The sequence below is a fragment of the Leptodactylus fuscus genome, chromosome 2 (assembly GCF_031893055.1).
Source record: "Leptodactylus fuscus isolate aLepFus1 chromosome 2, aLepFus1.hap2, whole genome shotgun sequence".
Lineage (NCBI taxonomy): Eukaryota > Metazoa > Chordata > Amphibia > Anura > Leptodactylidae > Leptodactylus > Leptodactylus fuscus.
This window is the reverse complement of record NC_134266.1, coordinates 96,040,478-96,103,691: the sequence shown is the minus strand read 5'-3', so window position 1 is coordinate 96,103,691 and position 63,214 is coordinate 96,040,478. Positions and strand designations below refer to the sequence as shown.

Genomic DNA, 63,214 nt, shown 5'->3' with positions numbered 1-63,214 from the left:
ACTGCACCGTGACCTAATATGTCAGAACTAGTGAACTATGCCTTTAACTAGCGGCTACCTATATAAAGCAGCTGCAATTTACCTATTAATACCAAGCTAACAAAACAATGTAAGCATGCAGAGGAAGATCACCTGCGGTATCACACCGGGGTTAACAATATCACAGTTTACTATTTAACTTACCCACTCCCCAATATCCACATTTCAACACACTACCCCAACCCTGCAGGGAGGACTTCAGCAACCGGTTTTTTTTTTATCAGAAGTTGGTGCTTAGCTGCACAAGTCTTAGTGAACCAAATAACTCCTCTTATGACGTACTTCTGGTACTATAATCCAGGATATAATGTCTCTTTTGAATAGCAGGACAACACGTGCTGTATCTCCGTTTAGATAGAACTCTCTTTAAAGCAAAATGGCCGGAACCAGTCTATGCTAGGTTTTTGGCGCCAAAAACTATTTACTGCGTGTATACACTATTCACCCTTATGAAAGGTGAATCGGAGCTCCGCTTACCCGGGTTAGCAAGGGGGCGAACAGTCAGATGGATTTTCTGAAGGAAACAGGAATTTCCTTGCCTCCAGACAACTGGAACACGGTGTCACAAGGGCTGGTCCTTCTTTTCATCCGCTCCGCGGCGTCTGTACCGCAACCGTCTCCAACTCTCCTGACATGGGAACCAGTAACAGGTCCGGGCTTCTCCAGAGCTGGCCCTGGCCTGAAACAAGCGTAATACGGCAACGGATGGCGAACGATTGTCACTCAGACCTCTCACTGCTCAACAGCCAGCTTCTCCTCACACACTACTCTAGTTCACTTCCTGAACTCGTCACTTCCTGGTCCTCCCTTTACCTAACACAGCGGCATCTTGTGGTCAAAAAGAATTACTACAATAGAATTTTTCATTACAGAAATATCTCCTTTTACCACTGCTATTATCACATCACACACTTGTCAGTGGGAAGTGTTCTGAGACTGTGATAGCATTAGTCACCCCGTGACACACCGCCCCACTAGAGGTCGGCGTCCTCGACAGACCTCCCCAGACAAACTCATCCTGGGCGTATCGCTGTGGGGGAACCCCAGCATTAGACCTTGGCATTCTGCGTAAAGTCGGGGCGTCAGTCACTTCGTTCCCACAGGTCGGCTCAGGTTCCTGTACAGGGGCAGCCATTAGTGTCGTCCCCTCCCGTGGAGGTAAGATCACCACGGCTGGAACCGTTTCAGACATGGGAACTGGTACATCCCACCACTCAACGGGATCAATCTGTGCAGCAGGTGTGAAGGTTGGGGCTGTTGGATTCAACCGAGTCACCTCAGTCTCTGTTGTGGGAGTCTCTGAATTACAAGGTCTGAGCATATTACGGTGAAGAGTCCGGGTAACTCCTTCACCCCTTTCAGGCTCTATCTCATACACTGGTCTGTCAGGGATGACCCTTCGTTTTACTCGATATGGCATTGCCTCCCACTGATCATCCAACTTTCCCGAGGGTCTCTTGGCCCTCACTAACACCCTGTCCCCAGGTTGGAAGGGTTCATGTTGAACCGGGGTCTTGTCTGGGTGACTGGACAGTCGGGTTTTGTCAATCACCAACCGGTGTATGGTCTGCAATTTTCGACGGTGTAGCTCTACCCAGTCATCGGGCGAGCGAGCGCCCTCTCTCTCAGGATTTGTCAAGTTCAGTTCTTCAATCTCCCATCCGGGACCCCCAAACAGCATCAGGTATGGCGTGTAGCCGGTGGTACTATGGACCTGATTATTATAGGCCCAGAGCAACTCAGCCAATCTCTCTGGCCACCGAGCTTTTTGATCTTTCTCCAACGTTCGCAACATCTGGAGGAGGGTGCGATTGAATCGCTCACAGGCCCCATTCCCCTCTGGATGATAAGGAGTTGTCCGGGATCTGTGGATACCATACACCCGATACAACTCCGACATGAGCTGTCCCTGAAAACATGCCCCCTGATCTGAGTGAATACGAGTGGGGCACCCATACACTTGGATGAACTGCTTACACACAGCCCTGGCAGCAGATTCGGCAGTCTGATCTTTTGTAGCTACTGCTACTGCAAACTTGGTAAAGCGATCGGTCATCACCAAACTGCTGTTGGAGTGTCCTATCAGGACATAATCAATCATCAGCACCTCCAACGGCGCAGTGGTCCTAATCGTCTGAGTGGGGGCCCTTTGTTCTGGGGGTTTAGCGAGCTCACAGGCCCTGCAGGCTTGACACACGTCCTGTACTGTCCTCTCAAGGCCAGGACAATAGACAATTCGCTGGAGCCACTTGAACGTTTTATCAGGACCAAAGTGGGCCCCTCTCACATGAGCCTCATGGCCCATGCTCCATCAGGCGCTTCAGGACTTGTCTCAGCCTCTGAAGATGTTGTTCGAAGGACGATCCGAAGACCACAATATCGTCCAGATAGATGAGCACCGACTCAAAGTTTAGGTCACTAAGACAATACTCCATGAGTCTTTGGAATGTGCAGGGGGCATTGGACAATCCAAAGGGCATCCTTCTGAACTCATACAAGCCCATCGGCAAGATGAACGCCGTTTTCTGTCTGTCTTCTTCTGCCATTGGCACTTGCCAGTATCCGCTCACCAGGTCTAAGGATGAGAAGTATCTTGCCTTTCCCAATGCGGATAAGGATTCCTCGATCCGCGGTAAGGGATAAGAGTCTCTCACTGTCTGTGCGTTCAGCTTCCGGTAGTCGACACAGAAGCATAGGGTGCCATCTTTTTTTCGGACCAGCACCACCGGGGCAGCCCACGGACTCTGACTTGGTTGTACCACGCCATTATCCAACATTTGATGTAACATCTCCTTCACTTCTTGGTACATGTTTGGTGGGATCTGTCGATACCTTTCATGGATTGGGGCCGTATCCACGGTCGGTATTCAGTGCTCGATAGCAGACGTACAGCCAAAGTCTTCGTCATGCCTAGAAAATGCAGCTTGGAACTCCCATAGGGCCTCTTCCACTAGCCGTACTTGGTCTGGACTCAAAGAGGGCCGGTTTATTCCCATCATTTCCAGGATCTTCCTCCCATTCCACTCGGGCGTGTGTTTTTCAGGTTGCTCCATCTGTACCGCCAAGGTCCAAATGTCCCCTCTCTCTTCCCTAAGAGTAAAGGGTCTTCTCCGGGCTGTCTCACCCTGGTGCAGAAGGGCTCTGGCGACCTTGACTCTCCTTGGTAGGGTTACTTCATGATCCTGTAGATTCACGCACCGCACTGGCACTCGCCAGTTTCGAACTGTGGCCACCACTCGCCTAAACATCACACCAGTTGCCTCTTCACACCGCTCTACCGGTTCCAGCTCGACATCCAATCCGTCCACATTCAGATTGGTCCCCACGGGCAACATCAACGTCCGTTCCTGCTGGGGAGGTATTTTTACGGGCGCACCATTCGGGGTATACACCGCCCCCAGCCGGCGGTTTTCAGGGAGTCCCTTCTGGATTTGGCAAGTCTGGACAATTTGCCGGAAAACTTGCTGTGTTGGCCTATGTGCCGTAGTCCGCTTCCAGTACTCCGGTCCTTTCTTGGTGAAAAGCACGTGGTTCAGGTCTCGCAACACATTCATGCCTAGAATCACCGGGACCCCCGGCAAGTAGGTAGACTTGACAAGGATAACTCCCTTGACTCCTAATTCTTGACCACAGGCCCGGACCCCCATCCAAACTACCCCATGTACAGGGATAGTTCCATTATCTGCCGCTCTCAGTCGGATAACCATTCTCGTGTTTGGTCGCATAAGGTGGCCATGATGCCGTTCAAAATAGTCTAAGGGCATTGTCACTTCAGAACCTGTATCCACTAGGCAGGGGACCTTCTTTCCCTCAAAACTCACTTCCAGCTCGGGGCTTTTTGCGATCAAATCATGTGGGCTTTTTGGAGCACTTGGGCCCCCTGATACCCCCGCGGTGCGCCCTCTTATCGCGGAGGTCTCCCGTTTAACGGCGGTGTGTTGCTTGGCCTGGCCCTTCTCGGTCCTGGGCAGTTCCTTGAGATATGCCAACATTGAACATTGCTATAGTCCCACTCCCGAGGTGGTGGCCTTTGTCGCAGTTGGGGGTCGGGAGGAGAGCGATACCACGGCCGTGATGGAGATGGCCTTCACTGTGGTTCCTCTGTTTGTCACATGGGGGGTCTTGCTGAGCATTCACATGGGGGCCCGTCTGAGGGGGTTGGTAACGGATCCCCAGCAGCAGGAGTCTGTACTCTACTCTGCACCTGGCTCAATTGTTGGGTTAGCACATCTATAGTACGCTGCATTTCTCTCATCTGGGCCTCTGCCTTGCCCCCTATAGCAGTGGTCATCACCCTTCCAGCTCTCTGCATGGCGACCTGACCCACCTCTGGCTCCTCCATTTGAGTCCTGGCGATGGTCTCCTCCAGAATCTGGAGAAAGGTCAGGGTCTTGTTCGCCAGCACGCGGTTCTGTAGTTCCCGCCTCACCGTACTCAAACATAATCCCCGAATAAAATAGTCCCTCAACAGCTCGTCATCTTCCTCAGGGGCACGCTGGGTGTGGGATTCAGCCCTCCGGACGTCAGCTAACAACCCCTGTAGTTCATTAGCATACTCAGGGACCGTCTCCCCCTCCCCCTGTCTCCGATTAACAAACCGGGCAAGTAAATCGACTGACGGGGCACGGTTCCCGTAAACCTTCTCCAACCTGTTTATTATGTCTGTCACCGTACTCCTCTGGGACTCTGGCAGTAATGTGATTGTCTGTCGGGCATTCCCTTCCAGAGCATTTATCGCTACCTCCGGTTGGAGTTCGGGGGCTAGATTACACAGTTTAATCGCACTCCTCAGTCGTTCAGTCCAATCGGTCAGCAACATGTTATGTCCGTCAAATTTAGTCAGTTGGTTAAAGATAGCACCTGCTGGTAAACACCTGACTGGGGCTGTCGGTGCAAGGGTAGGTGCAACAGGCGGGAGGACAGCATCTGCAGCCATCCCGCCATTAAGCACACGGTCCGCGTCCACCAAAGACGCGTCCCCTGATGCGTTGTGCATGTCCATGGTGGCACCGTATCCTGCCGACTACGCCAAAAATGTAAGGGGGGAAGGAGGAAGGGAAAGACACGGCAGCTGACTGGCTACCGGGGCTCTTGCAGGAACTTTTAGGATACAGCGGTTCCACGGACAGGCACAACCACACCAGACACGAAGTAAGAAACCTAAATTTTACTCTATACCCTTTTTGGGTGAACTCCAGGCTAACGGGCCTGATGAAATCAATAATTACAAGACACTCAGCCGAGGGCCGAGACCCCTGAGTGACACTGCACCGTGACCTAATATGTCAGAACTAGTGAACTATGCCTTTAACTAGCGGCTACCTATATAAAGCAGCTGCAATTTACCTATTAATACCAAGCTAACAAAACAATGTAAGTATGCAGAGGAAGATCACCTGTGGTATCACACCGGGATTAACAATATCACAGTTTAGTATTTAACTTACCCACTCCCCAATATCCACATTTCAACACACTACCCCAACCCTGCAGGGAAGACTTCAGCAACCGGTTTTGTTTTATCAGAAGTTGGTGCTTAGCTGCACAAGTCTTAGTGAACCAAATAACTCCTCTTATGACGTACTTCTGGTACTATAATCCAGGATATAGTGTCTCTTTTGAATAGCAGGACAAAACGTGCTGTATCTCCGTTTAGATGGAACTCTCTTTACAGCAAAATGGCCGGAACCAGTCTATGCTAGGTTTTTGGTGCCAAAAACTATTTACTGCGTGTATACACTATTCACCCTTATGAAAGGTGAATCGGAGCTCCGCTTACCCAGGTTAGCAAGGGGGCGAACAGTCAGATGGATTTTCCGAAGGAAACAGGAATTTCCTTGCCTCCAGACAACTGGAACACGGTGTCACAAGGGCTGGTCCTTCTTTTCATCCGCTCCACGGCGTCTGTACCGCAACCGTCTCCAACTCTCCTGACATGGGAACCAGTAACAGGTCCGGGCTTCTCCAGAGCTGGCCCTGGCCTGAAACAAGTGTAATACGGCAGCGGATGGCGAACGATTGTCACTCAGACCTCTCACTGCTCAACAGCCAGCTTCTCCTCACACACTACTCCAGTTCACTTCCTGAACTCGTCACTTCCTGGTTCTTCCTTTACCTTACACAGCGGCATCTTGTGGTCAAAAAGAATTACTACAATAGAATTTTTCATTACAGAAATATCTCCTTTTACCACTGCTATTATCACATCACACACTTGTCAGTGGGAAGTGTTCTGAGACTGTGATAGCATTAGTCACCCCGTGACATTCGAATAGCGAGATCAAGTACGTGTACGAATAGCGATCGAGTACAAGTATTTCGAATACCATAGTATTCGATCGAATACCTACTCGCTCATCTCTAATCAGTAACAGAATACTATACAGACATTTTCCTATAGCTGGACAGCAAGAAATACATACAGACTGATCTGTAAGACATTAACCCTATCATATAACAGCAATATGATTTGTTGGAAAAACAATGTCCTATTACACAGCCAAATTTATATTGTTTAAGTTGTTTTAACACCTTAAAAAAATCCAAAACATTAACATTTTTTTCATTCTTGGAGTCACTGTATTTTTTATATCCATAATTTCTGTTTTTGTGAATGCATAAGGAGTATTTTCTTGCGGAGCCAGATATACCTTTTATTTATGCCATTTTGGGGATATGTAATTGCCTGTATGGGGCCTGTATGGAACATTGCCACTTTAGGTATGCTTTCTGCAAATGGTTTAGGCTGTTGTTTCCCCAGGGAAACATTCTGACCGATGGGTGCCTGTCCTCCACTTTCCCATTATTTTAAGAGAACCTTCAGGAATGTCCCCCATCTCCTGCACTATTTGCTCTTGCAATAGAGAATTCCCAAACGTTTAGGGGGTTACTTATAGATGAGGCAATATGAAACTACCACCATATGTAGATGATTTTATCCTATTTTTAAAACATACAGGTTCCTTACTATTAGCTGCAATTTACATAATTCGTGACTTTGTTCTTTACTCAGCTAGGACAAGTCAGTTGTTTACTCTCTATATGGGGCTGAACCAGATTTGACATCTAAGGTGGCATTCACACTAGCACTGCTGTCCGCCATTTGTGATTCCACCGAAAAAAAACAGTAAAAACTGCTTAGGGATGGCTTGTTGGCAATCAGTTTAAAAACCCATTCGCCGGTGTCCCTATGTAGCCTCTCTGATGTGAGACAGGTTCATGGCAGAGAGGCTGCATACAGACAACAGTGGTTTGCTTGAAAACGCATTTAAAGGAATAGGTTTTTAAACTGACAACCTGCAAGCCATCCCCAAGCAGTTTTTCCTGGCTTTTCGGTGGAGTGGACAGCGGCGCAGGTGTGAACACCCCCTAAGGATCTCACCCTCTAGGTTATCCCAACTTTTATCACGTTTACTTCTCCTACATAATCAATTGTATTCATCTTGTGTTTATGTTATTATTACAGATGTTACTTGCAACTTGCAAAAACAAATACATTTCATAGTTCGGGCAGGGACAACCAGGGACAGATAAGTTAGGGCTATGACACTTTTATATTCACTCAATACACTTTTGGCACAGTGCATTACTTATTCCTGATGGCATGTTTGCATATTTATTGATCCAGTGTAGTAGTAGTTATTAATATTGGCAAATTGTGGCCATTTTCTATAGATGTATAATGATAGGAAGCAACATGTGTAATTTTAAATCAGGTTTTTAGTTTAGTGCTAATACAATTTTATGTTTACATACAGTCCTATGAAAAAGTTTGGGCACCCCTATTAATCTTAATCATTTTTAGTTCTAAATATTTTGGTGTTTATAACAGCCATTTCAGTTTGATATATCTAATAACTGATGGACACAGTAATATTTCAGGATTGAAATGAGGTTTATTGTACTAACAGAAAATGTGCAATATGCATTAAACCAAAATTTGACCGGTGCAAAAGTATAGGCACCTCAACAGAAAAGTGACATTAATATTTAGTAGATCCTCCTTTTGCAAAGATAACAGCCTCTAGTCACTTCCTGTAGCTTTTAATCAGTTCCTGGATCCTGGATAAAGGTATTTTGGACAAACAATTCAAGTTCAGTTAAGTTAGATGGTCGCCGAGCATGGACAGCCCGCTTCAAATCATCCCACAGATGTTCAATGATATTCAGGTCTGGGGACTGGGATGGCCATTCCAGAACATTGTAATTGTTCCTCTGCATGAATGCCTGAGGATTTGGAGCGGTGTTTTGGATCATTGTCATGCTGAAATATCCATCCCCGGCGTAACTTCAACTTCGTCACTGATTCTTGAACATTATTCTCAAGAATCTGCTGATACTGAGTGGAATCCATGCGACTCTCAACTTTAACAAGATTCCCGATGCCGGCATTGGCCACACAGCCCCAAAGCATGATGGAACCTCCACCAAATTTTACAGTGGGTAGCATGTGTTTTTCTTGGAATGCTGTTTCTTTTTGGATGCCATGCATAACGCCTTTTTTTATAACCAAACAACTCAATTTTTGTTTCCAAAATGAAGCTGCCTTGTCCAAATGTGCTTTTTCATACCTCAGGCAACTCTATTTGTGGCGTACGTGCAGAAACGGCTTCTTTCTCATCACTCTCCCATACAGCTTCTATTTGTGCAAAGTGCGCTGTATAGTTGACCGATGCACAGTGACACCATCTGCAGCAAGATGATGCTGCAGCTCTTTGGAGGTGGTCTGTGGATTGTCCTTGACTGTTCTCACCATTCTTCTTCTCTGCCTTTCTGATATTTTTCTTGGCCTGCCACTTCTGGGCTTAACAAGAACTGTCCCTGTGGTCTTCCATTTCCTTACTATGTTCCTCACAGTGGAAACTGACAGGTTAAATCTCTGAGACAACTTTTTGTATCCTTCCCCTGAACAACTATGTTGAACAATCTTTGTTTTCAGATCATTTGAGAGTTGTTTTGAGTAGCCCATGATGCCACTCTTCAGAGGAGATTCAAATAGGAGATCAACTTGCAATTGGCCACCTTAAATACCTTTTCTCATGATTGGATACATCTGGCTATGAAGTTCAAAGCTCACTGAGGTTACAAAACCAATTTTGTGCTTCAGTAAGTCAGTAAAAAGTAGTTAGGGGAATTCAAATCAATAAAATGATAAGGGTGCCCATACTTTTGCACCAGTCAAATTTGGTTTAATGCATATTGCACATTTTCTGTTAGTACAATAAACCTCATTTCAATCCTGAAATATTACTGTGTCCATCAGTTATTAGATATATCAAACTGAAATGGCTGTTGCAAACACCAAAATATTTAGAACTAAAAATGATTAAGATTAATAGGGGTGCCCAAACTTTTTCATAGGACTGTATTCTCCTGCAAACACTGAAGGAATTGGGAGACTGGCACTCTATAAATTTTTATTTTTCTATTATTGCCTTTCTACTCTGCACAAATACCCTGGTTTATGGTTTGCGGCTACTGGTCATGATGGCAATGAAAACATTCTCCAGGGTGACAAAGGCGTATACGATTTAATAGCATTTATGTAGAAGAGTTGTCTAGGTATTGGGATATGGTCTTCCTTCTCGGGTATCGAGCCACCTCAAAAAATATATATATAGCGTAGGGCATAACCTTCTTCTAAGGGAATTGTCCTGATTATATGGTTGGGAATACTGGAATTCTCTAGGTACTTAAGGCATTTCACTGATTGTGATACATGGCTCATGTTTGAACAACTACAGAACACCTATAACATTGGAGGTGGCCTTTTACCATTATCTGCAGTGTAGACATGCCCTCCAGACATAATTTCCAAATTTCCTAAATCACTCCCAACCCCATCATTATTACAGCTGGTAACAGATTGTGAAAACCTGGGCAGATTTTTATATATTTAGAGTGTTTTCATCCAGCCCTCTTCTCAGCTTCTCATTCCCAACCAAAGGCAAGGGCCGTAAGTAGAATAGACTGGGCCCCATTGCAAACTTTTGACTTGCCCCCACATGGCAAACAACCACTCTTCCTGGTCTCCACACAGTATTACGCCCAATTTACTCACACTATAATGTCCCAAAGTGGCCTTCAGACAGTATAATATCCCATAGTGGCCCCTCCTCACAGTATAATGTCCAATAGTGCTATTAAAATGTATGATACCATATAAAATAATTTGCTAGAAAGTTAGTTTAGTCCATAAGTAACCCCAAAATTATATAATTGAAAATACAACTCATCTTGCAAAAAAACAAACCTTCAAAGAGACATTGATAGACAAATTGGCTTTCAGAACGCAACAATGAAAAAACCCAGAAACATTTACCATTCATTAAGGCTAAAACTTGCATTAAACCATTGGAAATCATTGTGTCACTCATTGCAAACAGCATTGCCCACTGAATGCCACTTATTAGACATACTGGGCCTATACTGAGTATCCTTTCGGTGCCCTTGTGGTGCTTCTAGTTGTATTTGTATCTGTCTTGATGAGTCATCATATGAGATATCTCCATTCATGAAGATGTCTAGGCTGAGGCCCCATGTTGCAGAAATGCAGCTTTTTTTGTTGCAGATTTTGCTGAATTTTTTTTTTTTTTGCCAAAGTCAGGTGTGGATTGGGCAGAAGGGAGAAATATAAGAACTTCCTATATATTTCCAATTCCCTTTATAGCCATCCTTGGCTTTGGCTCAAAAAAACTGCAATAAAATCTGCGACAAAAACGCTGCGTTTCCTCAATGTGGGGCCTCAGCCTAAAGGTGAACTCTCACTTTTAAATATTCTCTATTCTATAGAAGATGGAGACTCAAAGTGTCAATAATCAGGCTGATTTCTCTCCTAGGAAATCAATGTAGATATGAATTTCTAAAGATTTGCTCATTTCTATGAGAACCTTTAAGTTAAGGGTCAAAGCATACAGACCTGCTGTGACAGATCTACCAGGCATTAAATGAAACATGGCCAAGGATTTCCACATAAAAAGTCATTTATTTCTGAATTACAGAAGCAGAACCATTTCATTGCATTTATATTTACAAAGGCATATTTGTCAATGTTTAATAAAATTGCTGCATTAAAAAGCTAGAAATAGGCTTTTACATTAGCTACAGAGTCCATTTGCGTTTGAAATGTCCAGCAAACATTAGTTTTATGGTCTTCATGATTCCACGCCTGAGCAATAATACTATAATAAAGTGACTTAGCTCATGGCACAGACTGGTGCCAAGTTATTAATATTCAATATTCATAACACCAAGATATTTACTTCTAGAGTCTATATAGTTCGAAGTGCGATTCCTTGCGTTGAATTAGAAACTATATATTTGCTGGTATGTTTTGCTAGTACAGTACATTGTTAGTAGCTTCTTATTTGACAACTTATTCTATTGTAAAGCTGAAATAATGCAAACGTTATCCAATCACATACATTCATTCAATGTGTCCTCATCTGTATGACGTCAGACAGAACTAGCCAAGCACAATTGGTATTTCGCTTCTTGTCTAGCATACCGACATAAGTCACCAGCTTTTATCAAAGCTTTAGGCCTGCCAATGGTAACATCAATTTACAATGTGAAACTGTAAAGGCTCCTGTCACTGTAGTTCACCAAATCCCAAACACTAACATATAACAAAAGTGATACAAATCTACACCTGCACACACAAAATATACAAGGCATTGTTGCCAGTAAGATTTACAATTGTACATATGCTGCACAAGGAAGTGTCTTGATTGTACACATACTTATAGTCCTCCTTTAAAGTCCATGATTCCTTGAAGATGGTTTTTCAAGCTAAGTCATGGCCAGAATGCAGAGGCAATGATATCTTCTTGATGAGCGATCAGCCCCTGCTTAACAAAAATCACTGCTGTGCCCCTCGAAAGATGCCTTGTTATCCAGGCGATGTTCTTATAGAGGAAATGATAGGAAGCTCCCCATGCTTCCCTCTGAAGCGTGATCAATGTTTGGCTTCAATACACAGTTTTCTGTGTAGCCCTTCTGTGGAAAGAGAAGACACATATTTTACTGAATAACTAGTGTTAGACTCAGCCACTCTTATGATTGTATGGTTATTCATAAATATACCAGAATACAGTATATTACTTCTTTTACCACCTTGGGTGTTCCAAGGTCCTTGTATAAATGGCACGTGTGGACCACACCATTCTATTCTTGGAGAGATGAATGGAGCTGGAGCTTAATGGGGTACTTAAGACCCCTGTGAATAGGGGATAACTTTAATTTGAGGTACACTCCTATGAACCCTTTTATTTTAACCTTAGTATGCTGTATTTGTCTTCAACTTCCAGGAGCCAGCATTTTGCTGTTTTTGTTGATGTAGCCAGTTTTTTTTTTGTGGAACGAGATATAATTTTTAATGGCGCCATTGTGACAGTGGAGATAAAAAGCAGATACTGAATTTGGATTGGTATTTGATTTAGGATTGTTTTATTGCATTACTATGTGTATAAATTATGTGTTACCATAGTCTACGGATAAGCATGATTACAGCGAGCTACCCTTTGGCACCGTACGGGCTGCCGGATTATAATTATCTCAGTTAATGGCTATGGCAGCAGCATGTAAAGTGTAATATACAGCTGACAGCTGATAAGAATATAAATGTGTGTCAATAAACTTCTAATCCACAGGTAAAATGCAATGGTAATCAGAAAATTATTTATTATTATTATTATTATAAAGTCTTATCATGGTAAGATGTGTAATTCATAAGTAGCCACATTTGCCTCACTGACATACACCTAAGGCTGCATTCACATGGAGTAAACGCTGGCGTTTTTTGTGTGTTTTTTGCACATAGCGCCGCGTTTACGCCGCGTAGCGTCGCGTTAACGCCGCGTATACGCCGTGTTAACGCCGGGCAACGCCACCGCTAAATAGCGCGGCGTTAACGCGGCGTATACGCGGCGTTAACGCGACGCTACGCGGCGTAAACGCGGCGCTATGTGCAAAAAACACACAAAAAACGCCAGCGTTTACTCCATGTGAATGCAGCCTTAAATGTATTACCCTTATTACCAAGTGATAATGAAATAAAAGTTTCTTGGCAGTGTTTCTTTTAGCATACAAAGCATCATTACAATTGTGTTAGTGTGTCTGAAAGTTATTACTTGGATAAATCTAAATGATATATTGTGGATTTATAACAATGGAGTTGCAATAACCAGCTGCAAAAGTACCATAGCGAAAATCCCACAAACTTGAAATCAAACAATAGCAGGTTATGATCTTGCATATAATAAATACTTACAATGAAATGCTGTAAGTGCAAGCTTTTCATGGTGGTCACATAATAGAGCAGACCCCTGTCTGTCCACTACCACAGTGCGTATAATTGGTGGCTTTCACCGGTCCTGTAACACCATTTATGAAAGCCCTGAAAAGGCAAGGAAAACTAGTTAACATAATGCACAACATAGTAAAGTTGGTTTGCATGGAACAAATTTGAAAAACTGTCCATTTTCTTCCTAAATATTCTAATCCAGGGACCTCAATTTTGAGATGACCTCACACCTGCGCCCAGTCTCCTCTTTCGGGTTTCCATCTTCTGCCGAGAGAAACTAGACTGGAGACGGAAACCTGGCAGTCAATTTTCAAACCCATTCACTTGGATGGGTTTGCAAAATGACTGCCTGTGACATCTTCTGCCTCTCCGCAGCGAGACTGTTTTTTTTTTAACCGGATTCACAGTCGGACATGTATAATCACAATCTGTGGGTATAGCCTGGTTCCTTATATTAGCAGTCTATGGAGGTATTTAGGACCACCTCCTATGGAATAGCGGTCTAAGGGTGCATTCAGACTACGTAACGCCGGGCGTGTATGAGAGCCGTACACGCCGGCATTACGGCAGACTGCCGAACACTTCCCATTCACTTCAATGGGAGCGCTCGTAACAGCGGCGTTTACGAGCGCTCCCATTGAAGTGAATGGGAAGTGTTCGGCAGTCTGCCGTAATGCCGGCGTGTACGGCTCTCATACACGCCCGGCGTTACGTAGTCTGAATGCACCCTATAAGTGTATTATATCTCTGTAGACTGTTGTTACAGTGTGTGATTGGGTCTAGAATACACTTTATCTGCAGTGTGTGGATGTAGATGGGACCATCGTTCGTAGAAAATAACAGATATTTTTTAACATTAATGTTTAACGGATGTATGATGGATGGTAACAGATAGTCATCGGTTATACTGACTGTAATTACTGTCTGTTTTTTTCTGCACATAAGAAGAACAAAAAATAAAGAAAAAAAACCAGTATAAAAACAGACATTAACGGACACTAACTGATGTCATTGTGTCTGTTTGTAACTAACTGATCGATTAAATCAGTTAGTGTCCGTTAATGTCCATTACCATAGGCATCTGGCTTTTTTTTTGTTTTTTTTAAGGACCCTACGTTAATGGACATCCTATGGTATTCTTAGGAAGGTCTTCAAAACTGGACACCACTGTTTTGTTAGATATTATTTCTGTATGGGGCATATTTATGAAGATTGAATGAAGACATTCAATAATCCCAGAACCAGCAGAACAGCCTCCTTATTTATGAGGAGGCATATACCTTTTTTAAATGTGGCTCCTTGACCGGGCCATCGTCCTATGCTGGACTCTTCACCAGCTTGTAGATATCTGGTATATTATCAATAATAGATATGTCCCTATGACTACTTTAACCAAGGTTAGTGGTGCTGTTTGGCATGACTTACTGTTTCTTGTGACCTTTCTTCATCAGGTTATTTTCTGGACATGAAATAGGTTTTCCCTTCTCATATGTTTCCACAGAAATTGTATTAGTTACAAATAAGTTAGTGGGAACTGGAATTTTATCGCTTTTCACAGTCCCATTTGATAAGTCCAAAGGTTTACACTGAGGGAGCTCCATGCACAAGATATCATAGTCCAGATTTAACTTTTTTGGAGTATTGTTCTTCTTTGATGTCGTTTCCTGAACAGAAGATTGGGTATTGACCTTCTTAGTTGGGGTCTTTTCGAAACCAGTTTCTTGCACAGTACATTTTTGAGAAGGTGGATTTAAGCCTGCTTGTGGTGGAGGTTTTTGGGTGGTATTAGTTGTAACAGTTGTTGGTGAAGTTGACTTTTTTGATGACGTATTAGTTGAAGGTGTTGTCTGTAATGAATTACGATGTGTTTCACTCTTGAAAATAGGAGGAGAGGGGAGATCAAGTGACTGAGAATTATTTTTAGATTTTGGATTATTTTGTTTGACTTCTTTTGTATTTATATCAACATGAATTGGTTTACTTGGAGTGGTAGCCTTTGAAACTTGGTTGGCTTGAACCTTGGATTTGGTTTGCGAGTGTCCATCCTTCATGATACAGCTTTGAGATGTTTGACCATACAATGGATGGACAGGGCTGGTTTGTGTAGCACAATTCTGAGTTACATTCTTTACTGGTTTCTTAGCGTTCTGGACCTCAGGAACTGATCTGGAGGAGAGGTCACAATCTGATGTTTTTTGTCCACTTGAATTCCTACGAGATCCATTGCTTTGCTGTGACTGGTGGCTTGGATTGGCTTGAATGGTTTCCTTTGGGAGACTGGCTTCTTTCAGTGTCGTCTTGTTCACATTATAGTTATTTTCAACAGTAGCTGTGTCACATGCATGTACTGTAGCTTGTCTGCCGGGATGCAATGTATTGTTGTCATTGGTTTTTCCATGCTCCTCACTGTTGGTACTGGGACTACACGGTCTTATGGCATTAGACACTTTAATAGTTGGTAATCCATTCTTTACTTCGCAGACAGATCCTGAGCTGTTCTGACCACTGTGCATGTGCAGTTTTTTCATGTGATTAACTACTGTTGCGGCATTAAATGCTTGCTGCAAAAGAGATATGATTATTAGCTCATTCTATGAATTCCTAAAATGTTCATATTACACTATTTACTACATACAAGGCAGAACTCAATAAGCAGACCAGTCCTCTAGATTGATGTAATATTTTAAAATCATAGAATTCATTATGATACAAAACCTTCCAAAGAACAGATGTGTTAATTGGACATGCTAATATAGTCCTATACTGTTTGACTACCGTTCACCTACTTTTGACTGAGTTTTAATAATAAAACTTTAGATTTTAGAAATTCCCTAATTTTAATACCCTCCTTTTAACATAATGTCATTTGTAAGTATAATGTTTTTAAATCTAGAAACAATATGTGTATACTGTAGAATTGTTCTGTATCTTCAACATCATTGGAGGTAACCTGTAGGTTTGGAGTAATAGTACTTGAACCTGGACTTATCAAAGAGGATGGAACACCCTACCAATTCCTCAAGCTCTTTTTCTGGGCTGGTGAAGTGCTGAGCGGCCTTCTGTGTACCTGATGGTGGTGGTACTCTCACCCCCGGGCACATCCTATATGTCAGCCTTCCTAAGCCTGGAGAGAGCTAGAGCGCTCATGACGTTTGTGCAAGAATATGACTAAGGAGTCTTGAGGTATTCATGAAACAGGGTAACTGGCAACTTTACTTAAGGTAGTATGCAATACAACAGTTTTTATGAATGGAGGTACAATCCTTATAGTTTTACCACTGTGCCTTGGGGGTTAGCTGGTGGATGCTTGACAAAGTAGTGTCCATTTTATTTTGAGTGTCACTCTTTCTCTATCTCATATAAAGTCTCATAGGGTTTCAATATGATGTACTATCCATCCTGCGGCTTGGGCAAGGCCATTGTTCTGAGATCCATGGACAACTTACATTCAGATTCCAAAGCAAATCCAAAGCAAGGTCAGACAGTCATTCTTCTCCTGACTATGGCTGGAGCTCAATGCTGGGCTGCTTGGAGGGTCTCCAGAACAGACTGAGATCATACTCTGACTCCCTACTTCTTTCTTGCACATGTTAGGGCACAGGGAACACTGCTGGTCTTCTCCCTCACACTACAATGGGTCTTACCGAACTGGATGGACAATCCCTGTAAGGACTTGGTTAATATTTCCCACTTCTAGTAGGTAACACAGTTGCTTGAAGACTTCCTTATATCATATTTATAATCATAAAACAATTAGTGCATACGACCATGATGAATGGTATTAAAGTAGTTATTAGTAGGCATTAGTATGACTCACCCTCCATTTGCTTTTTGCAAAGTTCTTCTTGATTTGCATGCTTACTGAGCGGTAGATGTCCCGATGGAGAGCTGTATTCCCAGCAATCCTGCAGAGAATTAAAGCCCAATGTTAATACACTAAAAAAAACACCTATTTACCACTGTTATGTAATATGTGGGAGACAGATGAAATACGGTGACATCTCCTAGATTCCCAGGAGTGCCCAGCCAGGAGCTACGACAGGAATATTGCTGGACAGATAGTGAACCTAAACATCGATACAAGAAAAGTAGCAAGATTTTTCTCACATCTTCTTGGTAATAGTAATGTTGAAGAGTGTTGGAATGAGGAGAAGGTAGGAATTCTTTTTTTAATCCAACTACATTGTGGCTTGTGTTATGTGGCTTCTGTGGTTAAATAGTTTATGTGACAAAAGCAAATATTTCAGAAAAAAAAATCTTTATTTTAGTAAAATTAGTTAATGTTATAAGGAGACCTCTCCATGCATTACATGGCTGGCCGTTCCTTTATACAGCTTGCATATAATACTATATTTCCTCTGTAGAAGCTTCTGCACAGGAGAATATAGCATGCCATTATAAAGGGAATATTGTGTCACCAGTACGTCAAATGAATCCATTTACATTAGAATATATGTTAGAGGTCATTGCTTTCCCCTCCCAGTGTGTCCACCATGGTTCAGACCCGACTTTGTTTGAAGAAGGGTCATTTATATGAAATACATGAATGTGTTATCAATAAGTCTGGATACATGGGCCAATCTTTGTCAGCAGACACATTAGCACATATTTTCTGCCTTCAGAAAGCTATTTAAAAGAAGCTATTTATTAACAGTCTGTAATTTCCTCTGTCAAGCGTGGGCTAATTAGATGATCATAATTATTAGGCACGACTTTAATGCTGAGACGCTTCCAAATTGCTATACTGTGTTTATTGGCTAATTTACTTTTATTCTGATAGAACAGGAGGTTTAATATAGTACTGAGGATAGATGAGTAGTAACAATATGTGAAGTGCCACTCGGCTCCTCTCTAACAGCTGTCAATGTAGTCCAACCCCACTCAAATAATTCTGCCCTATACAGAGGACATTGGGATCAGCGACTCACCATGGATGTTTCAGGGCGCTCTCACAGTTGTATCGTTTCTTGGGATCTTTTTCCAGCAGGCAGCTTATGAAGTCTTTCGCTAGAAGAAAATGTCCAAGACTACTGTTAAGACATGAACACAACTAAAAAGTAGCAAAGCAGGACTCAAGGTTGTTTATTATAAGATACAATTCTTGTGCATGACACAGGCAGCGACACTGAACATATATGTAGAAGCATCCATATGTTTCATACCAATGTCAAGAAAAATTTCCACTTACCAGATTTTGAAATATCATCCCAAAATGGTGATTCGAACTCATATGTTCCTTCTTTTATCTTCTCAAATAATTTAGATTCAGTTTCCTCATAGAATGGGGGGTACCCACAAAGTCTACAGGAAAAACAAAGCAAGTTTTAGCATTGCCTATTTTCAGACCACATCTATTGTAACCTTCATGTTTATTCTCTGTTATTATCCACTGTTCTAATGTATCCTCTCAAGTTTTACTTTTCCAATAATTTCATTTTTATCTCACTTTGTTCTTCTATTTGTTGATAATTATTCATTTGTTTGGCTTTATCCATTCATGGGGTCTGTTTGGGGACCCTACAATTGGAAACCGAATCTGCTTGAAAAAAGCCATTAACCATGGAAACCTCCAGATCCCATAGACTATAATGGGGTTCATCGGCTTTCTGCCTGTTTTACTCCCGAAAAATGCGGAATTGGAAAATCTGCGAGTGGAGATCAGGCACTGGTGTGAACCTGACCAACACAAAATGTCAAGGTCACGTCTAAAAAAAATGTGACTGCGTTGCTTTACCACCTAGAAAATGGAAAATAAAGAAACAGAAATGAGTCACTTACAAAATATAAGTTATGACTCCAATAGACCAGCAATCCACTGCTTTACTGTATGGCTTCTGTGCAAGGACTTCTGGAGCTTAAATAAAAAACAACCACAAATTACATTTTAACTCAGGGCTGCATATGTCTGTACATAGAACATTCAATTAATTATCATGAGATTGTAATCTTGATTTATTACTTTATATGTACATTTGCATGTATATATGAGAGGTAACCCTATTTAGACATAATATCACTTGTATTCTGCATTTTTAGCACTTTTCCCTCTGCATTCTTTATTTCTAATTCTCAGTTTTCCTAGAGCTCTGGTGAATACTACCTTCTCCTATAGACAGAACACAGAAAAAAACAGGAGATTCTGTTCCTTCAGCCTCTTTCACTTGCATTAAAGCTGCTACAGCACCATATAGGACATCATAAAGAAGTAACTGTCCAGTATTGATATGAATAAAGCATTAGGGGTGACATAACAATGTTCTGGTTATCTGCATCAGCATGTCTGTGCTTGCGTTCTCTCTAACTCCTCTTCTCCACCTTTTCTCTAAAGATTTCTATAGAGAGATAAGATTTGACACTTCTGTGAGTCTGATAGTCTGTCTTGGGACTTTCAGAATGAAAGTCAATTTAGGGTCACACAGAGTTTTGTATAGGTAGATTTTGATGGAATCTGATTCAAAATTCATTTGAAAAACTGCCTTCCATTCATTTCAATGGGAGTCACTATTTTTTCCGCTAGTGTTTTTTTTTTCCATCTAGCAGACAAAAAAAAACCTGACATGACCTATTTTCAGGCAGATTCCACCAGGAAAAATCCATTAAAGTCAATGGGAGGCAGAAAAAAACACGGTGAGGTTTTTGCAAAAAATGCTAGCGTTTTTTTTTTTTAAAGAGAAGTTTCCAGGTCCATACAGTGTGCTGGAGCAAAAAAAACGTGATGAAAACTGTGTCAATAACCGCATCATGCCAAAACCCGCATCAAAATACTATTACCTAATTCCTGAAGCAGATTTTTCCCACCTGCAAAAAACTCTGTGTGAACTGATTAGGAGGAAGGGGCAGATAAGCCAGATAAGCGGAAAAAGAGATATGCAAAGTTTCTTATATTCATCTGTAGTATGGAAAGTAATATGAAATGTTTGTTGAAAGATATTTATAGGTTATCAATATGAGATCAGCAGGGGGCATGATACCTGGGACCCCACAGATCGGCTGTACCAGTTTACATTCCAGGAGCTGCACTGCTCACTCGCCATACAAACTGTAGTGGTAGATTTAGGTACTGCAGCACTGCCCCATCAAAGTCTATGGGGCTGCACTGTGGTGCCAAAATCCACATGTGCACTTTCTATGGCAGAATGACCATTACCAAGAGCTGCTGTGTCCTGGTACAGCTCATTGCTCAATATTAGAAGCTGGATATATATATATTTTTTTTTTAAATGACTAAATATAAAATACAAGATCCCACCATAGTTCTATTCTATTTTAACCCTGCCTTTCAAATCTCCATATTGTAGTAAATAAGAAAACTGTATTCTAGCCTCAGGCAGCAAGTCCAGAAGGAAGCTTTCTTTCTGCATGACAACCTTTACCACTAATTATCTTTCCTTAAATCCATCATTAAACCATTGTATTGACCACTGACTATTCCCTTGTTATAAGCTCAAGGGCTTCTCCTTGACAACCCTTCCATCTTACCTGACCCCCCAGGAACTGCTTTTATTTCTCCTGTCCTTACCCATTACCAGATACCAAGTAATGCCCATTTATAGGGCTGTACTGTATGTTTCTCATAGTTTAGACTCCCACTGCCTCACCTTGTTTAGCCCCCAAGACCCCTTTTTAAAGTGATGTTTTTAATACATCTATAACTTCATGTTTGATCAAGATTGGAGAAAAAACATCAAAACATCTCAATATAATTAATTTTATAGTTTATAGCATAAGGATAATAACTGAACTTACCAACATATCCTGGAGTGCCACAGGCAGTGGACATAATACCGGTTTCCTCCATCTTAGAAAGACCAAAATCTGTTATCATAATCTTGGCGTTTTCATCTGGGGTGAGGTAAAGAAGGTTTTCTGGCTGTAATGTACAATATACAAAGTTTATTGTATACAGGGACATTTGGAGTTGTATAGGTGTAACACTATTTGTGCTTGTATTGCCTATTACATGAGAATGTATGGTTTTTATTAATTTTGACTTCATGATCTGTTCATCAGTTTATCAAAAAGTATAACAACATTTCCATGCGGGTTAGAAAGAATAGTTTGTATTGTAAAGCCTATTATCTGAATGCGCTATATTTTGTGTTTTTACCTTTAAGTCCCTATGAACAATGCCGTTATCATGAAGATACTTCACAGCCGAGAGAACCTGGCGGATTACATTGCTGGCATCTTTCTCTGTGTACACTCCCCGTTCTAATATACGATCAAACAGTTCTCCTCCGGAGACCCTATTATTGGACAGAGGTGGAGATTATAATTATGTATACAGTACTAGACAGAAGGCAACAATTATTACATTTCAGGTGGATGAACAGAATATCACATTCATAAAATATACATTTTAAAGTATACTTTATTAGAAAAATCTGCAATATGTCGCATAAATGCAAATACAATTGGACATTGGTAAATGCACGTCCTACTGCAGGTGTACTCATATATTGCTGTAGATCTGATAGAGAATGGAAAGTTTAACAATTTTCCAATATACTTTCTGTATCAAATCCTCATGATTTTCTAGATCTCTGCTTGCTTTCATTCATTCTGCTACTTTTAGTAGATAAAAATCAGTCCATGGTCATGTGATATACAATCCATGGTCATATGAAATACAGTCCACGGTCATATGATATACAGTCCATGGTCATGTGATCTACAGTCCACGGTCATGTGATATACAGTCCACGGTCATATGATATACAGTCCATGGTCATGTGATATACAGTCCATGGTCATGTGATCTACAGTCCACGGTCATGTGATATACAGTCCACGGTCATATCATATACAGTCCATGGTCATGTGATATACAGTCCATGGTCATGTGATCTATAGTCCACGGTCATGTGATATACAGTCCACGGTCATATGATATACAGTCCATGGTCATGTGATATACAGTCCATGGTCATGTGATGAGCACACAGGTGCCGCTTGTTATAGTCACAGCACATTAATCAGACATCTGCCTGGTAATGAGCTGTGCACCTTTGTGTTCATCACATGACCATGGACTGTATATCACATGACCATGAACTGATTAAATCGATACAGAAAATATATTGTGAAATTGTAGAGCATTGCATTACACAAGCAATAACATTTGACTCATAATATTGATCTGAAACTGGAGGCTACACTTTTAATGGGTTTTCCCATCCAAGGAAGATTGATGGGGGTCCAAGCACTCAAACCCCCACTAACTAGGATAATGGTCAACTATGGGAGTGCCGGAGATAGCCAAATGCCATATTTCAGCTATTTCTTACACTCCCATTGAAATAAATGGAGTGGTTCCCCATTCTCCTGATCAGAGTCTGATTCCCCCTGATCTGCAAGTTATCCCATATCCTGAGTTAGGTCATCAGTATTAAAATGGGTTTGGGGAACACCTTTAAGCAAATATTTCCTGAGAATTAATTCATCCATCCACTTTAAATATTAGCATATTGTAACCACAGAGAAGAATTGTTTTGGTGTCTAAATGCTGTGAATTTTGCCATAAGAAATAATGTATCCATTACATTGGATTACTTACAGCTGCATGACGAGGTAGAAGTGTGAAGAGCTCTCATAGATATCTTCAAGTGTCACAATGTTCTCATGTTTAATCCTGAGAGGACGACAAAACCATTGTTCAGTTACTTTGATATGGTAGGTGGGGAGAACTAAAAAGCAAACACTTTCATCAGTCAGTAGAAATAAAGCGTCCAGGAACCTAGATGACATAATATGGTGCAAATCATCTTGTAAATGTAAGATTCCATAATTGTGAATTTAGTTTTACACTTAGGTTTTACACATAGGCCTTGTGCTAAAATCAAAAACAAAAAGTTTCCCCCCATTAATCTGCACTCATGAGAATGTGAACATTGAATTTTACACATTTTAGTCAATTTATTAAAAAAGAAAAACAAACATTTTGCATGGAGATAACTATCCAGACTCTTTGCTGTGACATTTAATATTTATCCCTGGGGGGGCTTCTCCTGATAATCTTTGAAATGTCGGTACCTTGATTGGAGTCCAACTGGGGTAAATTCAGTTGGCTGGACATGATCAGGAAAGACCCCGCATCTATATAAGGTCTCATAGCTGATATTACATATAACAGTAAAAAACAAACCATGATGAGGAAAGAACTGACTGTAGAGCTAAGTGATAGGAGTGTGTGGAGGCACAGATCTGGAGAAAGGTATAAAAAAAATTATGCTGAACTGAAAGTTCCTAAGAGCACAGCGACCTCAATCATTTCCATATTTCTTAAATGGAGGAAGTTTGGAACAACTAACTTGTTGTCCCAACAAAATAAGTAGTTGCAGGAAAAGGGCCTTCATAAGAAAGGTGACCAGGAACCCAGTGGAAACCAATGGTTACAATGACTGAACTCCAAAGATCCTGTGTGCAGATCAGAGAATCTTCCAGAAGGTTAATCATCTCTGCAGCGCTCCACCAATCGGACTTTAAGTCAGAGTGGCCAGAAAGAAGCTTCTTCATAGTAAAAGATAAATGAAAGCCCTTCTGGAGTTTGCAAAAAAGCAGACTATGAGAAGCAAGATTCTCAATTCTATGCTTCATGTCTGAAAGAAACCAGGACTGCTCATCACCTCCCATTACCATCTCTGCAGTGAAACAGTGGCAACATCATACTGTAGGGATGTTTTACAGTGGCTGTGATAGGAAGACTGACCAGGGTTGAGGGAAAGATGAATAAAGCTAAATACAGAGATATTCTTGATGAAAACCTGATCTGGAGTGTTCTGAACCTCAGACTATAGCGCCATCAAACTTTACATAGCTTGAAATGATCTGCAGAGAAGAATGGCAGAAAATCCCCAAATCCAAGTGTGCAAACCATATCCAGGAAGAATAGAACCTGTAATCGCTGTAAGTACTGAGTAAAGGGTCTGAATACTTATGTTACTGCAAGGTTTTAGTATATCCTTTTCTATAAATTAGCAAAGATTTCTAACATTCTGTTTTCACTCAGTAAGGGGTATTGAGAGCAAAATGATGGGGGAGAACTTGATTTTTTTAAAAAAAATTTGGCTCAAAGCTGCAACATAAAATAATATAAGAAAAAAGGTCTGAAGACATTCTGAATACATTGTAATTGAATGGAGCTGAGTTATAATTCCCTGTAAATGAGAGTATCATTTGTCATGGGGCATTCCGTACTGCCCAGCCATGATGCTGAGCGGTGATGAATGCTATCCCAGTTCTAGTCTATGGACGAGTACAGTCAAGAGGGGGGGAAGGGCGTGTTCCTCATGGCTAGGCAATAATGAACACCCCTCTGACAGTACAGCACTATGGACACTACTGTTAGGAGGAATGTTTCCAGCTAGACTGTGGTAACGGCACTAGTAGCGCTTCAGCGGGGGCACAACAGGAGAGCGGTGCGCTGAATTCACTGTCGGCTTTCTAGCGGTATATAAAACCACATGTGCCCGAGGACATAAAAGGTCCTCTTTAAAGGGTTTTTACCTTTAGCTGGGGGTCTAACCACTAGGACCACCAATGATCACAAGAACCTGGGTGCTGTGACAACTGTTTGAATGAACCTGTGGCCATGCACGTACACAATTATTATTTATTATTAGAGCACCACTAATTCCATGGTGCTGTACATTTGAGGGTTTAAATACAAAACACAAGAAGTACAATACTAACATAGTGGCCAATTGATACAGTAGGATTGATGGTCCTGCCACAAGAATTTACAATCTTCTACAATTTTTACTGCTCCATTGAATAGCTATAGGACTGAGGGATAGCAGAATGTTGCACTATTCCGGCAGTCAGACCCCCTTGCGATCATACAATTACCCCCTACTTATAGGTATTAAATGTTTTATTAAGGGCCAATTCATTTATATTTGGTGGTAGGTAAGACCTTAGCCATTCTGCATGTAGAACATATTAAGGGCTCATTCACATCTGCACATGGGACTCTGTTCTGCAGGTTTCCGTTTCCTGCACAAAACAGGGCATCTTTCAAACCATTCATTTGAATGAGTTTGAAAAGTGTCCGGCCAAGAGCTCCTGTGAGTGTTTTATGCTCTCTGTGGTGAAACCTTTTTTTTTTAATACCGGACACAGAGTTGGACATGCAGTACTCTGTGTCCGGTTTAAAAAAGTTTCGCCGCAGACAGCATAAAATGCTCACCGGCGCTCACGGCCGGACTCGGCATGACAGGTTTTCATCTTCTGTATGCAGAAGACGGAAACCTGATATCGGAGTTCAGACGCTGGTGTGAACCCAGCGTAACTTCAGAAACTAGAGTTTCCAGAGTGATTGCAGACATAAGGTATATATTAACAGTCAATGTTGTCAAATATAAAAGCCTTACTTCTTCAGCACGGCAATTTCATTTTCCAAGCTGCGATCTCTTGAACTGTTCACTTTCTTTATACACTTCAAGGCATAATGCTTTCCCGTGGCCCTGTGTTTTACGAGAAAGACCTCAGAAAAGGCCCCACTGGAAGAGAGAAGGTCCAACATCAGTGTATGAACATTACAAACAGACCAACTTTACTGAATCATGACAATTGTATACAGATGATTTATACTTCTATAATGTCCATGCATACTGTTATCTGCAGGCAAAATAATAATAATAATAATAATAATATTAAGGCAAATATCCTCTTGTAGACACAACTAAACTATGTGTTATTTTAATGGGTACCATGTAATACTACAATTCCCCTGTAGTGGTTGTAATAGATTAATGAGAGGTAACATAAAACTTCCTCTGGCTACAGTAGCTGAATGCCAAGTATCAGAGAATCTGAGGCCTTGCGTGATCTGTTCTTCACATCCCTTTTAATTCTAACAATATACATAGTGACACATCAATCTATATTGGCGACGGTACTTGCATTGTTTTGTGACTTCTGTTCAGAAATGTAACTTTTACCTACAATTTTTATGACAGATGGGAATTGATATTTACAGTATGAAATAGAATTCATTTTTCTCTGACAAAGAAGCATTGCATCTATAGGGACACATGTAGAGCATTTGTAGAATATGTATGCTATTGCACTTTACTTTCCTGGGTTCAGAAATGCAGTGACAATAAAGACTCATTCAGGATTCATTTCTGTGAAGCATAAAAGATAAGTATGCTTTTATTCTAGCAATGGAGATAGTCGCTGTGGCCATGCAGATACGTGGGATAGTCATCCTACTGATTCTATGGAGTCAATTAGTCAGTTCAGGTCAATTGTTAAAAGGGAACCTGTTCGGGCCATTGGTTTCCCTCTGTAATCTGTTACAGCAAAGTGAAGTTATAAATGTTTGAAAGCATAAAAGTTATATGTAAATGTGAGGGAGCACTATTCGAAACAGCCGTTTCAAATAGCATGCTCCCATAGAAATGAATGGAGGTAGCCGGCACGCTGGGGGGTTAAGAGGTCGGCCGCTGGCAAAGTCGGCGTGCCGGCCGCTTCCATTAATTTCTATGGGAGCGTGCTATTCAAAATGGCTGTTTCAAATAGTGTTCGCTCATCTCTATAAATGAACCTAAGTAGTCACAGTGGGCGGGGAGAAGCTTCAGCCTTGCTCCCCCCCCCTCTCCATTCATTCCTTATTCATATTATGCTGTGTTCTGACAATAGTACATGGCCTTGGCAGGATAACATACTAACATAATAGATGCCTACAGACTAAAAGGAAACATTGTTTAGTCTATATACATAACCCTGCACTGGGATGCCTGAAAGGCTATTGCTAAAAGTAATGTCTGTGGGTATAAAGTCTATTTATAGGCCTAAGAGAGGTACTTGCTATCCAATATGTATAACCTACCTTTGGTATGTCTGAATTAGTCGGGGGAAACATGCAGCTTATTAGCCCCTGTATGTAATGGTATTTACTAAATATATATTTTAATAGTATTTAGTCAGGCTACTTTTCAATGTCCATATTGTATAGGCATATTACATATTATTGGGTATGTGTGAGTACATACAGTGGGGCAAAAAAGTATTTAGTCAGTCACCAATAGTGCAAGTTCCACCACTTAAAAAGATGAGAGGCGTCTGTAATTTACATCATAGGTAGTCCTCAACTATGAGAGACAAAATGAGAAAACAAATTCAGAAAATCACATTGTCTGATTTTGTAAGAATTTATTTGCAAATTATGGTGGAAAATAAGTATTTGGTCACCTACAAACAATCAAGATTTCTGGCTCTCACAGACCTGTAACTTCTTCTTTAAGAGTCTCCTCTTTCCTCCACTCATTACCTGTAGTAATGGCACCTGTTTAAACTTGTTATCAGTATAAAAAGACACCTGTGCACACCCTCAAACAGTCAGACTCCAAACTCCACTATGGTGAAGACCAAAGAGCTGTCAAAGGACACCCGAAACAAAATTGTAGCCCTGCACCAGGCTGGGAAGACTGAATCTGCAATAGGCAACCAGATTGGATTGAAGAAATCAACTGTGGGAGCAATAATTAGAAAATGGAAGACATACAAGACCACTGATAATCTCCCTCGATCTGGGGCTCCACGCAAAATCTCACCCCGTGGGGTCAAAATGATCACAAGAACGGTGAGCAAAAATCCCAGAACCACGCGGGGGGACCTAGTGAATGAACTGCAGAGAGCTGGGACCAATGTAACAAAGCCTACCATCAGTAACACACTACGCCGCCAGGGACTCAGATCCTGCAGTGCCAGACGTGTCCCACTGCTTAAGCCAGTACATGTCCAGGCCCGTCTGAAGTTTGCTAGAGAGCATTTGGATGATCCAGAAGAGTATTGGGAGAATGTCCTATGGTCTGATGAAACCAAACTGGAACTGTTTGGTAGAAACACAACTTTTCGTGTTTGGAGGAAAAAGAATACTGAGTTGCATCCATCAAACACCATACCTACTGTAAAGCATGGGGGTGGAAACATCATGCTTTGGGGCTGTTTCTCTGCAAAGGGGCCAGGACGACTGATCCGGGTACATGAAAGAATGAATGGGGCCATGTATCGTGAGATTTTGAGTGCAAACCTCCTTCCATCAGCAAGGGCATTGAAGATGAAACGTGGCTGGGTCTTTCAACATGACAATGATCCAAAGCACACCGCCAGGGCAACGAAGGAGTGGCTTTGTAAGAAGCATTTCAAGGTCCTGGAGTGGCCTAGCCAGTCTCCAGATCTCAACCCTATAGAAAACCTTTGGAGGGAGTTGAAAGTCCGTGTTGCCAAGCGACAGCCCCAAAACATCACTGCTCTAGAGGAGATCTGCATGGAGGAATGGGCCAACATACCAACAACAGTGTGTGCCAACCTTGTGAAGACTTACAGAAAACGTTTGACCTCTGTCATTGCCAACAAAGGATATAGAACAAAGTATTGAGATGAAATTTTGTTACTGACCAAATACTTATTTTCCACTATAATTTGCAAATAAATTCTTACAAAATCAGACAATGTGATTTTCTGGATTTGTTTTCTCATTTTGTCTCTCATAGTCACAGATCATTACCCCCCACATGGGACAGACCATAAAGACCCTCATTAATATACCCTTTATTCTCAGGGCACACTGCACCACCACTGCTTGAGCCACCATCAGGAGGGGGAGAGGTAAACAACATTTACCATTTTCTTTTATCTCAATACTATAAGATTGGGTGCTAAATACTACTTGTATTCCACCTACAGCTATCTCCTATTGCAATAGCATTCAAATCGATTCAGCCACACAGTTTTTGCTCTAGGGTAAGCCATTATTTACTCTATGCTGATTCATCATATTCCAAAGTACACCTCTGTATAATAACTCACATATGTACTTTCACAGCATTATCTACACGGCATTCTACCGTACTGGTGACAATATTTTACCCCAGCTTACTGAGGGTAAGGCATTATTCATCTTGACACATGTACCACTCTTATCATTTTACATCATAATCTGTCATAACAATATATATCTACCCACAGGTCTTTTGAACCATCTCATGGTCTACAACTATCTTCATTTCTATTATCAGCTTGATGTGGTACGTTCTACCAGTTATTCCACTCTCAATTTATTTCTTTATTTCTATAGGGGTGTATATACAATCGGGAGATTGCTATATTTTCTCTTGGTGCAAATGGGACACTCTCTATATATCCTAATCTATGTCTAAACTTTGTGTGACCAAGGACCCATACGGCTGAAAGGCGATTTAAAACATCATGTATATCTATGTTTATTTATAAGCTCAAACATGAGTCCTTGTGATATCAAACTTGATCCTTCATTCCTCGTTACTATGTAACACGTCTGTGATGTCTTTGTATATTTTGTATACCGACATCTTAGCCACTAGAAATCATTGTACAGTTTCGCACATAATGCAAAGGTGTATTTCTCACTTTGTTCCACTGTTTTATTTTTATTTGTTGTAGAGTCTGATGAAGGCCGAACAGGCCGAAAACGTTTATTATTTCACCAAGCATTATTGAATTCTTTGAAAATAAATAAGCATTCCAACTAAAGAATTATTACTTCGTGGTGGGATCTTTTTTCATTATATGACAAGGATTGGGACCCTATCTCACCATCCACCCAGCGAAATCCATCGCACTACTCCATATATGATGTAAATTACAGACGCCTCTCATCTTTTTCAGTGGTGGAACTTGCACTATTGGTGACTGACTAAATACTTTTTTGCCCCACTGTACCTAATACACATATTACAGAATAATGTGAACACATACCCAATACACATATTACATAGTAGTGTGAACACATACCCAATACACATATTACAGAATAGTGTGAACACATACCAAATATACATAGCATAATGTTTTCAAATCATTTAACATTGGGATTAATCATTTTAATGATTTTGGGATTACTGGACACATGAACTAGGCCTTATCACCCGGCATTAGCGCTTTACCTAATCTTACAAATTCTTTTGTAACTCCATATCTTATAAACCCTTCAGTGAGAATACAGTAAGTATGTCTTCCAAGAGAAGCACAGAGTGTTAAAACACCAAAGGCCAACTAATTCTATAGTAATACCAGTAATAAAGGATTTGGAACTAGATTTTCTCGAAGTAGATATGAATGTGATATTCAGGACCCATATATAGTTTTGGATAAATACCTTTTTAAGACATATTCAATTTTTACAACTTAGAGTAAAATACTTTATAATAAGAACTTATTTTTCTTTTATATATGAGCCACAGACACACATTTTAGTTATCTAATGGCCTGGGCTACAGTGTTATATAAAGAGATAAGCCTTTTCTGTGCCCCTACTGGTTAATCTTAGTTACTTCTTTAGTATCAAGTACTTGGTTAACAGATTAACAATCACTTATCCTTACTAAGCCTCTGAATGTCTTAACTTTTGATGAAGCCTATAAATATAGCGAAGAACATCTTGCCCAGTGTTATCAATTATGTCTATAAGTATACTGCTTAGTTTATTGTCATGATAATGTTTAAAATGATGTAAAATTTGTTAAATCTATGCATACAATAGAATACTAACAGATTTACTAATATCCCTGAAAGGCCAATAAGAGAATATACTCTCATTGACAAGAAAGAAATAATCCATCCATATAGACATGTCAGATCTGTATAAGTCGACTGAGTGCAGTTATTGTCTGACATTGGATCGAGGGCCCAGGTAGACCTCCAATACAGAGGACTGTTTGGTATTTCATCAGGCATGAACAACTACACAGTTTCCATGTCCACCATCCAGACACAGATGGCACCTTCATTACACCCCTTTCTCTCTGCCCAGTCTATTTCTACTTAGCAGAAGGATATTGGAAGTCACCGTTCCCACAAGTCCTGTTATTGACAGCCATCCACCTTCACCTTCTGAGAGACTAATACAGACTGGAATTGTATTGTCTATAAGCCTATTATTCAAGGAAGGAGCAATTATTCAAGGAAGGAGCACATTAAACTGTATTCTCTTGGCATTTTAATGTTTCTAAAGGGCAAATGACATTAGAAGTAAGCCCTGGGATGAATCTAAATGCACCATAGAAATTGATACTTGCATTCTGGGTTTACTTCCTATTGCTTGTATAATGCTGACATCATTCTCAGCACTGTACCCAAGATATAGACTGAGCAATAAGAACCTAAAGAAAATGTCCCATTACACTTCCATAGCTGCTTAGCACATACTTAAGGCTGAAGCCCCCATATTAGGTAAATGCAGTGGGTTTTTTGCTGCAGAAAAAAAAACTGCATTTTACAATATCAGCAAAGTCAATGAATTCTGACTAATCCCATCCATGCATTGCAGAAAAAAACTGCTGCAGAAAAGCTTGCGTTTTTTTTTTTTTTTTTTTTTACGTGTTGCGTTTTTGCTGCGCTTCTCATTGAGTTTTTTAGCTGTGTTTTGCAAAATGGGGCTGTAGCCTAAAAAGCTTTCTGCTGCATTGCATGTGAGTGTTCTGTATCTGTCCTGGTAGCAAAAAAGTACTTTGTAATACAAGAGCGATTTCCCTATGGACAGAGGTAATTGAAATAGTGGAAAGCGGTAGAAAAGCAATCTAATGCAAGACCAAAACATGATCTCAATGTAAGAAGAAGATTAAATGAGGCAGAAACAATTCTATCCACTGCTGTGGAGCAAAATTTTCATGATCTGTTACTACTATTCCAGAATGCTTAATATATGTTATATCAGGTTAGTTTTCTTAACTGACGTATAATTGTTTTATTACCCAAAACAGTCACAGTTCAGGGTTTGGATACACTAGAATCACTTGCAGACTGAGTAGGTTTCCTTATACCTAAAGGGAAACTGCAGGCGATTCCGTAGGCATAATTGGCATGTTATGATTTCCAAAACCACAACGATTTTGGAAATCGCAGCGTGTCCACTGCACCTTTTTTTCCACAAGGTGTGGATGGGATTTACTAGAATCTCATCCACCTTGCAATGATTGTAAAATGCTGTGGTTTTTGTTAATGAAGTTAATGAAAGTGGTTAAAAAATTGTAAAAATTCCTAAAATACCATCATAAAATGATTTTGGCAAATGCATTTTGTCCATTGAGTTGTTCATAGATTCATGGAAAGGTTTTTATAATTTTATTTTATCAAATCAGCATGGAAAGGTTAAAGTTCAAGATTCAGGGTCATTTTTGGTGAGCCGTTTCAGCATATCAAAAGTTAAAGCTAAAATCCTGGTTACACAAAGAGGGGTTATGCAAGAGATCTTTAGCATCTGTAAACCTGGATTGACCGAGCAAAGCCTTATCAACAAATTATCTTCATCCCCCTGTCCTACTTTCCACCTACCATGTATAGTATGTGTGTTTTGTCTTACCTACATTCTAAATTTCTAACCACAGAAACAGGGATATGAAATTGCTGTATATACGTACATAAGCTAAAAATATTATTTACTCATCCTCTGAAATAGACAATGAAACTACAAAGATTCACAAATACACAAATCTGTAAATATAATATTATAGATTATTTATATATTTAATTTTTTCTGTCCTTATATCAATTTCTGTTCCAGAGGCCTCACTCTATAGCTGTCAATCTGCAAGCCCTAAAAAATAAAAATATCTTTAAAAAAATTCTGAATGGGTGGCATTAGCAAAAAAAAAAAAAAAAAAAACATACAAACTATACTTGCCCCATTTCCTATGTTTTTTTGTTTTACTGCATTCATTTATAAAGCCAGATTGACAGGATACCGATATTGCATGGGCCGGTGCAATAATGATAATACCAAATGTACGGTATGTTATGTTGTACTATTCTTACAAACATGGAAAACATAGAAATAAAGAAGATTTTTTGAGCCACCATATTCTGACACCAATAACTTTTCAATATTGTGGTGTACGGAGCTGTATAAAGTTCCTTTTTTATGGGGAAAGTTGTACTTTTTATTTATACCATTTTGAATATTGTCTGATGTTTTGATAGCTTTATATATAATTTTTTGGTGGAAAACGAAAAATATCTATTTTGTGAAGTTACGCCCACACATGTTAGATTCATCCAGTTTTCTATTGCAAATCTCTCAACTGTGCCTTCAGTTCTATCTATATTCTATGTTATTAGTATAAGAGGCATAAATCCTACTAATATTATGATGTTTGTTCCTCAATCACGCAATACCCGCTCGACCGATTTGGCTGAAAGTTTCCACAAACATAGTTAATAGAGATGAGCGAACAGTGTTCTATCGAACACATGTTCGATCGGATATCAGGGTGTTCGCCATGTTCGAATCGAATCGAACACCACGTGGTAAAGTGCGCCAAAATTCGATTCCCCTCCCACCTTCCCTGGCGCCTTTTTTGCACCAATAACAGCGCAGGGGAGGTGGGACAGGAACTACGACACTGGGGGCATTGAAAAAAATTGGAAAAAGTCATTGGCTGCCGAAATCAGGTGACCTCCATTTTAGACGAATAGTGGATTTCAAATCCGGGTCATATGAGAATGTGAACTTTGTGACTATGAGACAGGGATAGCTGTACAGGCAGGGATAGCTAGGGATAACCTTTATTTAGGGGGGAATGTTATTAAAAATAACTTTTTGGGGCTCTATCGGGTGTGTAATTGTGATTTTTGTGAGATAAACTTTTTCCCATAGGGATGCATTGGCCAGCGCTGATTGGCCGAATTCCGTACTCTGGCCAATCAGTGCTGGCCAATGCATTCTATTAGCTTGATGAAGCAGAGTGTGCACAAGGGTTCAAGCGCACCCTCGGCTCTGATGTAGCAGAGCCGAGGCTGCACAAGGGTTCAAGCGCACCCTCGGCTCTGATGTAGGAGAGCCGAGGGTGCACTTGAACCCTTGTGCACCCTCAGCTCTGCTACATCAGAGCCGAGGGTGCGCTTGAACCCTTGTGCACACTCTGCTTCATCAAGCTAATAGAATGCATTGGCCAGCGCTGATTGGCCAATGTATTCTATTAGCCTGATGAAGTAGAGCTGAATGTGTGTGCTAAGCACACACATTCAGCTCTACTTCATCGGGCTAATAGAATGCATTGGCCAGCGCTGATTGGCCAGAGTACGGAACTCGACCAATCAGCGCTGGCTCTGCTGGAGGAGGCGGAGTCTAAGATCGCTCCACACCAGTCTCCATTCAGGTCCGACCTTAGACTCCGCCTCCTCCGGCAGAGCCAGCGCTGATTGGCCGAAGGCTGGCCAATGCATTCCTATGCGAATGCAGAGACTTAGCAGTGCTGAGTCAGTTTTGCTCAACTACACATCTGATGCACACTCGGCACTGCTACATCAGATGTAGCAATCTGATGTAGCAGAGCCGAGGGTGCACTAGAACCCCTGTGCAAACTCAGTTCACGCTAATAGAATGCATTGGCCAGCGCTGATTGGCCAATGCATTCTATTAGCCCGATGAAGTAGAGCTGAATGTGTGTGCTAAGCACACACATTCAGCACTGCTTCATCAAGCCAATACAATGCATTAGCCAGTGCTGATTGGCCAGAGTACGGAATTCGGCCAATCAGCGCTGGCTCTGCTGGAGGAGGCGGAGTCTAAGGTCGGACCTGAATGGAGACTGGTGTGGAGCGATCTTAGACTCCGCCTCCTCCAGCAGAGCCAGCGCTGATTGGTCGAGTTCCGTACTCTGGCCAATCAGCGCTGGCCAATGCATTCTATTAGCCCGATGAAGTAGAGCTGAATGTGTGTGCTTAGCACACACATTCAGCTCTACTTCATCAGGCTAATAGAATACATTGGCCAATCAGCGCTGGCCAATGCATTCTATTAGCTTGATGAAGCAGAGTGTGCACAAGGGTTCAAGCGCACCCTCGGCTCTGATGTAGCAGAGCTGAGGGTGCACAAGGGTTCAAGTGCACCCTCGGCTCTCCTACATCAGAGCCGAGGGTGCGCTTGAACCCTTGTGCACACTCTGCTTCATCAAGCTAATAGAATGCATTGGCCAGCACTGATTGGCCAGAGTACGGAATTCGGCCAATCAGCGCTGGCCAATGCATTCTATTAGCCCGATGAAGTAGAGCTGAATGTGTGTGCTAAGCACACACATTCAGCACTGCTTCATCACGCCAATACAATGCATTAGCCAGTGCTGATTGGCCAGAGTACGGAATTCGGCCAATCAGCGCTGGCTCTGCTGGAGGAGGCGGAGTCTAAGATCGCTCCACACCAGTCTCCATTCAGGTCCGACCTTAGACTCCGCCTCCTCCAGCAGAGCCAGCGCTGATTGGTCGAGTTCCGTACTCTGGCCAATCAGCGCTGGCCAATGCATTCTATTAGCCCGATGAAGTAGAGCTGAATGTGTGTGCTTAGCACACACATTCAGCTCTACTTCATCGGGCTAATAGAATGCATTGGCCAGCGCTGATTGGCCGAATTCCGTACTCTGGCCAATCAGCACTGGCTAATGCATTGTATTGGCTTGATGAAGCAGTGCTGAATGTGTGTGCTTAGCACACACATTCAGCTCTACTTCATCGGGCTAATAGAATGCATTGGCCAATCAGCGCTGGCCAATGCATTCTATTAGCGTGAACTGAGTTTGCACAGGGGTTCTAGTGCACCCTCGGCTCTGCTACATCAGATTGCTACATCTGATGTAGCAGTGCCGAGTGTGCATCAGATGTGTAGTTGAGCAAAACTGACTCAGCACTGCTAAGTCTGCATTCGCATAGGAATGCATTGGCCAGCCTTCGGCCAATCAGCGCTGGCTCTGCCGGAGGAGGCGGAGTCTAAGGTCGGACCTGAATGGAGACTGGTGTGGAGCGACCTTAGACTCCGCCTCCTCCAGCAGAGCCAGCGCTGATTGGCCGAATTCCGTACTCTGGCCAATCAGCACTGGCTAATGCATTGTATTGGCTTGATGAAGCAGTGCTGAATGTGTGTGCTTAGCACACACATTCAGCTCTACTTCATCGGGCTAATAGAATGCATTGGCCAATCAGCGCTGGCCAATGCATTCTATTAGCGTGAACTGAGTTTGCACAGGGGTTCTAGTGCACCCTCGGCTCTGCTACATCAGATTGCTACATCTGATGTAGCAGTGCCGAGTGTGCATCAGATGTGTAGTTGAGCAAAACTGACTCAGCACTGCTAAGTCTGCATTCGCATAGGAATGCATTGGCCAGCCTTCGGCCAATCAGCGCTGGCTCTGCCGGAGGAGGCGGAGTCTAAGGTCGGACCTGAATGGAGACTGGTGTGGAGCGACCTTAGACTCCGCCTCCTCCAGCAGAGCCAGCGCTGATTGGCCGAATTCCGTACTCTGGCCAATCAGCACTGGCTAATGCATTGTATTGGCTTGATGAAGCAGTGCTGAATGTGTGTGCTTAGCACACACATTCAGCTCTACTTCATCGGGCTAATAGAATGCATTGGCCAATCAGCGCTGGCCAATGCATTCTATTAGCGTGAACTGAGTTTGCACAGGGGTTCTAGTGCACCCTCGGCTCTGCTACATCAGATTGCTACATCTGATGTAGCAGTGCCGAGTGTGCATCAGATGTGTAGTTGAGCAAAACTGACTCAGCACTGCTAAGTCTGCATTCGCATAGGAATGCATTGGCCAGCCTTCGGCCAATCAGCGCTGGCTCTGCCGGAGGAGGCGGAGTCTAAGGTCGGACCTGAATGGAGACTGGTGTGGAGCTATCTTAGACTCCGCCTCCTCCAGCAGAGCCAGCGCTGATTGGTCGAGTTCCGTACTCTGGCCAATCAGCACTGGCCAATGCATTTCTATGGGGAAAAGTTAGCTTGCGAAAATCGCAAACTGACAGGGATTTCCATGAAATAAAGTGACTTTTATGCCCCCAGACATGCTTCCCCTGCTGTCCCAGTGTCATTCCAGGGTGTTGGTATCATTTCCTGGGGTGTCATAGTGGACTTGGTGACCCTCCAGACACGAATTTGGGTTTCCCCCTTAACGAGTTTATGTTCCCCATAGACTATAATGGGGTTCGAAACCCATTCGAACACTCGAACAGTGAGCGGCTGTTCGAATCGAATTTCGAACCTCGAACATTTTAGTGTTCGCTCATCTCTAATAGTTAATACACCCGATTGCGCAATAGGCTACTTTTCGTCACAATAGCGCACATACGTTTGTGCCAGGACCCCCACAAAACCCAAACTCACACCACCATCTCTGCAATCTCACACACTTTGGACCATAGCAAGCCACAAAATTCATATTGCCCTCTACAGCCTCGCCCCTAACCCCACACAATCTCATATACATATACTTTACCACTTTGCCCCTCACCTTAACGATACTCCAGGAGGCGCTCTATAACGCTCCGGAGCAGCCATGTTTGCCAACCCCCACCGCTATGACAATCCGCGACACCGCCCACCCATGTCAATACCCCTAGGCGGTCTAATAAATGAAAAAAAAAAGTTTCAAAAAAAGTGAAAAAAAAATAAAAACAAATAAAAAGGATTAAAAATTCAAATCACCTCCCTTTCCCTAGAACACATATAAAAGTAGTTAAAAACTGTGAAACACATACATGTTAGGTATCCCCGCGTCCGAAATCGCCCGCTCTACAAAGCTATACAAATATTTTTCCTGTTCGGTAAACGCCGTAGTGGGAAAAATGGTCAAAAGTGCCAAACCGCCGTTTTTTCACTGTTTTGATTCTGATAAAAATTTGAATAAAAAGTGATCAAAGCAATAACATTTCCCGAAAATGGTAGAACTAAAAAGTACACCCGGTCTCTCAAAAAAAGACGCCCTATGCATCCCCGTACACGGACGTATAAAAAAGTTACGGCTGTCGGAATATGGCGACTTTTCCCCAAAAAATTTTTTAACATAGTTTTGGATTTTTTTAAGGGGTCAAAATGTAAATAAAGCCATATAAATTTGGTATCCCCGGAATTTTAACGAAACACAGAATACAGGGGACATGTCATTTTGGTTGCACAGTGAACGCCGTAAAACCAAAGCCCGTAAGAAAGTCACAGAAATGCATTTTTTTCTTCAAATCCACCCCATTCTGAATTTTTTCCCTGCTTCCCAGTACATTATATAGAATAAATAATGGTGGCATCATGAAGAAAAATTTGTCCCAGAAAAATTAAGACCTCATATGACTCTGGGAGCGGAGAAATAAAAAAGTTATGGGGTTTAGAAGGAGGGGAGTCAAAAACGAAAAACCAAAATCCAAAAATGCCATCGGCGGGAAAGGGTTAACTTCAAATACTTCTGGCCCAAAGTCACTATGTAAAGTTTCTCACAACACCGTATAGCAGCTCTAATACAAAATAACTTCAACACAAAAGTCTCACGTACTCTCTGAATTACAGAAACAACAAGATACAAAGTTACATTTCATATCCCATACCTTATACACACTACGAAAACCTTACCCACCCCTGTATATACCCACTGCTACAATCACCGCAGACGAAGTCGCGGGGACCAGCTAGTATAAAATAAAAATCATATAATAAATGCTCTAAAAAGCCTAATAAAAAGAAATCATCAGGTTTAATGATTGTGTGTTCTAATAACTATGGATCTAAAGACAACTGTTAGATCATTCTGATAATATATTATGGAACAATCCTATGACGTCCCAGAGCAATACGACTTTGTCATCACGTGAATGCTTTTAGAATCAATTTTATGCTCATAAAACTGGAAATTAATAGAGATGAGCGAACACTAAAATGTTCGAGGTTCGAAATTCGATTCAAACAGCCGCTCACTGTTCGAGTGTTCGAACAGGTTTCGAACCCCATTATAGTCTATGGGGAACATATACTCGTTAAGGGGGAAACCCAAATCCGTGTCTGGAGGGTCACCAAGTCCACTATGACACCCCAGGAAATGATACCAACACCCTGGAATGACACTGGGACAGCAGGGGAAGCATGTCTGGGGGCATAAAAGTCACTTTATTTCATGGAAATCCCTGTCAGCTTGCGATTTTCGCAAGCTAACTTTTCCCCATAGAAATGCATTGACCAGCGCTGATTGGCCAGAGTACGGAATTCGACCAATCAGCGCTGGCTCTGCTGGAGGAGGCGGAGTCTAAGATCGCTCCACACCAGTCTCCATTCAGGTCCGACATTTGACTCCGCCTCCTCCAGCAGAGCCAGCGCTGATTGGCCGAAGGCTGGCCAATGCATTCCTATTGGTAGCAGTGCTGAGCCAGTTCTGCTCAACTACACCGTGTGCCGGTCAGCCCATCTGATATAGCAGAGCCAAGTGTGGATTCCTATATCCACACTCGGCTCTGCTACATCACACACTCGGCTCTGCTATATCAGATGGGCTGACCGGCACACGGTGTAGTTGAGCAGAACCGGCTCAGCACTGCTACCAATAGGAATGCATTGGCCAGCCTTCGGCCAATCAGCGCTGGCTCTGCCGGAGGAGGCGGAGTCAAAGGTCGGACCTGAATGGAGACTGGTGTGGAGCGATCTTAGACTCCGCCTCCTCCAGCAGAGCCAGCGCTGATTGGTCGAGTTCCGTACTCTGGCCAATCAGCGCTGTCCAATGCATTCCTATTGGAAAAAGTTTATGTCACAAAAATCACAATTACACACCCGATAGAGCCCCAAAAAGTTATTTTTAATAACATTCCTACCTAAATAAAGGTTATCCCTAGCTATCCCTGCCTGTACAGCTATCCCTGTCTCATAGTTACAAAGTTCACATTCTCATATGACCCGGATTTGAAATCCACTATTCGTCTAAAATGGAGGTCACCTGATTTCGGCAGCCAATGACTTTTTCCGATTTTTTTCGATGCCTCCGGTGTCATAGTTCCTGTCCCACCTCCCCTGCGCTGTTATTGGTGCAAAAAAAGCGCCAGGGATGGTGGGAGGGGAATCGAATTTTTTTGGCGTTTGCCACGTGATGTTCGATTCGAATCGAACACATCGAACAGCCTGATATCCGATCGAACATGTGTTCGATAGAACACTGTTCGCTCATCTCTAGAAATTAAGAGAAAATCCTCTGCCCAATGTGATACACAGATGTGTGCTGTATTACAGATGTAATTGTGCACAGCTATGCCTGCTAAAATCACAAATACTAGATTTCCCTAACAAATAGAGGCAAATTTGGGAAAGTAAATTTCAGTCATTTTTTTCAACTAAAAATCTGTCATCTAATTGGGAAAGCTTTGGGTTAAACACATGGAATTTTTCAAGCATGTTTGGCCGTGTAAAAAAGGACAGCTTATGTATACCTGTAAAAAAGTCTGGCTGCCTATTCATTATAGAATAAAATATAAAGTTATCACCCTCATCCACAAGGCTCTCCATAATGCCGCACCTCCCTACATTTCCTCCCTCATCTCTGTCTACCGCCCAACCCGTGTTCTCTGTTCACTCAATAACCTAACACTTACATCCTCTATTATCAGAACTTCCCACGCTCGTATACAAGACTTCTCCCGAGCTGCACCACTTCTCTGGAATGCTCTACCCCGGACAATCAGATTAACTCACAATTTCTACAGTTTCAAATGCAAACTAAAGACACATCTTTTCAGACAGGCCTATCACAATTTCTAATGTGAAACCTTCCATACTATAATTAGAATCCTCAAAATTTAACCCTCCTCTGTCCCCGCTCCCACATTACCCCACATGATATGATGCCATTTCAGGATAACTTTATTTGTCCAAGCTCCATCCACATGTTAAAGGACACGACTGTTGACGGCTCATAAAGTTTTATGTTTGTGTAATGACAGTCACCTCTATTACAAAAGTGTCTGACCTCTGGATAAGCAATGCCGCCCCTGCTACCTCTTGTGTCACTCCCTCTACCTCATAGATTGTAAGCTCTTGTGAGCAGGGCCCGCAGTCCCATTGTGTGAAATGACTTTCTCTGTAATGTATCTTTCTGTCTGTATTTGAACCCTACAAATTGTACAGCGCTGCGGAATATGTTGGCGCTATATAAATAAAATTTATTATTATTATTATTATATTATAGGTACATTCATGGTCTCGGTATATTCTGTAGTTACTATAGGTAGGTTCATGGTCTCAGTGTGTTCTGTAGTTACTATAGATACGTTCATGATCTCACTGTATTCTGTAGTTACTATAGGTAGGTTCATGGTCTGGGTGTATTCTGTAGTTACTATAGGGAGGTTCATGGTCTGGGTGTATTCTGTAGTTACTATAGGGAGGTTCATGGTCTGGGTGTGTAATAAAAAAGTCACAAGTGTCAGAATACAGCTACTCCAAGAAATTTTTTTTTGCTGAATCTAGATTTCTTTAGGGGGTTAATAAGTACCAAAATCTATAAACCTCTGATATCCATAGAATCGTACCGACCCATAGAATAGTGGACACACATGGAATATTAAATGATACCATTACAAAGTACAATTTGTCCCGCAAACATTAAGCCCTTATATGGCTCTATGAACAGAAAAATAAAAATGTTATGGCCTTTGGAAGGTGGGGAGTCAAAAGCGAAAATCGAAAAATATATGGCTGGAAGAGGTTAATAGATCTAAGGTTATGTTGACGTGTTGAATTTGTGTCATTATTATTCTGATTCTGGAATTAAAATTCCTTCACTTGTAAAAATCCATACATGTCACAGCAACAGCCTATTCAGATGTAATACTGTATGTGCTACATGTGAAAGTATCATTTGGATGTTGGACTCTGTAGACTCATAACATAAAAACACCGCTCAATGAGATTGGGACAGGATGGTTAGTTTGATCTGGAACAGTTGAATCTTATTTAGATATTATGGAAGGCCTCAAAGAGAAGAAGGGTGAGTAGCATTGATGACGTAAAAATACCGCGGGCACCAAGACTAGATATGTGACATCTGTATAAATGATCATCCGCTCATTGTTTGTTTTCCTCGTGGTAGACATTAAAGTGCGAGCGCACTGCAGACCGGTGTTTGGAAGGCTCATGACTGCAACCCCCACCAAGTCTTTCTCCCTTTTAAATTACACTGCTGTAAAGTGAATGCGGCACGGTCTCCCGGTAATGATAATAGTGCTTGTGTTGCCTGGATACCAGAGTCAATCTCTCCGAGTGATATGAAGCGACCATCATCAAAGCTTCAGTATCTGTGTATCCGAGGCTGTGCGATCTAAGCATAGCAATGATCTCGGCTTTAATAGTTTAAGGCTATTCCACATTCACATTGCCTCCTATTGACATTTGTCTGGCTAGAGCTGCAGCTTTTAGCCCAGAAGAATCATGATGTTTACTATGGCCTGAAGGGATTGTACTTCATACAGCACCACTAAGCAGGGTATCGAAATAGATTTTTATTGCTATATACCATAACATTGATATTTTGGTTAAATAATTGTTAAACTGAACATTATATGATTTCCTTTTCAGATATTTACCAAAATTAAGAGCGATATTTCATCTCTTTTGTTCCCAATAAAATTACCAACTTCTACCAAGTATTCATCAATTCAATCAAAATTCTTCTTTTATTTGCTGCCAGTACACGATATCCAGATCACCAAATCTCCATATTTCAGGATTGCAATACTATCAATAGTTTCCACTCTATGGACTACTTAAATTCTCAGGAGATACTTCAACATTTAATTTTGCTCTCAATATTGTGAATTAAAGAACATTTCTTGCCTTCAAGATTGTGGAGTAAATTCTGGGCTTAATCACTAATATTTATTCCTGTTGACATACATTCATTATTTCGAGGAGCCGAGCAAGCATCAGGTGCATGTATCTTAATATGCCAAATACTTCTAGGAACCAGATCTAGGGCCATGGTCAGTACTTTTGCATTAAATGCCCCTATTTAACACCTCGTTCGCTAATAGGATTGTTAGGATTCCTAGCAGGCAGATGGCAGGCAAGGACGTTAAATACTTTCGGCAAAGATGTGTGGCGCATGTAACGCCTCATGATAACAAAAGCCTGCCCACGTGTTATGGTAACATCACATACATAGACTGGCTTCTAGATTGTATGGGGTAATGGAAATTTGCTGCAGAGGAAAAAATAATGTGCAGTATGTAATATGTAGCTTCTAATGTTTATTAATGGAGGGAGGTTTCATGGGGATTTTGCTGCATATTTTTACATTGCAATTGGAGACATCTATGACAAAATTCCACCTGAAGATTATAAAATTCTATGAGAATATTTTCCCCAACATGTCAAGACATCTGACATTGGGGGAGAGTCTGGGGACCCTCATATACATTAGACTGATAGTTTATCATGTTGGAATCACTAGGTTTATTATTATTATTATTATTATTATTATTATTATTATTTGCCTGAATGTATGGACACAATTATAGGTGTGTATAGAATAAACTTTGCTATGTATTCATACAGTATCAAAACATATTGAATAAAATACATGCAGGCAGCTAAAGACAAGAACAGAATGAAAACTGAACCATAATTCTAGTGGAGAAGAAATCGATCACTTACGATCCAAGAACTTCCATAAATACAAAGGTTTCACGTATGTTGTTTGTTTGTTTCTTCCAAATGCAAACATTCTCTTCTTCCTTATGACTCATCTTATCTATAGTGGACACTGTGAATTCTGCAGATATAAGAAATATTAATGTTACCTGTGTTATTAACCACAAAATCTTATCCTGTAAATACAGTGTAATAATAGAAACCTGAACAGTAACGTCCCCAGTTACAGACTATTGTAATATCATCATTATTGGCAGATGCTACCACTGTTCACAAGATCCAAAAACTGAATGGTAATGGAGGCAACTCAACTATCCACTAGTATATGTTTTTGGAAAAAACAAGGGTTAAGCATGTTGTATGCTAATATGCCTGATCCTTTTTACAGCCCGAAGCAAATGGCGTCAAATGTGTCTGGCAGTCTCATTCTCCCTGTGGCAATAAACATCAAAACTTTACGTCTCCTGGCTACTAGCTCTGATGGTTCTGGGGATCTAAGTAATGCAATATTGAGTAAACACTGTATAATCCCATCTTCTGCATTACATGAAAACATTGGTATTGTTGGATTTACAATTAAGAGACTGGAAATCTGGAAGATACAGGAATTAAAGTATAATTTCCCCATAGGCGAACAAGGCCCAGTATGGTCTTATTCATAACATGTGGACTCAAAAATTATGATTCAAAAGATATATAGGTATAACAGTTCTATGTCTATTTAACAATCCACCATTGTCAAAATGTACTTAGAAGAAAAATGCCTTACCAACTGGAGAAAATGCAGCCAACTTGGCACTTGGCATTTTAGCTGGTGTAAGAGCCAACCTGAAAGAAATAGAACAATGTGATTAGGACTTGACTGATAAGACTATGCCATGGGAATAGCCTAACTTGGACAGAAGCTCTTGACTGTAGGATATATTACAGGAAAATAATGGCAGTAGATTCTGAATCTGATTTATTAGATGTAAAAAGTACATTTAATAAGTTGAAATATGTTGGAGAAATATATCTCCAAAGCTCTGCTTATACTAATCTCAATATAAAGTAAGACAGCCATGACTATTACTGTATGCTGGATTAAATTTCCGATAGATGCTGATGAATACAGCTGGACCCATTGACTTTAATGGGATTTATTGGCAATGTCAATAAGTAACTAAAGCTTAAACCAAATACTTTGATAATTTATGCCTGGTTTACCTCTGTGTCTCTTGTAAAGAAAGATAAAAAGTAAAAGTTATTCTATTTTTATAGTCACAACTGCTCTCCTATCTGTCATGACTAACATCACCATATCAGCTTGTTGAAATCCTTCTATAGCTTCTGACTACTGGGTTTCTTTCTTCTGGGGTTCCTAAAAAGGTACCCCCAAAACAGATAAAATTAGATAATATTTAGTTCAGATTCAAGCTACTCAAGTATTTCATATCTGCTCCTGGGTCAGGGGATAATCCTACACATCAGGGAGAGTGTTTGCCTACATAGGCAGTACGGAGACTTACAAGTCATTCCTGCTCCGCTAGGGATTCTGGGTAAAAAATATGCAAATCTATTCTCCAGGATGTAATTAGGAGAACAGTGCACTCTGTACACCGCCCTCTAGAGGGAAGCATCCTTAACATCATGCATGACTCAGTTATAAAGTCTATTTAATCATGATGCGGATTTAATTGCCAAATTAGTATTTTTATCCCAAAAGGAACAGATTCCCAGCTATGGACAGCGCTGTTTCGGCCTATTGGGCCTCCTCAGCATAGCGTAGGGATACTGATTTGGCAGAGTGAGAGAGTATAGACCAGGGTGTACACATCAGGGAGAATGTTTGCCTACATAGGCAGTACAGAGACTTACATCTGTTCCTTTTGGGATAGAAATACTAATTTGGCAATTAAATCTGCATCATGATTAAATAGACTTTATAACTGAGTCATGCATGATGTTAAGGAAGCTGCCCTCTAGAGGGCGGCGTACAGAGTGCACTGTTCTCCTAATTACATCCTGGAGAATAGATTTGCATATTTTTTTACCCATATCTGCTCCTGCTCATTCTCAACAAGCGTCGTATTGCATTGAGATTTGTGAGGGTTTCTAGATCTAAATAGGATTTATTTAATATAAAGGCTCCCTCTGGTGAAATCATACTTGTACATTAGTACATTAACCGCATCTCTCTAATAAACATGTATTCCATGCATTAGCCCCTGCAGGAGATGGGGTGATAGAGGTAACAGGAGAGGGGCAGTTTACTTCCCCGCAGCTGCTCTCAGCATTATCAGCTGATAACAGGTGTCATTTATAGGGGCTGTATTATGTCAGTGTAGAATGGTCATGATGGCTGTCAGCACCGGAGTGAACAATTTTCTGTAAATAGTAACAGTAAAATGATTAGACTGCGTACATTGTCTATGATGCCATGGAGCCTTTATTGTGTGAGTGAAGGAGATAATACATCACAATTCAGCCCATTCGCCTCTGGCTGACACATTACAGGTTATAACCCCAATTGAAAATGTTCTGTCTGTATTTCTTTCCATCAACTGTAATATATTTTGTTATTGCTTCCTGTGAAACCACATATTAAGTGATAATTTTTGTGTAGCACAGAAATAATGATGTAGTCACCTGAGTTAGGCCCGTGTTATATGATTGTATTTCGCTTTATTATTGGTAGACATTGCCGATACTAGCCAGACTCAGTAGGCTTGAATTTAGTCATATTATATCATATCTGAATAGTCACATGTGACCACGGCAGAGTCTGAAGCAGGTGGTAATTGGAAATATTCTTTACAGAAATCCTATATATTGCTTAGCTTTGTGGTCACATTGAATTAAAGAGCTCAAACTGTAATAATGGTAAATTACCTGAAAATAGCAATGGCAATGTATCTAACTGGCAAAACACTCCTTGTAGATTGCCTTATCTGCCAATAAACAGAACACCACATGCCAAGCAGCTAAATATAGTTAATTTCACTCCATCTGTTGTGCTGTAAGCTGCGGACCTTGCTGAGCAGCCCAAATGGCAGAACAATTATGTGCAGAGAAATGGACCCATTGCAATTACACGCCAGTCTCTAAATGATTTATTCTCACTGGTCTGTTATGGCAACTATATACAGATTGCAGACAAAGATGGGTCCAACTCCTGGAGATGCACTAATAGTCATATTTAGGACCTAACACTGGCATGGAAGTGGAGAAACTGAAAATAAGTATCTATAACTGAATAATCCAATGATAGATGTGTATAGATAGATAGATGTATATAGATAGATAGATAGATAGATAGATAGATAGATAGATAGATGTATATAGATAGATGTATATAGACAGATAGATAGATAGATAGATGTAGATAGATAGATAGATAGATAGATAGATAGATAGATAGATAGATGTGCTATGCTAGATTCACTAGACATATGGGCTTTACATTCAGTTGGACAGTATACAGGCGCCTACATCTGCCTTGGACTCGCATTAGGGCTAAGTCACCACATTGTGGAAATACTTTTTTTGTTGTTGCAATTTTTTGGAGCCAAAGCCAAGAATGACTGTACAAGGAATGGGAAATATATAAGACATAGTAATACTTCTATCTTTTGCTCAATCTATAACTATGTTTGGCTAAAAAAAACCTCAACAAAATCTGCACTCTAGCAGTGTTACTGAAAAGTGGGGCCTTAGCCTAAATCAGTGTATAAGTGAAGGTATACATTTACAGTTTTGCTACTGTATTGAAAAGCAAAATCGAGAGTATGTCATAAGACATTTACAATAATGATATAAGAAGTATAGCATTCAGATGCTGACTGGATTTTCATATCCAGTCCATTCAAAGTATTAGTATACAAAAATAAGACAATGTAACAGATTTTAATGAAATTAGCTAAATACAAAAGTATACGTTTCCCATACATATACAGTAGATGGCAAGTCCTAAGGCCTGGTTTACATCTGCGCATTGGTTTTCATTTGGGGAGGGAACCAGCATACCCCATAGACCATAATGGGATTCGTGTAGTTTCTGCCCAGTTTCCACAAGAAAAATGCAGAGAGAAAAGTTCTGCATTTTTCATGCAGAGAGGAGAACAGAATGGCCCGAACATAGATGTGAACCTGGCCTTGTTTCTCCAAAAACATGTTAATTTTAGCTGTGCAATTACAAGTGTTTTTCTTATATATTTAATAGGAGAAGAAAACGTAGCAAACACTTTTTGCATAAAAATGTTGCAAAAAATGTGTTTTTCTCATGTTTGTTTTTTTTAAACTGTGTTTCACTATGTTGGAGACTTCTTTTAGAAGTTCTAACACAGGATTTTTTTTTATACTACAATTCCAATTACAGATACAGATCATTTCAAATCCTAGCTCTACATATACCCTAAATATTTACCAGGGGTATATTGCATATACAAAATATTAATATTAATATTAAGGGTAAGACTAGAATAATACTTTACGGAATCTTGAAAGAAAAAAGACGTGACTTGTTATGTTTTCAGACATGTCACGTTTTAGGATAAAATAGTTATTGCTGTATATTTACAGCAAGTGAATAGAAACGGCCAATGGCAAAATTCCCATGTTTCCTTCTTTTGGTAAGTAGCTTGTCAGTCACTTCCCATTATATATATTTCAAAGTTTGAGAAAAAGATTTTGCATAGCATGGGATAATTCAATAAGTTACTTCCTATTCAAAGGACAGATGATAACTGGGGCGCTTTGCATGGAGAAGCAGGACAGACAGTGTGTGCTGCTCCATTCATTTCAATAGTCAAGCCCTGTTGTTCCTATATCTTTGGTGGTCCTGCGGACATGAAAGTAGCGGCATGTGTTATCTGCCCTGTCTCTCCCTTGAAAAATTTGATGTTGTCAGAATTCACCGATCACCATGCTACCTCCTATACTTTGGATAGGGGTTAACTTGCTATACTCCTTAAAGCTAGAAAATCCTTGCTGTGAGTGCAAAATTTCCTCCTCCTAAAAATGATCATGTAAATTTACATTTAAAAAATCCTATTCACACTATGCAGTTATGAACTAAACAAACTGTAGGACTTGTTTAAGAAAACCAAAAACTATCGTACCTACATATGAAACCTGTTCTTTTTTTACATTATTTTTACCCTGGTTGGAAAAAGTATTTACTTTTTGGGTAAAATGCTGTTACTTTAAGGTTGATAGCAAATTGTAGTTCTAAACACATAATATTTTAGTTTTTATGGCGTATTTGGTATTTTTTGTGTATTCCATTTTATTCAGGCATTTATTCTTTATAACACTTGATAATTACAACACAACAATTAAATCACCACCAAAATACTTGCAAAAGACTCTGTGAAAAACTCATGAAAATCGCGGTGTCATTTACAAGCACTTAAAGCATTAATATAATATATCCACTAGCCACAAACAAAGAAAAAGAAACTTTTTCCATGCATCAAGCTAATCTTAAGGTTCCCATAAAAGTGAATATACTATGTGTCAAAGATCGGGATATCCCTTTAAAGGAATTTCACTGGTTCCTATATTTCATTATTCAAGTCCGCATAGCTCCTTGAAGAATGTCTTAAGATCGATAGACGTCTGACTGTCATAAAATGATGTCTCACTGTCATAAGCCTTCAGGGACTTCTATTAATTTAAGAGCAGATTTGACTTTTCAATGCAATTAACCAACATGTTAACAACCAAAAACATCACTTATCTAACAATCTTGTGGAATTTTGTTATGAACATTTTATGTAGACAGTCAAACACATAAAAATTGTCTGTGAGTCATTCCTTTGGATTATAGGATAATGGGACATTCGGCGATTTCATAGGAGATAATGAAATCTCATATCTATCTATCTATCTATCTATCTATCTATCTATCTATCTATCTATCTATCTATCTATCTATCTCTCTCTCTCTCTATCCATCCATCCATCCATCCATCCATCCATCCATCCATCCATCCATCCATCTATCTATCTATCTATCTATCTATCTATCTATCTATCTATATCATATATGATTAATATGAAATAATTCCTACCTGAAGTCCAGAGAGACAAGCAGCTCTTGTATGCCCAGCAAGCACAATACTAAACAAATGTTGTCTTAAGCAAGGCTTGCAGGGAAAGCTAATGAGAGGAGTGTCCTATAAGATTATACAAGAGAGCAGGGACTAGACAGACACGTGTGATCTTAAAATACAAAGCTGTACAATTTAAATCTCCTTAGGTGTCCATCACAGTGTGCTGGCAGAGGACCAGAAGGTCAATGAATTTGACCGTATCTGGTTTGAGAAGCAGTTCTCTAGTTTCCGCATAGTATATGCTGCCTGACATCTCTGCTTTGTATAATCTACCTAGAAACATAATTGTAACGCTAAAATATGAATTCATATGTTGACCTTGTCATCACCATGGCAGCAATTGTGGAATATAGGCATGTCATTTTCAGGAATTTATAGGAAATTCTTGCAATCTGAAACTTAAAGTGCCCATGCATAAAATTAAAACAACATGAAATATGATTGCGATTGCTATTGTAATAAGTTTCCATAAGTCAAATATTGTGGGTCTGAATACTGGCAAGGCTGTCAGCAGGTACTTCAAGGACAATGTCATACAGAGATAAGTGTGCTTGGTGCACAAACCTATAGATTAACTTTTTAGTATTTTGCGTAATGTTCAGGATATGAAGTAGTTCAAGAGGTCAATAGAATTAGAATAAATCAGAATTCACAGATTAATGTTGATAATTGCTGATTTCCCTCCCCAGATTTTTGCACTTAGCGTCTCATACATTCTCTAACATAATACCCATTCATTACAAAGAAAGACATTGTAAATATAGAACATTAACTCCTTTCCATCATCTGCCGTACTATTACAGCAGATGATTGGTATTTAAAGATGGCCATTGCTACCTGGTCTCCTCGGTAATGTACACTCTGTTCACTCTGATTGCAGGCATTACCCTGTGCTGAGGCCCCCAAAGTAGAAAAAAATGACTAAGGGGCGGGTCCCCACTGGCCTCATACCTCTTCCGTTGCAGGTCGGTTCCCACATGGCAACATTGCAGTAGCAGACCTGTTCCTGTGGTAGCCTGGAGACTTATGAAGGCTTCCAGGCTTGTTCTTGGAATGTTACTATTGTGGCTGTCCATGACCAGCCTCAATAGTAATCTAGCAAATCTCCTCTAGACTGCAATACAGTTGTATTGCACTCTAGAGTACTTGCAATCAAACAATTGCAGGTTTAAGCCCCCTAGTGAGGCTAATAAAATAGAAAATAAATAAATACAAGAATTAATAAAAATATTAAGAAATAATAACAAGAATTAAAAGTTCAACTCAACCCCTTTCCCTAGAATACATATAAAACAAACAAAAAAAATACTGTGAAACACATGTACATTAGGCATCCTTGTGCCCGGTGAATGCCATAGCGGGAAAAAAAATCAAAAGTTCTGAAACGCGTTTTTTTTTTTTTACTGTTTTGCCACTGATAAAAATTTGACTAAAAAGCGATCAAAGAAATACACATTCCCCAAAATGATATAACTAAAATGTACACCTGGCCCTACAAAAAAACTGGGTTGGCCTGGGGCTCAGGCACCCTTTTGATATTTTTATGATCCCTTGAAGGTAATTCCTATTTTCTTTAAGTATAATTACGTTGGTTGTGTTCTGATGTTATTTTTATATTTTTATTGTGAATCCACCCCCAGTGTGAACAGTTACCACCATTTTAGATTTAGCTATAGGTTAGCTATGTTGAGTTTCATGTGTTATTGTTACTATTAATTTGTACACTTAAAAATGGGGCACTACATCCAGAAACGCGTAGTGTACTTGGACATGAATAAAAGGGTTTTTTTTTATTGGAATGGGTTAAACAAAGACATTCTGTTTTGCCTGATGGTCTACTCCTGGCCTGATCTTCTAGGGTGATTTGCAAGTGTCCTGGTTATTCCAGCGATGTACGGTGATCAGCAGCAGTACCCTTGGTCTTACCATTTACTGATGATACACTTTTCATTCTCACCAGTAAAGAGTAAGAGACAAACCTACCATCACTCTATTCTCCCTATACAGGTTCACACTTCTGTGCCTCTCTTCTCTGCTTCTTTTTTGTTTCATTTAAGCTATTCTATCAGTTTTCACTCCCTTAAACTATCAAAAAACTTTAGATTTTCTGCTGGAATTTGGCCATTAATAAAGTTTGAAATATACAGCACACCTATAAAAAAACTAATTTTATTTCTTTTAGTGAAATCCTTCACTGAAATCCAGTTTCTGCCTCTTCAGTATTCTATTCCCTGTATGGGGTATACACTCTTCACCATTGAATTAAACAATTCTAAGAAGGGCAAGCTGTAAGATTATGCAAATGAAGAAAGTAGCAGATGTCACTAAATGGTCACATTTTCAAGTAACAAAGGTTTTTTAGCCACTTGAAACATCAATAATCGGGTGAAGTGGTGGGTGATGATTGTGCGATGTGCCTGTTCATTTATGTGCCCTTTGTACAAATTGAGGGGCACACAATCCATAAACTGAAAGACTTTGGTTTATCTCACCTGCAGATTGCTGTGCGTCTAGGTCTCGGTTCAACATTGCATTGATGGTTGGGAGATATTTTGAAAATGAGTCTGTGCGTATTGCAATGTTATTAACCCCTTAAGAACACAGTTTTGCCCTTCAAGACACAGTCCAATTTTTCAAATCATATGTTTCATTTTATATGGCAATAACGTTGGAATACTTTTACTCATCCATGTGATTCTAAGAAGGTTTTCGACAAAATACCATACTTTTTTAGTGGTAAGTTTTGGCCAAGACTGCCAGCCTACAATAAACTATTTTTGAGGAAAGGGGGTAATTTGGAGTGTTATTATTGCTTTTATGTCTTTATAACACTCACAAGATGCAGCAGCTCCACACAACAATGCTCTCTGTGCCTGGGGAACAATCTGACAGAGATGGAGGAGCTATGACGTTACAAGCAGTATCAGGTCCAGATGTCTTCTCTCAGTACTAAGGTGGCTCGCAACAGCAAGTACTGAGGAATACAGGGCCGAACAAGACAGTAATGTCCAGTTTTATGAAAGTCCTTATATGACTATGCTGCAGGCACAAAGGTCACCTCTGCAGCCGTTAATTTATATGAGCTGGTTGGGAAGAGGTTAAGTAACTTACGGACAGTTTTATTTTGAAGTTATGTGCTCTCCTCTTTACTACTGATCTAACTTCACTATAGCTCACTACGCGTGGCCTTAGCCTAAAGTTAGACAGTGCAAACTCAGACTAGACAGTCTTAAATTTTGCCATATTTACCAAAGTCTCTAAAGATGTTTGATAAATCTGTCGCACTTTTAGACTCTATAGCCTAACTTTACACCTCCTATCATTTGGCTTAGTTTGTACTAATATAGGAACATTTTTGGTGTACAGTGTTGCAGCATAGGCCATATCTACTTTTCTAACAAGTGTCCAAAAAGACTTGATAAATGTTGCACATCTCTGTGTGTATCAGAGGTTCAGAGAGAAGGTGCTGCACAGGGGAGCACATAACTTCACAATAAAGCTATTACCAAATTAATCAGTATTATTACACTATACAGGCTCATTTTCAAATAAAGGGGTCTTTTGACTTTAGGGACTAAAATGTATAAAAAAAACTTAAATAATTCCACAACCCTTTCTGTCATCCTAAACACTTTGCAAAACCCCAGAAGTTTACTCATATATCTTGCCTCTTCATACGTAGACCTTCATCATTTTCGGCTACAACATTGCCTACACATGACAAGCATATAACTGCTTACTTATATTTCAGCTAATTGTATCTAACCTTTATATCTTACAAATTGTAACTTGTTATGGTTATAATTCTTTTAGTTAGTGTATTTGGTGCACATTATATATTTATTTTCCATACTATAACTGCGACAGTATATTACTTTGTATGTATGTACTTGCTATAAAGTATTGCTCGTAAACTGGCACAGGATGTATCGGCACTATACAATGGCTATATCAGAAATAATTAATATTGTATAGACTGTATTTATTTTATCGAATATATATATATATATATATATATATATATTGATACACACCACATAAAGAAGTATTATATATATATATATATATATATATATATATATATATATATATATATATATATATATATATATACACACACACACACACACACACACAGCTGTTTATATGTATATTTGTGTAGGTGGACACAGAATTGCTAAGGCTAGGTTCCCAATTGCATGGAGGACTTTTTCCTTCACTGCTTTCAGCTTACAAATGACGGACACCTGACAGACATAATATTTTATATATAATATATATAACACACACACATATAATAATATATATATATATATAATTTTATATATAATATATATAATATATTATACATAATTGGGGATCACTGAGCTCTGTATGTAACTGCTGCTTTAACGGTCCATCGGGGGACCTGAACCACAGAGAGCCATTGCTAGCGTGAACGTAGTGTAATTTGTAAAGCCTTATATATGAAAGCTGATGTAAGGAATGTTGAGATCATAAGATGTTCAGTCTGGTGCATAGCAAATCCATGACGTTGTTTAGCTGTCCTGCTTGACTCCAGTTACTTCCATACACGTGCAGCCAGGAGGAAACAGCAAAGCTGCTTATGGGAAGTGGTAATGAGACTTTGAGAGCTGCTCTTCTGCTGACTCAGGTGTGAGGTTATTGTACCTGTACATTCAGATCCAGCCTTATCCCTTTTGATAATAGTATTCTGTAGGTGTGCATAAAGTCAGCCACTTGACCTTTATAGATCTCTGTGTTCATTACAATTGAAAATTACTACCAGTAATAATTCTAATAAATGGTTAAGTTATTTTTCTGGATTACTAGGATACCTAATAGAAATTATATAAATGTACACAATAGGGTATATTGCTAAAATTGTCTGAAGAAAAAAAACTGGCATTGTTACCTTTAGAAACCAGTCCTATACATATTATACTCTTGAAAAATGTAAGCTATGCTGTGGCTGGCAGCTATAGGATAAAAAGAAGACTTTATTTAGACAGTTTTTATAAACCTGCCCAATATGTGCAATTATTTGTTAGATTATAAAATAGTATAAACTACCAAACAACAAAAACAGTTTCCAAAAGCAGGTCTGCGGCATCCTGGCTACTGGCCTATGTGTGTGTAAATTGTAAGGTTTTCACAGAGCAATTTCTACATGGAGGCCAAGACAAATACATTGTATATCTGTTCTCCAGGTAAGCAAATATAATGCCTCTGACTTTTTACTCTATATGAATAAATGCACTTTTTTCCTGGTTATTGAGAACATACCAATTTTTGAGGTTGTTTTAACAATTATATAACTATTCATTGATCAACTAAACTTTGATCCAGTTTTTTATGTTGAAAATGTGTTGCAGGAGCCTGACTATAAACCACAGTCACACTCCTACTGCAACTGACAGTACTGGAGAAAACTGTGTTGATACAAAATCAAAAAAACTAAAAATTTTGTGTCCTTCTAAAGTCCAAAAAGTGGTTTCGTTTTTAAGTAAACACAAGTTGGAATAGCCTTTGGAAATGCTATTCTAGTCCTACCTTTCCTTCTCTCCTGCTCACAGCCAATTTTGGAATATACTGTTTTTGGCACATGTAAATAGAGCTCAGGGAGCACAGCATCGTCATACCGTTGATGCCGCCTCCTGGGCCGTTCATTCACGCCCCCTTCATGCAGATTAGCTCTTCTATTCATTCTTTTCACTGCATACTCAGCAGCCTCTGTCTTCAGAGGGATCCAAATATGCGCATGCGCTGTTCACTCATGTATTAATGTAATAAAGAGTGTCCATGCACATGACGCATGCACAGGATTTGGGCCAATCATACCACTAAAGACAGAGGCAGCTATGTATCCAGTGAAGAGGATGATGAGAAGAGCTAATCTGTATGAGGGAAAGACCCAGGAGGTGGCATCAATGGTATGATGGTGCTGTACTCGGGGAACAGGGAGAACGCCCCCTGTACTCCCTGAGCTTCATTTACATATATGCAAAATATGATTTATTTAAAATGGCTGTGAGCAGGAGAGAAAGAGAGGTAGGACTAGAATAGCCTTTCTAAAAGCTATTCCAACTTTTTTTTTTTTTATTTCTAAAACGAAATCCCAAATTATAGACTCCCTTTAAAGTGAATTACAAAGTCATAGATAAATGTGGGTTTACTATTTTACCCAATGATCTAGTATAGAATCACACATGGGGAAACATTGGAGGCCAGAAGTCACATTTCCAATTATTTCCAAGAATTCCTTTTTTAGGCACTGCAGAGGGGGCACATGAGAATAGAAAATTGTGTGTGAAGATTAAATTGTGACTTAATTTTTATTATGTTTTATGTGCAAAATTGACTTCCAAGAAAAATTGTTTTATTATAAATTTTTATCATTCAAAATGTTCCAGATAGCAACTTCCAGAATGATCAAGTTTTGCAAAGATAACACATGCAGTACAACAAAGCCGATCACTCAGTTATAAAAAAAATTCCATTCAAACACAATAGTAACTATATTCTTATCAGACCACATCAACAGAAGATCAATTGATTAAATGTTTAAATGTATATCTCTATTCATAATCCAATGGTAGAAAAATATAAAACGTTATTAGTAAGATTTCATCATAAGTACTAAATGACAATGGACAAGATGGCTCAAGGGGCAGATTTATTACAACAGTCTAAAAGCAAACCTGTCTTAATTGCCCATAGCAACCAATTACAATACAGATTTCATTTTTCAGGGGCAGAATAGAAAATTAAAGCTGCAATTTGATTGGTTGTTATGGGCTTTTAGACTACTTTAATAAATCTGCCTCACTCAGTCTCTGCTGTTTTGTCTTTGTGGGCCTAGGGTGTAGGTTGTACAATGACTCACTTCACTGTCTGAGCCTTGTTTTTAAATACCCTAAGGCAAAGTTACTGGCCATTACATGTGCATATCCCCTTGCTATGTCTTTGGCAATACAACTAGTTACTATAAGTACATAGTACATAGAAACACAAGACTGAAAAGCTCATAGAAAATTTTCATCTCCGGTGCTGGACAGTTTGCAAGCATGTGCGGCAGTGATCCTGCCCATGGTAGTCACCCCTATTGCCTCACCATTAGATCTAAACCTAAAGCTAAACCCAGAATACATAATACTTCATATTTCTTTGTGGATTTACCATCTTTTTCCTCTCTAGGTTGTGGGTGTTATTCTGTTTGTCGAGGCTTTGCTTCATTGCAAAAGTTTCTGCACAAGCTTCATGCTTGGAAGAATTATATTTCATTATGACATTTTGTACAATTGCTGGCTGCCTTTTCCATGGCTACTGTGGAATTTGGAAATAGCTGCAGTCTGACGTGACAAAGTAAGGCAGCCACATTTCTAAGAAGGGCAGGCTATTGAGTGCTTACATGTGATGCTTCCCCTGTCAATTTGTCTGACCAAAAAAAATTCATATATCCTTGTCAAGCTGCTGTTATGATATAACAATTTCAGTGTTGCTGAACGCTCATTCATCTCACCCGTTATACACTTCGATGCCATTATTTACTAAACCCCTTAATCTCAAGAAGCCAACACAATATCTGTTTATCAACATTTTCACTTTGAACCGGTGTCATCCATTCTTCCTGGAAACATATGATATAATTATATGCTATCCCTCTCAGAGAAGATTGAAGAGCTGCATCCTCCACTCCATCCAATTTCCATGAAAATGAGTGTAATCTAATATTATACGTGGGTATCTATCTATCTATCTATCTATCTATCTATCTATCTATCTATCTATCTAGTACATAATATATACACCATGCACACATACAATATATAGCATGTACAATACAGACCAAAAGTTTGGACACACCTTCTCATTCTAAGAGTTTTCTGTATTTTCATGAGTAGTGTAACAGACCCCCTTCTCGTCAAACTAAAAAGTGACAGGTGCCCCGCCCCTTTTCTGATGTAACCACGCCCCTTTTATTATATGACCACGCCCCCTTTTATATGATTATTTTTTACGTCACTACGGCCATTTTATAATTAAACCCCCCCCACCCCCACCCCACCCCCCTTTATAAATATGATGCTACGCCCCTTTTTATATAAGCTCTCCTTTTGCGCTGGCATAAATGATATTTCTTTGATAGAAAGGAATATCATTCATTTCAGCGCAAAAAGTGCCCGCCCCCCTTTTTATATATATGCTTCTCTCCTTTTGCGCTGGCATAAATGATATTTCTTTGATAGAAAGGAATATCGTTCATTTCAGCGCAAAAGTGTCCGCCCCCCTTTTATATATATGCTTCTCACCTTTTGCGCTGGCATAAATGATATTTCTTTGATAGAAAGGAATATCGTTCATTTCAGCGCAAAAGTGTCAGCCCCCTTTTTATATATGCTTCTCCTTTTGCACTAGCATGAATGATATTTCTTTAAGGAATATCACTCAGTCCATCGCAAAAGTGTCTATAGTTTTATTTAAGATAAATAATATACCTATTTATTGTTGATGTAACCAGCTATGTACTTCAGCACCGCTACGTGGCGTCATGAGTCAAGCTCCTACACATCCACCCCAGAAGACGGCAAGACATATTGTGACATGGCCGTACAAAGTTCCCCTAATACAACTATGGACCGTGCTTCTGCGCAAGCGTGTAGCGCAAAAACATGTCTTGACATGTAGAGGACCTGTCCACAATGAGCGATTGGCATGACCGCGCATGGCTTTTCAGCAGAACTTATGGTACATTCTGCGTACGAGCAAAAACCACAAACACACAGCATTTATCATTCGGATTACCCACTACACTGGAGGGTATATTTAATTCAGCCATTGAGCTGAAAAACATGTTCCAGCCGGGGAGGCTCTGTTATCTAACGTGACCTTATGTGACAATGAAAACATTTGAATGGTGTTTGAAAAACCTGATAAACAATTGAGTGGTTTTAGAGCCTGGTAAACAGTTGAATGGGTTTAAGAGACCTAGTATGTAATGTAACCTTATGTGACAATGAAAACAATTGAATGGCCTGAGTGTCATGAACTCTTAAATACATACATTATGTGAGAAAACTAACAAACACACAATAATTATTTAAAAAGGTTTATTCAGAATGTCACAGCACAATAAACTTAGTCAAATGAACAGGCTCTACAGACTTGATTATATACGAACAAATTTTTCCCATGCACACAACGCAATGTTTCAGATACGAAGTTGCTGACTAAAGAATCATTTCTTTTTAAATCTGAATTAAAATGATTTAAAATGTCTCTAAATGGGACGCCCCTGCTAAGCCAATACAGTATGTATATGCAATAATGAGCACAGTAAGCTGAGTCCACACTTTGTAGTTGCCGATCCTGATAAACGTAGCTGGCCGAATTCTGATGTAAGAAAGAAATAAATTCTTTAGGAAATATAGCGTTCGATGGAGCAATCCCATAACTGTCAAAGAATATCGCCTTTTTCCCGTCACATAGTACAATTAAGATCCAGTGGGTCCCCGGACGAGTAGAATCATCGGTATTGACAACAAATGCAGCGGGGTGGTCTTGTATTCTGTATTGTGGTAAGAAGTCGCACGGAAATACGCCGTAAAATATTGTCTGTGTGTAGGGGTCTGAATTCAGAATATTTGTAATCTGTAAAGTATTCATCATCGGTAGCTATTGTACAATTTCTTCTGATAGATGGAACAAATTTTCTTGCAAAATCCAGATTTCAGTTTTTTCAGTTTTTTTTATTCTTAATAATCTAATATCATGAAAATATCACTTCACGTTTATGGGAGATTTGAAGAATGTCAGAGTTCACAGCGTATACAATCATGTTTAGCGTATGAGGCGTTGGAACTGCGAACCTTATTTCAGCACGCAGGTTCCCCGTTTTAACTAGGGAGAAATGGCCTCCGGGTTCTTGGTCAGGTGTTAGATCAAAAGCAAATAATGTATACCCGTTCAGGAATTCTTCACGATCTATGGATAATCCGCTGTCCGATTTCTGTTTGCCGGCGATGTGCACAAGTGCCATATACTCTCTTACAGCCTGCTCAGAGGCGAAATCGGGTTGAAACGGTCGCGAAGGTACTTGGTGGCCATCATAATAAAGTGATGCTAGTGATATATTGAAATGCTCAAAGCATAAAGGGTTCTTCGCAACGGATCCAGAAAACGCTTCATTGTCAACAAACCCCAATGTTACAGTTTTGGGTATTTGTCCTAGGAATAGGTTCTCATGATTTGCAACCCGTGTGCCTTGAGGTATGCTGTAGACTTTCAGAGAGGCCTTATCAATACTGTACTTGGCGGGATTTGTTAGAAGGGCTTGACTGTGGCCTATTCTGACCGCAGGAGATACCTGAACACGTTTAACATACAGCGCAGCATGGAGAATTTGCACCTTGTACGGTTCAGCATCAGATGACATGAGACAGAAAGTGTCTTTATTCCTCGAGAGTTTTATCTTCAGATCCAGACCATTAAGTAACAGCTTGGGCTGATTAAATATGTCCGCGAAAATCGGCCCCAGCAATTCCACAGGTCTCGAGCGTGCGGTTGCCCGAGCTCTTTTGATAAACCCCAAATTTTCACCATCCAAAGTACGTGTGTTATGGTGCTCATCCCTCAACTTCAGAACTACCTCGGTCCAGAACCCACATTTTTCCCTCATCACCCACAGCCTCGGGACTGCCCCATGCGACTTTATTACCTAAAGTGAGAACTTTTCCACTATTACAGCATGCGTGGTTAACATTGTAATAATAATATTTCATGTGTTTGTGTTTGTTTGTTTTTTTTTGGTATTCTGAATAAAATTATTATATATTTTTTAAAATAAATGCTGTGTGTTTGTGGTTTTTGCTCGTACGCAGAATGTACCATAAGTTCTGCTGAAAAGCCATGCGCGGTCATGCCAATCGCTCATTGTGGACAGGTCCTCTACATGTCAAGACATGTTTTTGCGCTACACGCTTGCGCAGAAGCACGGTCCATAGTTGTATTAGGGGAACTTTGTACGGCCATGTCACAATATGTCTTGCCGTCTTCTGGGGTGGATGTGTAGGAGCTTGACTCATGACGCCACGCAGCGGTGCTGAAGTGCATAGCTGGTTACATCAACAATAAATAGGTATATTATTTATCTTAAATAAAACTATAGACACTTTTGCGATGGACTGAGTGATATTCCTTAAAGAAATATCATTCATGCTAGTGCAAAAGGAGAAGCATATATAAAAAGGGGGCTGACACTTTTGCGCTGAAATGAACGATATTCCTTTCTATCAAAGAAATATCATTTATGCCAGCGCAAAAGGTGAGAAGCATATATATAAAAGGGGGGCGGACACTTTTGCGCTGAAATGAACGATATTCCTTTCTATCAAAGAAATATCATTTATGCCAGCGCAAAAGGAGAGAAGCATATATATAAAAAGGGGGGCGGGCACTTTTTGCGCTGAAATGAATGATATTCCTTTCTATCAAAGAAATATCATTTATGCCAGCGCAAAAGGAGAGCTTATATAAAAAGGGGCGTAGCATCATATTTATAAAGGGGGGTGGGGGGGTGAGGGGGTTTAATTATAAAATGGCCGTAGTGACGTCAAAAATAATCATATAAAAGGGGGCGTGGTCATATAATAAAAGGGGCGTGGTTACATCAGAAAAGGGGCGGGGCACCTGTCACTTTTTAGTTTGACGAGAAGGGGGTCTGTTACACTACTGACATTAGCACGGCAGATGTACCCGGGGAAAACACGCTTCTTTTTAGAAGCTTTTGAAGACGCGACACGTAACCCTTACGGTTATTTGTTAGTAGACTTAAGAGGTTCTACTCCTGAGGATATGCGATTAAGAGCGGGTTTGTTTCCACCAGATTTACCAGTTGCCTATGTTCAAAAGAAAATCAAAGGTTAATAAGACAAAAACTTAGAGATCTAGTCACATTCTATGTCCTGCGCATAGTATCGACAAGATGTCTGAGAGAATACGCCGTAACTGGCACCTCTTAAAAACTCTGGTGAAGGCACCCCCGCCGCTCAGGACATCAATTTTACGCAATGCCAGTAGAGATTTAATACAGGCCATAGGTGAAATTGCTTTAAATATTTTGAAAGGTAGAATTCCTCTAAAAGAGAGACAGAAGAATATACTCAAAAAATGGCGTAAGGCTATAAGACAGCTGGGAGATAAATGTATTGCTGCAAAGAAAAAGAAGCGCATAGTGAACCAGTGCGGCGGATTTATAGGACCTCTGTTGAGTTTTGCTATACCGCTAATAGCTGGACTTATTGCTAATAAGTAATGGAACACGCAGAGAAAATGTACCTGGTTCCTAAAAGTGAACTTAACAAACTAAAACAGACTATTACACCAGCACCCACTATGCGCCAAAATACCCTGCATACTCTTGAGGAAGAGCTTAACAACATTTTACAGCGCAGAGATCTCCCTGATGATGTGAAAATTAAGAGATACACAGAGGTGCTAGCGAGGTACTTGAATCTTGTAAAACAGGAGACGACCGAGTTATCTAGTTTGAACCTTATTGCGCCTCCTCTCACCGACCACCAGCAATTGTCAAATACACTACCTGATAAAAATGCTTCAATCCGTGAAATTGTTGACAGTGTCAGCCCGCGCTTTAAAAGGAGCGCAGAAATTATACTGAGCAAAATGGATCAGAAATCAGATGTCACAGCCTGGAATGACAAAGGTGAATTTATTTACAGAGAGGAACCGATCCCCGGATCTAATATGTTGGATCTCATTAAACACGCCACGCAGAGTCACAGCTTGGTGAAAAAGAATACGCCTCCCGGCTGGGACGTATTTTTCAGCTCGATGGCCGAATTAAATATACCCTCCAGTGTAGTGGGTAATCCGACCAGAAGGGAAAATCTGGACCTTTTAAAAATGAATTTGACTCATCCCTCAACTTCAGAACTACCTCGGTCCAGAACCCACATTTTTCCCTCATCACCCACAGCCTCGGGACTGCCCCATGCGACTTTATTACCTAAAGTGAGAACTTTTCCACTATTACAGCATGCGTGGTTAACATTGTAATAATAATATTTCATGTGTTTGTGTTTGTTTGTTTTTTTTTGGTATTCTGAATAAAATTATTATATATTTTTTAAAATAAATGCTGTGTGTTTGTGGTTTTTGCTCGTACGCAGAATGTACCATAAGTTCTGCTGAAAAGCCATGCGCGGTCATGCCAATCGCTCATTGTGGACAGGTCCTCTACATGTCAAGACATGTTTTTGCGCTACACGCTTGCGCAGAAGCACGGTCCATAGTTGTATTAGGGGAACTTTGTACGGCCATGTCACAATA

The 63,214-nt window shown here is 40.3% G+C and overlaps 1 protein-coding gene across 2 annotated transcripts; it reads right to left on the bottom strand.

Annotated features, from left to right (window-relative positions):
* Positions 1 to 11,481: 11,481 nt before the first annotated feature.
* On the bottom strand, positions 11,482 to 49,899 carry LOC142194867 (uncharacterized). Of its 2 annotated transcripts, none has more exons than XM_075264284.1 (14): positions 49,823 to 49,899; positions 44,539 to 44,597; positions 43,773 to 43,890; positions 25,714 to 25,842; positions 22,899 to 22,973; positions 21,450 to 21,588; positions 21,089 to 21,212; positions 19,121 to 19,196; positions 18,531 to 18,643; positions 18,271 to 18,349; positions 17,160 to 17,247; positions 14,768 to 15,903; positions 13,306 to 13,435; positions 11,482 to 12,033 (listed from the first exon to the last, which is right to left on the bottom strand). In XM_075264284.1, the coding sequence occupies exons 2-13, from the start codon at positions 44,573 to 44,575 to the stop codon at positions 13,345 to 13,347; spliced, it is 2,205 nt and encodes a 734-aa protein (XP_075120385.1). In that variant the 5' UTR covers positions 44,576 to 44,597; positions 49,823 to 49,899; the 3' UTR covers positions 11,482 to 12,033; positions 13,306 to 13,344. The 2 variants fall into 2 exon arrangements, with proteins under 2 accessions (XP_075120385.1, XP_075120386.1); XM_075264285.1 differs by having other exon boundaries at positions 11,482 to 12,036; positions 13,310 to 13,435.
* Between the last annotated feature and the right edge of the window lie 13,315 nt (positions 49,900 to 63,214).

Bases quoted from the DNA above. Each gene is read 5' to 3' on its own strand.
- LOC142194867 (XM_075264284.1), bottom strand. From the start codon at position 44,575: ATGCCAAGTGCCAAGTTGGCTGCATTTTCTCCAGTTG. The intron at 43,891-44,538 runs GTAAGGCATTTT...TTATATCTGCAG, and splicing joins GGCTGCATTTTCTCCAGTTG to AATTCACAGTGTCCACTATA. The intron at 22,974-25,713 runs GTAAGGCTTTTA...TCGTCCTCTCAG, and splicing joins GAAATTGCCGTGCTGAAGAA to GATTAAACATGAGAACATTG.